We start from the raw sequence: 59974 nt of genomic DNA, 5'->3' as shown, positions 1-59974 counted from the left end.
GTTGACAGAACAGAATAGTTGAGCCATTACCACAACAGTCAGTGTTACAAGAGTTTTTAAACTAATATTTAATATCTTTGGTGGAATCCTTAACAGTATTTTCTTGGACTATATACACTGCTCAAAAAAATAAAGGGAACACTAAAATAGCACATCCTACATCTGAATGAATGAAATAGTCTTATTAAACACTTTTCTTTACATAGTTGAATGTGCTGACAACAGAATCACACAAAAATTATCAATGGAAATCAAATTTATCAACCCATGGAGGTCTGGATTTGGAGTCACACTCAAAATTAAAGTGGAAAACCACACTACAGGCTGATCCAACTTTGATGTAATGTCCTTCAAACAAGTCAAAATGAGGCTCAGTAGTGTGTGTGGCCTCCACGTGCCTGTATGGCCTCCCTACAACGCCTGGGCATGCTCCTGGTGAGGTGGCGGATGGTCTCCTGAGGGATCTCCTCCCAGACCTGGACTAAAGCATCCGCCAACTCCTGGACAGTCTGTGGTGCAACGTGGCGTTGGTAGATGGAGCGAGACATGATGTCCCAGAAGTGCTCAATTGGATTCAGGTCTGGGGAACGGTCGGGCCAGTCCATAGCATCAATGCCTTCCTCTTGCAGGACCTGCTGACACACGCCAGTCACATGAGGTTTAGCATTGTCTTGCATTAGGAGGAACCCAGGGCCAACCGCACCAGCATATGGTCTCACAAGGGGTCTGAGGATCTCATCTCGGTACCTAATGGCAGTCAGGCTACCTCTGGCGAGCACATGGAGGTGCGGCCCCCCAAGAAATGCCACCCCACACCGTGACTGACCCACCGCCAAACCGGTCATGCTGGAGGATGTTGCAGGCAGCAGAACGTTCTCCACAGCGTCTCCAGACTGTCACGTCTGTCACTTGTGCTCAGTGTGAACCTGCTTTCATCTGTGAAGAGCACAGGGCGCCAGTGGCAAATTTGCCAATCTTGGTGTTCTCTGGCAAATGCCAAACGTCCTGCACGGTGTTGGGCTGTAAGCACAACCCCCACCTGTGGACGTCGGGCCCTCATACTACCCTCATGGAGTCTGTTTCTGACCGTTTGAGCATACACATGCACATTTGTGGCCTGCCGGAGGTCATTTTTCAGGGCTCTGGCAGTGCTCCTCCTGATCCTCCTTGCACAAAGGCGGAGGTTGCGGTCCTGCTGCTGGGTTGTTGCCCTCCTACGGCCTCCTCCACATCTCCTGATGTACTGGCCTGTCTCCTGGTAGCGCCTCCATGCTCTGGACACTACGCTGACAGACACAGCAAACCTTCTTGCCACAGCTCGCATTGATGTGCCATCCTGGATGAGCTGCACTACCTGAGCCACTTGTGTGGGTTGTAGACTCCGTCCCATGCTACCACTAGAGTGAAAGCACTGCCAGCATTCAAAAGTGACCAAAACATCAGCCAGGAAGCATAGGAACTGAGAAGTGGTCTGTGGTTACCACCTGCAGAACCACTCCTTTATTGGGGGTGTCTTGCTAATTACCAATAATTTCCACCTGTTGTCTACTCCATTTGCACAACAGCATGTGAAATTTATTGTCAATCAGTGTTGCTTCCTAAGTGGACAGTTTGATTTCACAAAGTGTGATTGACTTGGAATTACATTGTGTTGTTTAAGTGTTCCCTTTATTTTTTTGAGCAGTGTATTTGATTTTCCAGTGGGTGCTTACTTCTAGGATTTTTACTCACCATGCATAGACCTCTCCAAATCTCCATCAATGTGTGATATCTCACAGCACAGATCTCAGACGGGAAGAGGGATGAGGTTGCTTGGATGTGATCTACAATGCCATCTTTAATCACAATGCCTCAAGTGTTGTACTGTATGATGGATCACAGCAGTTGGAAATCTGATGACACATTATTTTTCACAATAGCACTGATTCAACTTTGACATACTCTCTACTCTTGTTTATCTCCAACAATGAATTTGAGGGTTTTTAACAAAGCACAGATATGTTCCGGGTAGCCTCTAAGAATAACATTGACGGATACGGTGAGTTTTTCAGGAAGTGTATAGGATATGTTGTACCCACTGTGACCATTAAAACCTACCTTAACCAGAAACCATGGATAGATGGCAGCATTTGCGCAAAACTGAAAGCGTGAACCAATGCATTCAACCATGGCAAGGTGACTGGGAATATGGCAGAACACAAACAGTGTAGTTATTCCCTAAGTAACGCAATTAAACAGGCACTGCCCCCTCCTGTACTCCCTGTTTACCCATGACTGCGTGGCCACGCACTCCTCCAACTCAATCATCAAGTTTGCAGACAACACAACAGTAGTAGGCCTGATTACCAACAATGACGAAACAGCCTACAGAGAGGAGGTGAGGGCCCTGGGAGTGTGGTGCCAGGAAAATAACTCACTCAGTCGACAAAAAAAAGGAATGGATCAGTTGATTCACTGATGTGGTCATCCTGTCTGGGTTGGCCCCCTGGCCGTGCTGCTGCTCCAGTTTCAACTGACCTGAGCCCTAGGACCATGCCCCAGGACTACCTGACATGATGACTCCTTGCTGTCCCCAGTCCACCTGAACGTGCTGCTGCTCCAGTTTAAACTGTTCTGCCTTATTATTATTCGACCATGCTGGTCATTTATGAACATTTGAACATCTTGGCCATGTTCTGTTATAATCTCCACCCGGCACAGCCAGAAGTGGACTGGCCACCCCACATAGCCTGGTTCCTCTCTAGGTTTCTTCCTAGGTTTTGGCCTTTCTAGGGAGTTTTTGCTTGCCACCGTGCTTCTACACCTGCATTGCTTGCTGTTTGGGGTTTTAGGCTGGGTTTCTGTACAGCACTTTGAGATATCAGCTGATGTACGAAGGGCTATATAAATAAATTTGATTTTGATTTGATCGTGGACTTCAGGAAACAGCAGAGAGAGCACATCGATGCGACCGCAGTGGAGTATGTGGACATTTTTAAGTTCCTCGGCGTACACATTTCTGATGATCTGAAATGGTACACCCACACAGACAGTGTGGTAAAGAAGACACAACAGCGCCTCTTCAACCTAAGGAGCCTGAAGAAACCCCCCAAAAAACATTTTTACAGCAATTAAGAGCATCCTGTCGGGCTGTATCACCGCCTGGTACAGCAACTGCACCGCCCGTAACCACAGAGCTCTCTAGAGGGTGGCGCGGTCTGCCCAACGCATCACCGGGGGCAAACTACCTGCCCTCCAGGACACCTACAGCACCCGATGTTACAGGAAGGCCAAAAAGACCATCAAGGGCAACAACCACCCAAGCCACTGCCTGTTCACCCCACTATCATCCAGAAGGCGAGGTCCTTACAGGTGCATCAAAGCTGGGACCGAGAGACTGAAAAACAGCTCAAGGCCATCCGACTGTTAAATATCCATCATTAGGCGGCTTCCAACCGGTTACATCACCCTGCTGCTGCCCACTGGCCACTTTCATAATGGAACACTAGTCACTTTAATTATGTTTACATATTTTTGCTTTACTCATCTCATATGTACAGTTGAAGTCAGAAGTTTACATACACCTTAGCCAAATACATTTAAACTCAGTTATTCACAATTCCTGACATTTAATCCTAGTAAAAATTCCCTGTCTTAGGTCAGTTAGGATCACCACTTTAATTTAAGAATGTGAAATGTCAGAATAATAGTAGAAAGAATGATTTCTTTCAGCTTTTATTTCTTTCATCACATTCCCAGTGGGTCAGAAGTTTACATACACTCAATTAGTATCTGATAGCATTACCTTTAAATTGTTTAACTTGGGTCAAACGTTTCGGGTAGCCTTCCACAAGCTTCCCACAATAAGTTGGGTGAATTTTGGCCCATTCCTCCTGACAGAGCTGTTGAAACTGAGGCAGGTTTGTAGGCCTCCTTGCTCGCACACACTTTTTCAGTTCTGCCCAAAAAAATTCTAGATGATTGAGGTCAGGGCTTTGTGATGGCCATTCCAATACCTTGACTTTGTTGTCCTTAAGCCATTTCGCCACAACTTTGGAAGTATGCTTGGCATCATTGTCCATTTGGAAGACCCATTTGTGACCAAGCTTTAACTTTCCAACTGATGTCTTGAGATGTTGCTTCAATATATCAACATCATTTTTCTGCCTCATGATGCCATCTATTTTGTGGCGTGCACCAGTCCCTCCTGCAGCAAAGCACCCCCACAACATGATGCTGCCACCCCGTGCTTCACGGTTGGGATGGTGTTCTTCTGCTTGCAAGCCTCCCCTTTTTCCTCCAAACATAACGATGGTCATTATGGCCAAACAGTTCTATTTTTGTATGACATTTCTCCAAAAAGTTCCCATGATGTCAAGCGAAGAGGCACTGAGTTTCAAGGTAGGCCTTGAAATACATCCACAGGTACACATCCAATTAACTCAAATTATGCCAATTAGCCTATCAGAAGCTTCTATAGCCATGACATCATTTTCTGTAATTTTCTAAGCTGTTTAAAGGCACAGTCAACTTAGTGTATTAAAACTTCTGACCCACTGGAATTGTGATACAGTGAATTATAAGTGAAATCTGTCTGTAAACAATTGTTGGAAAAATGACTTGTGTCATGCACAAAGTAGATGTTCTAATCGACTTGCCAAAACTATAGTTTGTTAACAAGAAATTTGTGGGAGTGGTTGAAAAACGAATTTTAATAACTCCAACCTAAATCTATGTAAACTTCCGACTTCAACTGTATATACTGTATTCTATTCTACTGTATTTAGGCTATGTCACTCCGACATTTGATTTGATAAAGTTTAAATATTATATTAACATGGAGCTTCTCACATTACATTTTACACACATGACCAATCCTCATGAGATCCTTAGATCTTAGCTCTTAGACAGTGAGAGCCCATTTATACTATATAGGAAATGGTAAGTAGGCATTCTGTCCGGATTCTGTTTTGAAGTTATGTGGCTGTGACTAATGGTGCATTTAAAACAACTGGTAACTCAAACAAGTTTTGAACTCAAGTCCTGACACCCGTGATCTTCAGGTAGGAAAGTCGGAGCTGTAAAAAGAGGCCCGAGTTCCTGAGTTGAAATTCCGAGTTGGAATACCGTTTAAATAGATTTTTCCCAGTCAGAACTTGTTTTTTCCCCCAGAGTTCCCAGTTGTTTTGAATGCACTGAAGTCGTAAGTATATGATTTCTGAGTTCCCAGTTGTTTTGAACACAGCATAACATCATCCTAAGTTCTCCATATTACACAATGATGGAGAGGGAGGCCAGACTGGGCTGAATATGTTCTTTGTGTTGGTGTGGAGCGGACCCAGAATTGACCCATTGTAAACCGGGCCTGAGAGAGTCTGGTTAGTACCACACGACATGGCACAGCCTCACGTGGTGGCTGTCATCTACCCTCATACAGAAACATACTGGCCATTAACCAGTTTAGGTAAATGCCATGATGGGCCGGTCCATCTTTAACCCAGTGGATCAGTCTAAATTGGGGGTTTTGCATAGAATTATCATTAATGGCCTAATAATGGTGGCCTCAAGGGGAAAATTAGCAGTGTGTTACTTTGAGGTCCCAGTCCATCCCTGCCCCCAACACAATCAGGGGCCCAACCCTGGGGTCAATTCTAGTCTGCTCTGATAAAGCCAAGGCAGGCAGCCAGGGTTATAGCTCTTATTCATGTTCACCATTAAGTCAATGTTGACAGATGGCGGCGATCCAGAGAAAATCCTGCCTCCTTAGGTAACCTATTTATTTTTTCTTTAGTGTAATTTCAATTAAAGGACAGTTAATGAACATACAGTGCCTTGCGAAAGTATTCGGCCCCCTTGAACTTTGCGACCTTTTGCCACATTTCAGGCTTCAAACATAAAGATATAAAACTGTATTTTTTTGTGAAGAATCAACAACAATCATGAAGTGGAACAACATTTATTGGATATTTCAAACTTTTTTAACAAATCAAAAACTGAAAAATTGGGCGTGCAAAATTATTCAGCCCCTTTACTTTCAGTGCAGCAAACTCTCTCCAGAAGTTCAGTGAGGATCTCTGAATGATCCAATGTTGACCTAAATGACTAATGATGATAAATACAATCCACCTGTGTGTAATCAAGTCTCTGTATAAATGCACCTGCACTGTGATAGTCTCAGAGGTCCGTTAAAAGCGCAGAGAGCATCATGAAGAACAAGGAACACACAAGGCAGGTCCGAGATACTGTTGTGAAGAAGTTTAAAGCCGGATCTGGATACAAAAATATTTCCCAAGCTTTAAACATCCCAAGGAGCACTGTGCAAGCGATAATATTGAAATGGAAGGAGTATCAGACCACTGCAAATCTACCAAGACCTGGCCGTCCCTCTAAACTTTCAGCTCATACAAGGAGAAGACTGATCAGAGATGCAGCCAAGAGGCCCATGATCACACTGGATGAACTGCAGAGATCTACAGCTGAGGTGGGAGACTCTGTCCATAGGACAACAATCAGTCGTATATTGCACAAATCTGGCCTTTATGGAAGAGTGGCAAGAAAAAAGCCATTTCTTAAAGATATCCATAAAAAGTGTTGTTTAAAGTTTGCCACAAGCCACCTGGGAGACACACCAAACATGTGGAAAAGGTGCTCTGGTCAGATGAAACCAAAATTGAACTTTTTGGCAACAATGCAAAACGTTATGTTTGGCGTAAAAGCAACACAGCTCATCACCCTGAACACACCATCCCCACTGTCAAACATGGTGGTGGCAGCATCATGGTTTGGGCCTGCTTTTCTTCAGCAGGGACAGGGAAGATGGTTAAAATTGATGGGAAGATGGATGGAGCCAAATACAGGACCATTCTGGAAGAAAACCTGATGCAGTCTGCAAAAGACCTGAGACTGGGACGGAGATTTGTCTTCCAACAAGACAATGATCCAAAACATAAAGAAAAATATACAATGGAATGGTTCAAAAATAAACATATCCAGGTGTTAGATTGGCCAAGTCAAAGTCCAGACCTGAATCCAATCGAGAATCTGTGGAAAGAACTGAAAACTGCCGTTCACAAATGCTCTCCATCCAACCTCACTGAGCTCGAGCTGTTTTGCAAGGAGGAATGGGAAAAAATTTCAGTCTCTCGATGTGCAAAACTGATAGAGACATACCCCAAGCGACTTACAGCTGTAATCGCAGCAAAAGGTGGCGCTACAAAGTATTAACTTAAGGGGGCTGAATAATTTTGCACGCCCAATTTTTCAGTTTTTGATTTGTTAAAAAAGTTTGAAATATCCAATAAATGTCGTTCCACTTCATGATTGTGTCCCACTTGTTGTTGATTCTTCACAAAACAATACAGTTTTATATCTTTATGTTTGAAGCCTGAAATGTGGCAAAAGGTCGCAAAGTTCAAGTGGGCTGAATACTTTCGCAAGGCACTGTTTATGAAAACGTAATGTTAGTGTTGCTTTAATGTCATATTGGAGGACCACAGACGTCTTGCATGACCTTGATTGCAAACATACAAAGCATATACATGTATAGTGCAATCTGACAAAAAGCGTGGTTTCCGTTCACATTCGTGTTCCTGTTTTGGTTTTATGTCTCACAATCCTGACAGGGGAATAGTTGTTATGCTGAAGTCATGAAATAATATGCATTCAACTCAGTGATCAAATTACTCTGACTGCAAGTCCCTACTGCAATGTTGGGCAGTCGCTAGCAAATGGAATATACATTTTTTTGGTTTGTTTAACTGTGAGAAAAGATCTACTTCCTCTTACTGTTATTACTTCACTTTCAATTTCATGTTTATTTTTTCAAGTGTGGTTTGTGATCTCTAACTCCACTCCTCACTTCCTCTATTATATGTCCCGTTTGAAAGTGTAATATTATGACTCTGTTACTGTATGTCAGTTGTCATAAGTGGAATGTAGGTTTTCATCAACTATAACTATTATGGCTAGCGCTATTTGTTATGTATTATAACTGAAGTATAACAGAGTAAGGAAACCACACATTGACCTTTTTGGGTTCAGCTAGAATGATAAAATAGTATTAACAGAACAGGGTAGACACTAGAAGAACAAGGAATTTTGGATGGAAGTTGGTTGCCTATAACACCATGTTTTCAGAGCCACCAGTGGTGTAAAGTACTTAAGTAGTACTTTTAAGTATTTTTTCTTAAGTAGTTTTTTTGGCTATCTGTACTTTACTATTTATATTTTTACCAACTTTTACTTTTACTTCACTACATTCCTAAAGAAAAATAATGTACTTTTTCCTCCTTACATTTTTCCTGACACCTAAAAGTACTTGTTATATTTTGACAGTAAAATGGTCGAATTCACACACTTATCAAGAGAACATCCCTGGTCAGCCTACTGCCTCTGATCTGGCGGACTCACTAAACACACATGCTTTGTTTGTAAATTATGTCTGAGTGTTGGAGTGTGCCCCTGGATATCCATCAATAAAAACATAAGACAATTGTGTAATCTGTTTTGCTTAATATAATGAATTTTGAAATGGTTTATACTTTTACTTTTGATACTTAAGTACATTTGAACAATTCCGTTTACTTTTAATACTTAGGTATATTTAAAACCAAATACTTTTAGACTTTTACTAGTATTTTACTGGGTGACTTTCACTTTTACTTGAGTCATTTTCTATTAAGGTGTCTTTACTTTTACTCAAGCATGACAATTGAGTACTTTTTCCTCCACTGAGAGCCACCATATACTGATCATTGGTGACAGTGAACACAGACTGGGACCCCATTGTTTGAGGTTTGGAGCCTGTTGAATGGCTACCAAATTGTCCTAAAATGTTTAATTTCATTACATTGTGTGTTTTTTTTGTTTTCAATCCCTTCTATGTGTTTGATGCTTAATCAAAAGGCTGACTATGGTCATATACTCATTAGACTAGCTACTGTCATAGTAGGCTGTGGTGAAAGAAAAGTCAAAGTAAATGGCTGAATATGAATATATATTTTACAAGACTCTACAATAGAGTAGTAGAAGTTTAAATGGTATAGGCGAGGTGTACGTTTTTCCCTTTCACCTAGGAAGTCTGATCCATGATCAAATACCCATCATTCAAATACAGCGACGTAAGGCCACGACGTCAAAGGGTCTGTTCTGTTGACTTCCAGACAGGGGTAGTGTGGGAAAGTGTCACCCGACCCGACCAGCAGACTGCAGTGAAAGCGTGAGAGACCAGACCAGGAAAAAGAAAGAATATCGACTAAAAGAAAGATAGAAACGAACTATAATCAACTACAAATGAGAGAGGGTGAAAATCAACTTTGCGATATCTGAAAGCCACCTTGGTTAAACGCAACGTTTGTTCTGACACAAAGGTTTATGCCAAGACGCTCCTCTCAATGCATTGGTTTCGGTGACAGCTTTGGACAGGAATAGAGATAGTGACGGAAGAACAATGGTAAGTTTATATATTTTTTTTATTTTCAGCAAATTAAAGAATAAAAAATAGTATATTAATATGTTTATGTTTTCATTATTTAGTTTCTGCACCTATTGCACACACGGTACCTGTAGGCTCAGAAGCGTTTGTTGTTGTTGTGACTGTCACTACATTAAGCTACAGCCTTGCGTTGAATTACATTAGACCGTTTTCCCACATTGAACTTGACTGATTTTATGTAAAATACACCTTATTTAAAGGCCGTGTGCTACAGTCATAATATTGCCTTTTTTATTTTAGTTTTGGTTTAAATTTGTGAGAGATCATACACAATTCAAACAAATTCATGAAAATAGATTATTTTATACAGACCCATGTGAGTTTTTATGAAAATGGTTTGTGAGTGTCATTAGAGGGTCAGGTTAATAAGTTAGAGTAGCACTCAATCAACCAAATTTAAATGGTTAGATATGTTCTATTATGTTAGTTGATGAAATTACAATGTGTATTCTGTGGATAACAGTTATAGACCCAGGTCTGTTAGTCTATCCTATACATATCTGTCCATGAGCAGACTATCCCTGTCCGCTTGATTGAAAGAGACATGTAAAAATACATATTGTCGATTTGTGAGAGGGGGTTTCCTAGCTAAATGCTAGGTACTCTGTTGAGGCTGGAGTGAGTGAGTGAGGAAGGGAGTGAAGGGAGGAAGGAAGCAAGGAGGAGAACTGGAAAAGGCAGTAGTTCCTGTGTTAGGATTTTGTCGCCGGTTGATTTTTAAACACAGACTATTCCTCAGCTATGAAAACTTAATTGGTGGGGGCCGAACTAAAACAGTAAAAGTGTATTTCCTCAAAATGTATGTTTCAATCCAATTTAACCAAAGCAATCCAGTAGCCTATTCACCATATGACAGTTGTAATAGTAAATACAAATGGGAAAGAAATGCACCTTTCATTAAAACTTGTATAACTCATGATGTATTGACCGGTAATGTATAACAGCTAGTCCTAACTTGTCTCTACGAGGGCACTGTGTTCTAACCTGGCCATATCTCATTCCGGTTCTGTGAGTCTGAAAGGGTGTTATTGACAGTGAGATATGGAGTCACTGAGATTGTACTTGTTTTGTTTGTTCTCTTGGTTTCCTGTAAGTGTCAGCGCAGTCAGCATCCTTGACTCCTGAAACACTCACTTCCCTGTCCGGCACAGAGGGAAAAAAGTCAGGGATAGTCCCGTCAGGATATAAATTATGTTATGTTCAGTCTATTATTATACTGCCTAAATATCCTGTTTTAAGTAGGCCTTCTTATTCACCTACAGTACATGTAGGCCTGAATCCTATCTTGAGATTTGTGAGTCTTCGTTCAAGCCTTCCATTGATATCAATCAATGTATTTACCTGAAAGTTAAGTGAAGCGTGCACATCTCACGGTTAGGATGTGGCCGCTATAGTAGATTTTGGTGGCACGCAAGAGTGTCATTGTCACAGTGGGTTGCCCAACCTTTGTTGCCCCAGGCTAAAGTGGTTATTTGTTTGTAAAGCTATAGCGTGCCGCCATGTTCCTTCAGAAAGTCAGAGCTTACAGTAAAAAGAACCGTCCAAGTCATCCAGATGTCCATGCTCACCTGCCCCAGTTCAGTTGTTGGCCGTCATCTTCCTGTTCTGTCCTGTTTTCCCCCTATGGAAGCTTAATCTCTCATCCATTATGACTAATCATTCATGTTAATGTGAACAATGCACTGTTGTTAATGATATAAAATATCACCTTTAACATGGTAGCACAAAGACGGGGACAGATGTTGAAAAAATGTATGTGAGCTATTCATTGTATCAATCAATGTGTCCGTACCTCCCCCTATTTAAATACTTGTAAATCATACATCAAATATGCACAAAATCAGAAGTGGTTCCAACTAAGTCCTGTGGCCTTACCAGGATTTATCTTCCATTAACCTCAACTTGTTTGTTGTGTGTTCAGGAGAATGGGAAGAACCGCCTGCAGCAGGCCCAGGATGAGGTGGAGGAGGTGAAGGTGATCATGCTAGATAACCTCAACAAGGCTGCCGAGAGGTCAGGCAAGCTGGGAGATCTTGATAACAGGGCAGACGAACTTCTGGAGAAGGTGATTGTTGTACTTTAAGGGTGCTTCCCAAATGGCACCGTATTCCTCGATAGTCTACTACCTTTGAACAGGGCCTATAGGGCTCTGGTCAAAAGAAGTGCACTATATCGGGAATAAGGTGCCATTTGGGACATACCCTAATTTAAGAGGCGTAATAGGAGACGTCTTAATGGAACCAAATCATGACTTAATATAAAACACAAACATAATTTTAAGATACTGACTTTGAAGGCCGTACTTTGATGATTGCAATGCTATAATACTGGTAAAACCTTAGGTGGGTTTCAGAGAGACACAATAGCACAAAAGGTTTCTCCTTTGGAATTCTTCTTTGGTGTCTCATGGTAGTTTTCCAATGTTCCATACGAGTCCAGGGAATAGCCAGGAAATGTCATATTGCTGTCTATAAATACACGTTAGGTGGAGTTGGAGGCGAAAAATAATGGACAATTTACATCCTGATTGTGGTTTGCAGTGATATTTTTAGAAAGGTATTTCCTATTGTTGTAAGATTAATGAAACCCACTGGTCTCCCTCTGTATTATGAGAGGGGTGTCCAGGACGTGCCACAGGGCACATGTCCGTCCTGGTCCACCCTGGGGTCAACCAACCAGGTCGCAGCGTTCCCACATCACTCCCCAGCCAAGCCGGCTGGGGAGTTATGTGTTATGTTATGTTACAGCCTTATTCTAAAATATAATTATCTTTTTAATCTCATCAATCTACGCACAATACCTCATAATGACAAAGCAAAAACAGATTTTTAGAAATACCTTATTTAAGTATTCAGACCCTTTGCTATGAGATTTGAAATTGAGCTCAGGTGCATCCTGTTTCCATTGATCATCTTTGAGATGTTTCTACAACTAGATTGGAGTCCACCTGTAAATTCAATTAATTGGACATGATTTGGAAAGGCACACACGTCTATATTATGTCCCACAGTTGACAGTGCATCTCAGAGCAAAAACCAAGCCATGACGTTGAAGCAATTGTCCGTAGAGCTCCGAGACAGGATTGTGTCGAGGCACAGATCTGGGGAAGGGTACCAAAAAATGTCTTCAACATTGAAGGTCCCCAAGAACACAGTGGCCTCCATTTTTCAATGGAATAAGTTTGGAACCATCAAGACTCTCTCTAGAGCTGACTGCCCGGCCAAACTGAGCAATTGGGAAAGAAGGGCCTTGTTCAGGGAGATGACCAAGAACCCGATGGTCACTCTGACAGAGCTCCAGAGTTCCTCTGTGATGATGGGAGAACCTTCCAGAAGGAAAACCATCTCTGCAGCACTTTACCAGTCAGGACTTTATGGTAGAGTGGCCAGACAGAAGCCACTCCTCAGTAAAATGCACATGACAGCTCGTTTGGATTTTGCAAAAAGGAATATAAAGGACTCTCAGACCATGAAAAACAAGATTCTCTGGTCTGACGAACCAAGTTTTGGCCTGAATGCCAAGCATCACGTCTGGAGGAAACCTGGCACCATCCCTACAGTGAAGCATGGTGGTGGCAGCATCATGCTGTGGGGATGTTTTTCAGCAGCAGGGACTGGGAGACTAGTTAGGATCAAGGGAATGATGAACGGAGCAATGTACAGAGAGATCTTTGATGAAAGCCTGGTCCAGACCACTCAAGACCTCAGACTAGGGCGAAGGTTCAAATTCCATTAGGACAATAACCCTAAGCACACAGCCAAGACAACGCAGGAGTGGCTTCGGGACAAGTCTCTGAATGTTCTTGAGTGGCCCAGACAGAGCCAGACCTTGAACTCGATCGAACATCTCTGGAGAGACCTGTAGATAGCTATGCAGTGACACTCCCCATTCAACCTGACAGAGCTTGAGAGAATCTGCAGGTGTGCACAGCTTGTAGTATAATACCCAAGAAGACTCAAAGCTTTAATCATTGCCAAAGGTGCTTCAACACAGTACTGAGTAAAGGGTCTGATTACTTATGTAAATGTCTATTTCAGTTTTTTTTATTTTATACATTTGTAAAAAAAAGAAAAATAATAATAATAATACTTTTTTGCTTTGTCATTATGGGGTGTTGTGTGTAGATTGATGAGGGGAAAAAACAATTTAATACATTTTAGAATAAGGCTGTAACGTAACACAATGTGGAAAAGTAAAGGGGTCTGAATAGTTCTCGAATGCGCTGTAGTTCTCTGAGAACGCACTGAGCGGCTGACTGTGGGTGTGCCCCAAATCACACCATATTCCCTATATAGTGTACTACTTTTGACGAGGCTCTGGTCAAAAATAGTGCACTATAAAGGGAATAGGGTGCCATGTGGGACATAGTCAGAGTTTTTTGAGGACTTGCTGGCTGGCTGACTGGGTAACTGGGATAAACAAAACAGCAGTGCCAAGAAAAAAACCCACTAGTCTAGATTCTTTGGAAAAAACATTGAGAAAGTAGTGTGCACTGTAACTAAAGACTTCTGTCTACCGAATTGTCAGAAAATGGTGTGTTTCATGACATAATAGTTTCTTTCTGGAGTTTAAAATATATACAATGCAGCGCAGCCTCAATTGCAGATATATAGAATACACTCCATATTCAGGAGGGGGGGGGGGGGGGGGCATAGGGTCTTGGCATGAACACCGGACTAACTTTTAACATCTTATGTTTGATTTCAGAGTAAAGCTTTCTCAAAGTCTGCTCGGAAAGTAAAACAGCAGAAGTGGTGGGAACACATGAAGATGAAAGTGTTGCTGACTGGCGTAGGGGTCGTCATGGCAGCCATCATCATTGGGATTATTGTATGGTCAGCATCTGGACCTGACAACGGAGAGCAACCTGCTGCAGGGCAACCCACCTCAGGGCCTTAGGATCCAAGACTGTCTGTCAGAGCAAAAGACATGGAAGAAATTAAGATGGAGGATGGAGATGGACACAGGGGCAGGCGAGACCTCAGAGGAAATAAGGAGTCAGTCAAGACAGAAATAGTGGCGGAAGATAAAGAGTGAGGTTTTCTAGCCTGGTCCCAGATCTGTTTGTGCTTTTGTCAAATACATTGCTGTCATTGTCGAGCCAAACATTTTGCATGATAATGAGTGACAAGGAGTTGGCATGATGATGGCACAAACAGACTGGCACTCAGGCTGTAGGTTTTCCACCTAAGCTCAAACTAGGTTTTGTGGGTTGACTTTTCTGAACTATGCAATCTGTGATATTGTTTGTTTTTAGAGGCATTTCAGGCTCTGTGATCTGTGTGTAGATCGTTGAATGAAATGGTACCATCACCAACTGAGCTGCTTCCCCATTCGGCATCATCTTCAACTGGCCCTAGTTGGTCAGGCTCACTGGTTTCACATTCATACTCAGAAATGTTTCGGCCTCACCATAATATTTGGTATCGGTGAATGTTTTGTCAATTCAAATTAAACATATTGCGCCTTTGGAATGTAAAAAATCCCCATTGGATGAATTGTGTGACCGTTTCAAAGTATTCCATTTAAGCTGTAAGGGGACATCACGTAATTATATTTCTCATTAAATGTTTTGAGTAATTTCTTCTCATAATTTCATTCTTTGTTTTTACAGTCAAAAGAAATATATGAAAATGCAAATCATTTTGATATGTACATAAAACGCGGTTATGTTTGAGGCCAATTTGGGCAATGCAGTATGAATATTTATATTTAATTTTTCATTTATTGTCTTACAGGTAATCAATGTGTACAATATCAAAAAAACAGTGCTGAGAAATCACATACAGTGCCTTGCGAAAGTATTCGGCCCCCTTGAACTTTGCGACCTTTTGCCACATTTCAGGCTTCAAACATAAAGATATAAAACTGTATTTTTTTGTGAAGAATCAACAACAAGTGGGACACAATCATGAAGTGGAACGACATTTATTGGATATTTCAAACTTTTTTAACAAATCAAAAACTGAAAAATTGGGCGTACAAAATTATTCAGCCCCCTTAAGTTAATACTTTGTAGCGCCACCTTTTGCTGCGATTACAGCTGTAAGTCGCTTGGGGTATGTCTCTATCAGTTTTGCACATCGAGAGACTGACATTTTTTCCCATTCCTCCTTGCAAAACAGCTCGAGCTCAGTGAGGTTGGATGGAGAGCATTTGTGAACAGCAGTTTTCAGTTCTTTCCACAGATTCTCGATTGGATTCAGGTCTGGACTTTGACTTGGCCATTCTAACACCTGGATATGTTTATTTTTGAACCATTCCATTGTAGATTTTGCTTTATGTTTTGGATCATTGTCTTGTTGGAAGACAAATCTCCGTCCCAGTCTCAGGTCTTTTGCAGACTCCATCAGGTTTTCTTCCAGAATGGTCCTGTATTTGGCTCCATCCATCTTCCCATCAATTTTAACCATCTTCCCTGTCCCTGCTGAAGAAAAGCAGGCCCAAACCATGATGCTGCCACCACCATGTTTGACAGTGGGGATGGTGTGTTCAGGGTGATGAGCTGTGTTGCTTTTACGCCAAACATAAAGTTTTGCATTGTTGCCAAAAAGTTCAATTTTGGTTTCATCTGACCAGAGCACCTTCTTCCACATGTTTGGTGTGTCTCCCAGGTGGCTTGTGGCAAACTTTAAACAACACTTTTTATGGATATCTTTAAGAAATGGCTTTCTTCTTGCCACTCTTCCATAAAGGCCAGATTTGTGCAATATACGACTGATTGTTGTCCTATGGACAGAGTCTCCCACCTCAGCTGTAGATCTCTGCAGTTCATCCAGAGTGATCATGGGCCTCTTGGCTGCATCTCTGATCAGTCTTCTCCTTGTATGAGCTGAAAGTTTAGAGGGACGGCCAGGTCTTGGTAGATTTTCAGTGGTCTGATACTCCTTCCATTTCAATATTATCGCTTTCACAGTGCTCCTTGGGATGTTTAAAGCTTGGGAAATCTTTTTGTATCCAAATCCGTCTTTAAACTTCTTCACAACAGTATCTCGGACCTGCCTGGTGTGTTCCTTGTTCTTCATGATGCTCTCTGCGCTTTTAACGGACCTCTGAGACTATCACAGTGCAGGTGCATTTATACGGAGACTTGATTACACACAGGTGGATTGTATTTATCATCATTAGTCATTTAGGTCAACATTGGATCATTCAGAGATCCTCACTGAACTTCTGGAGAGAGTTTGCTGCACTGAAAGTAAAGGGGCTGAATAATTTTGCACGCCCAATTTTTCAGTTTTTGATTTGTTAAAAAAGTTTGAAATATCCAATAAATGTCGTTCCACTTCATGATTGTGTCCCACTTGTTGTTGATTCTTCACAAAAAAATACAGTTTTATATCTTTATGTTTGAAGCCTGAAATGTGGCAAAAGGTCGCAAAGTTCAAGGGGGCCGAATACTTTCGCAAGGCACTGTATCTTCAGTTGTCCAATATCTGTTTTTTGTATTTTATATTTGTTACAGACTTCCCTTGCCCTTTTGTTGTTTACTCTTGACATACTAGTATTTGAAATATATATGTAAAACTGTAGTGCATTGTAAAATAAAAGGAATTGACCAGATATATCTGCAGAGAATCTTTATTTTGAACTGTGTGTATGTAACAGTATAGACTTTACGTCCGTCCCCTCGCCCCGACCTGGGCGCGATCCAGGGACGCTCTGCACACGTCAACAGTCACCCTCGAAGCATTGTTACCCATCGCTCCACAAAAGCCGTGGCCCTTGCAGAGCAAGGGGAACCACTACTTCAAGGTCTCAAAGCGAGTGACGTCACCGATTGAAATGCTATTAGCGCGCACCACCGCTAACTAGCTAGCCATTTCACATCCGTTACATGTACAACTGACAGTTGTGTGTACAATTTACATTTGTACACCATAAAGTTACTTTTTTATTTGAGAGAGAGAGAGATTCCGAAAAAGGTCCAGTTACCAGGACTACAAATTCCATCTAGACACACAAAAACTATGCATACCTCAGCCTAAACATCAGCACCACAGGTAACGTCCACAAAGCTGTGAACGATATGAGACAAGGCAAGAAGGGACTCTGCATGCAGAATTCTGCAAAAACATCCTCCATGAAGAACGTAAAACACCAAATAATGCATGCAGAATTAGGCCGATACCCGCTAATTATCAAAGCCATCACCAACTGAGAGATGAACCTAGAGAATAGTCCCCTATGCAATCTGGTCCTAGGGCTCTGTTCACAAACACAAACAGCCCCCACATAATCCCAGGACAGCAACACAACTAGACCCAACAAAATCATGAGAAAACATAAAGAGAATTACTTGCCACATTAGAAACAATTAACAAAAGAAAAGATCAAACTAGAATGCTATTTGGCCCTAAACAGAAAGTACACAGTGGCAGAATACCTGACCCCTGTGGCTGACCCAAAATTAAGAAAAGCTTTGACTATGTACAGATTCAGTGAGCATGGCCTTGCTACTGAGGGAGGCCGCCGTAGGAAGACCTGGCTCTCAAGAGAAGACAAGCTATGTGCAACAAAAGGAGGTGGAAACTGAGCAGCACTTCCTAACCTTGTGCCAAATATATTACCATTTGAAAGACACATATTTCCCTCAGATTACACAGACTCACAAAGAATTAGAAAACAATCCAATTTTGATCAACTCCCATATCTACAGTGTGAAATACCACAGTATGCCATCACAGCAACACGATTTGTGACCTGTTGCCACAAGAAAAGGGAAAACGGTGAAGCACAAACACCATTGTAAATACAACCCATATTTCTGTTTATGTATTTTCCCTTTTTTACTGTAACTATTTGCACGTCGTTACAATGTACATAGCCATAATTTGGAACTTTTGTGTGTGTAATGTTTACTGTTAATTTTGTAATGTTTTATTTCACTTTTATTTACTATATATTAGACTTGCTTTGACGATATAAAAATATCTCCAATGCCAATAAAGCCCTTTGAATTGAATCGAGAGAGAGATCCTGAACACCACCCACCCACACATAATGTGTGATAGGACGGGTAAAAGTCACGTGATGGTGCATTGTCATACCCGGTAGACAGTGTGGTGTAGCTAGCTGGCTAGTTGCTGCACATTACAGGTTATGACAAAACACAGGTAATGTAAGTCAACTTTTGTGTGACTTTAATTTGATGTCGCAGTATAGCACAGTGTATTCACGGACATTTCTGTGTATTCGACAAGTTGGCTAAAACAGCTCAATGAGAGAGTGGTTGAGCAGTATAGGGGTTAGCTAAATGAATTAGCTAACTAGCTAACTGTGTAGCTAGCTTGCTAACGTTATCGAATCAACTCAACTCGAGGTCGGAAGGTAGCTTGGGCTTTGAGTGTAATTTTGCTCAATCTCTTTTTAGTAAATTCAAAAAGAGTCAAATTAAATTAGCTTCATGGTTAGCTAATGTGGCTAAGGAAAATAGTTTGATTGACGCTCCACAGATTGGTATTCTGAAGATGGCTTCTTATTTTGATGAGCATGACTGTGAACCAACGAATCCCGAAGAACAGTACCGTCAGAATGCACTACTAGAACTGGCCAGGTGAGATTCAAAGATCTAACTAACTAGCTAACAACCCAAGTGATGCAACACAATCCATTCTGTATTTTATAATATCCTACATTAACTGTCTGCCACTGAGTGACTTACATTGAAGATGTTTTATAACTAAATCAAGATAGACCACAGCCTGTCGTTTCCAATGGGAACAAATTAGTCATAATGTACAGAACAAGCAATAGAGGCAGAGCCAATCACGAACTTTTGCAAAGGGTAATGTCTACAAAACTTAATCCACTCTGTTCATAACAGATTTTAGTTTAGGGAACAGAACTTTATTGAGATCAATTTTTTTCATCGATGAGAAAATTTGCAGAATGTTGGCTAAAATCTATCTTGTTCCATCTTCTGCCGGGCATTGGGCTTCTTCTCACTACAATATTTGGTAATGAGGGGAAATGCCAAGGGGATGCTTCACATTTATACATCCGGTGAAATATCTGTGCTGACATTGCCTGTTCTTTTTCTTCGGTGGGGTTTATCGGTGGTTGGCATCCAATGTTATTGTGCCTTACCACCACCTACTGTTACATTGCCTGTTGACCTCTGTGTAGGTCTTTGATGCAGGGCCTCGACATTGACTCGGGAGCGTTTGACCTGTCGGACTGGGACCAGCGTCTTCCTCCCCCAGCTGCTAAAACAGCTGTCCAAACCTTACCTGTGGTTGTCATATCCCCAGAGCAAGCAGGTGAGTCCTGCTGCACGAATAAGCTACCCTCTAGCTAATTACCTGTGAAAAACATTTGGGAATTATATGCTACTATCAAAATGCTATGCTGTCTCACGTGGTACCCAATTAAATTTTAATTCATTATAATTGCAAGCACGACTACCTCTGTAGTCTGCAAGTGTAGTCAATTGTCTGTGGATGTTTCAGACTGTGGGATTGAACTCGCTCTCTTCCCCCCCTCATCTAGACAAAGGGCTGAAGTGTCCTGTGTGTCTGCTGGAGTTTGAGGAGCAGGAGACAGTGAGGGAGATGCCCTGCAAACACCTCTTTCACTCTGGTTGTATCCTGCCCTGGTTAGGGAAGGTGAGGGCTTGTCCACTGACTCGTCACACACACACACACACGGATACATTTTCACATATAGGTTTGATGGTATGTACAAATGAATGTACTAATTACCTGAACACAGTGCACTAAACATAAAGAACAGCCCATACAAATGCATTTAACAGATTCACTACATGGAACAGTCACCCCCCCAAAAAAAATCAAACGGAAGTTTGTTCTGAAGTGTCTGTCCTATATCTGAAAGATCAGGAAACATGATTATTTCTATGTATTTAACCCCTTATTTATGTCACTAAACAGTCTACATATATACAGTGCATTCGGAAAGTATTCAGACCCCTTGATTTTTTTCCACATTTTGTTACGTTACAGCCTTAATCTAAAATGTATGACATTGTTTTTTTCCCTTCAATCTACACACAATACCCCATAATGACAAAGCAAAATGTGTTTTTTTTTAAACATTTATTTATATATCACATTTACATAAGTATTCAGACCCTTTAATCAGTACTTAGTTGAGCACCTTTGGCAGTGACTACAGCCTTGAATCTTCTTGGGTATGACAAGCTTGGCACACCTGTGTTTTTGGGGAGTTTCTTCCATTAATCTCTGCAGATCCTCTCAAGCTCTGTCAGGTTGGATGGGGAGTGTTGCTGCACAGCTATTTTCAGGTCTCTCTAGGGATGTTTGAACGGGTTCAAGTCCGGGCTCTCGCTGGGCCACTCAAGTACTTTGAGACTTGTCTCGAAGCCATTCCTGTGTTGTCTTGGCTGTGTGCTTAGGGTCATTGTCCTATTGGAAGGTGAACCTTTGCCCCAGTCTGAGGTCCTGAATGCTCTGGAGCAGGTTTTCATCAAGAATCTCTCTGTACTTTGCTCCGTTCAACTTTCCCTCGATCCATTTGAGTCCCGGTCCCTGCCGCTGAAAAACATCCCCACAGCTTGATGCCGCCACCACCATGCTTTACCGTAGGGATGGTGCCAGTTTTCCTCCATACGTGGGGCTTGGAATTCAGGCCAAAGAGTTCAATCTTGGTTTCATCAGACCAAAGAATCTTGTTTCTCATAGTCTAAGAGTCATTAGCAGCCTTTTGGCAAACTCCAAGCGGGCTGTCATTTGCCTTTTACTGAGGAGTGGCTTCTGTCTGGCCACTCTACCATAAAGGCCTGATTGGTTGAGTGCTGCAGAGATGGTTGTCCTTCTGGAAGGTTCTCCCTTCTCCACAGAGGAACTCTGGAGCTCTGTTAGTGACCATCAGGTTCTTGGTCACCTCACTGACCAAGACCCTTCTCCCCCGATTGCTCAGTTTGGCTGGGCGGACAGCTTTAGGAAGTCTTGGTGATTCCAAACTTCTTCCATTTAAGAATGATGGAAGCCACTGTGTTCTTGGACCTTCAATTCTGCAGAAATGTTTTGGTACCCTTCCCCAGATCTGTGCCGTGCTACAATCCTTTCTTGGAGCTCTACGGACAATTTCTTCGACCTCATGGCTTGGTTTTTGCTCTGACAAATCATGTATCCAAATCATGTCCAATCAGTTGAATTTACCACAGTTGTACTCCAATCAAATTATAGGAATCAATGGAAACAGGATGCACCTGAGCTCAATTCTGAGTCTCGTAGCAAAGGGTCTGAATACTTATGTATGTCATATTTCAGTGTTATTTTTAAAATTAATTTGCAACATTTTTGTTTTAGATTAAGGCTGTAACGTAACAAAATGTGGAAAAGGGGAAGGGGTCTGAATACATTCCAATTGCATCGTATAGTGTACTTCCATAAAAAAAATTCAACTGGTACCGGGGGACCGTCAGACAACTCTTGTGAGGGTGTCCTAGCGCAAAACAACAGACATGTTCATGCGAGTCTCACCTTTCCACAGAGGGGTCATATTAGTGTGTAAATTGTTAGGACGCTACAGGCAGAAGTTGGCAGATCGTCTGTACCAACTTCAGATGAGTCTCAAGACGCTTGTGGGGATTCTAGATCAAAACGGAGAACACCCTGTCTTCGTGAGAGTCTCATCTTTCCATAGATGGGTCATAATAGTTTGCCTAACCGTTCTGACGCTACAGACGATTTTGTGAGAAGACCAATTTTTGGGAAGTCTCATGGTCTGACAAACACCGCTCTATATCTTGTCAACTTTCACTGCAGATGCGGAAGTGCGACTCTTGCGGATGTGGTGGGGTGGACTGAGATGCATCCAATGCAAAAAAACATATCTCTTGCTTAAACTGGCAGTTTTTTATGGGGATTGTTTCATTATGCTTATTTAGATCTCAGCAGGGCGTGGATCTTATGGGGTTAACAAGTGACATCAATAAGGGATCATAGCTTTCACCTGGATAATCTGTCATGGAAAGAGTTCATAATGTTTTCTACACTGTGTATAACATTTACATTTTTGTCTTTTAGCAGACGCTCTTATCCAGAGCAATTTACAGGAGCAATTGGGGTTAAGTGCCTTGCTCAAGGGCACTTCAACAGATTTTTCACCTAGTCAGCTTGGGGATTCGAACCAGTTACCTTTCGATTACTGGCCCAAAGCTTATAGCCACTAGGCTATAACCTTTGCAGATTTCCTCTAACTCTTGCTGTCTATCATCACAGACAAATTCTTGCCCGCTATGCCGTCTCGAGCTACCAACCGACAATCCAGAGTATGAAGAGTTCAAGAAGGACAAGGTGGGTGTGAAACTAGGGTATCAGTCATTTTCCTGGGAAATCGAATTCAAAGTGCTTTTCCCTTTTAGAGTTGAAACTTGGAATGTGTCCCAAATGGCACCCTATTAACTATGCAGTGGTCTATGGGCCATGGTCAAAATAAATAGTGAACTGGATAGGGAATAGGGTGCCATTTGGGACACAGCAATGGTCAGTGTCAACCCGTTACTAAATTGAGCATTTCTGTCTGTTACAGGACAGGAGAAAACAGAGGGAAAACAGACTGGAAGATCTGCATGGAGCCATGTACACATAACGGCTCAGAGCACACTGCTTATTGCTGATTTTCCCTTTCTAGCGTTTGGTCGCAATAGAATTAAGAATTGACCAAAGCTGCAAATAATATTATGTAGCTATTATGTTTTATCGTATGTACTGTAAATATGTCAGTTTTAAATACAGTCAATTGTACAAAGACTCATTTTGTGATTCAAATTATGGATGATCATTATACAATGAAAGGAATACTGAGACAGTTGAGTCTGTTTGAACTCTCTACATTCACTGCCTTAACACATCATAGCATTTCTTCCTTTTCCCCAAGATGCAATACATTGACCAAAACAGATGATTAAATGGCTTTTCATGGCATATGTTTTGTTGGCCTCATATTTATCAGACTTTAAATTCAATCTGTTTATAGTGTTGCTTGCTTTGGCATCAGCATTAAAGGCCCAGTGCAGTCAATTCTGATTTCCTGTGTTTTGTATCATTTTGTACAACAGGTGATGAAACACACTAAAAATGTGTTTTTATTTTATTTTTATCAGTGTTACTGGTTAAAAATACAATCTACATAGGACTTTCTAATCAGCAGGTTTGTATGGGCAGGAGTTCGTTTTCCATGGTGACATCACCATGCGGTAAATTGGATAATAGACCAATAACTAAGAGTTCCAAACCTCAATTTAAATAACTGCTAGTTTTCAGTTTTCCCCTCCCCACTTAGACCACTTCCAGACAGTCCTATCAAATTTCTTGTTTGCTTAAACTATTTTGGTCGATTTTAATGTAACCTCTATAACAGTAAGGTACTTAATTGATATAAAAAGGGCTGCATTGGGCCTTTTAACACCCTACCCTGGTATAGGGTATTGAAGAAAGCTTAAGGAACACCACTCAGTACACACTACCTGTGAAAATACACTGAACAAAAATATAAACACAGCATGCAACGATTTTACTGAGTTACAGTTTATATAAGGACATCAGTCAATTGAAATAAATATATTATGCCCTAATCTATGGATTTCACATGATTGGAAAACAGACAGGCATCTTTTGGTAAGATACCTTAAAGAAAAATAGTGGGATGGATCAGAAAACCAGTCAGTTTCTGGTGTAACCACTATTTGCCTCATGCAGCACGACACGGCTCCTTCGCATAGAGTTGAATAGGCTGTTGATTGTGGAATGTTATCCCACACTTCAATGGCTGTGCGAAGTTGCTTGATATTGGCGGGAACTGGAACATGCTACGTACACGTTGATCCAGAGCATCCCAAACATGCCCAAACATGCTCAATGGGTGACATGTCTGGTGAGTATGCAGACCATGGAAGAACTGGGACATTTTCAGCTTACAGGAACTGTGTAGAGATCGTTGAGACTTGGGGCCGTGCATTATCCAGCTGAAATATGAGGTAATGGCGGCGAATGAATGGCATGACAATGGGACTCAGGATTTCATCGCGGTATCTGCATTCAAATTGCCATCAACAAAATGCAATTGTGTTTATTGTCTGTAGCTTATGCCTGTCCATACCATAACCCCACCACCACGGGGCTCTCTGTTCACAAAGTTGACATCAGCAAGCCGCTCGCCCAAATACATGCTGTCCGCCATCTGCCCGGTACAGTTGAAACCTTTTATCGTCCCCAGCATTAAGGTGCACCTGTGTAATTATCATGCTGTTTAATCAGCTTCTTGATATGCCACACCTGTCAGGTGGATGGATTATCTTGGTAAAGGAGAAACTCACTAATAGGGATGTACAGTGCATTCGGGAAGTATTCAGAACCCTCAACATTTTCCACATTTTGATTCATCCAATTTAGAATAAGACTGTAATTGTTTTTTTCCACTCATCAATATAAACACAATACTCCATAATGACAAAGCAAAAACAGGTTTTTAGAAATGTTTGCAAATGAATAAAAAATACAAAAGGTGAAATATCACATTTGCACAACTATTCAGACCCTTTGTTGAAGCACCTTTGGCAGCGATTACAGCCTCGAGTTTTCTTGGGTATGACGCTACAAGCTTGGTAAACCTGTATTTGGGGAGTTTCTCCCATTCTTCTCTGCAGATCCTCTCAAGCTCTGTCAGGTTGGATGGGGAGCGTCGCTGCAAAGCTATTTCCAGGTCTCCAGTGATGTTCGATCAGGTTCAAGTCTGGCTGGCCACTCAGAGATTTGTCCCAAAGCCACTCCTGCGTTGTCCTGTTGGAAGGTGAACCTTCACACCAGTCTGAGGTCCTGAGCACTCTGGAGCAGGTTTTCATCCAGAATCTCTCTGTACTTTGCTCCGTTTATCTTTCCCTCGATCCTGACTAGTCTCCCAGTCTCTGCCGCTGAAAAACATCCCCACAGCATGATGCTGCCACCACCATACTTCACCGTAGGGATGGTACCATGTTTCCTCCAGACGTGACGCTTGGCATTCAGGCCAAAGAGTTCAATCTTGGTTTAATCAGACCAGATAATCTTGTTTCTCATGGTCTGACAGACCTTTAGGTTCCTTCGGCAAACTCCAAGCGGGATGTCATGTGCATTTTACTGAGGAGTGGCTTCAGTCTGGCCACTCTACCATAAAAGGCCTGATTGGTGGAGTGCTGCAGAGATGGGAGAAACTTCCAGAAGCACAACCATCTCCACAGAGGAACTCTGGAGCTCTGTCAGAGTGACCATCGGGTTCTTGGTCACCTCACTGACCAAGGCCTTTCTCCCCCGATTGCTCAGTTCGGCGAGGCGCCCATGTACATTTTCTTTATCCCTTTACACTTGTGTGTATAAGGTAGTAGTTTTGGAATTGTTAGGTTAAATTACTCGTTGGTTATTACTGCATTGTCGGAACTAGAAGCACAAGCATTTCGCTACACTTGCATTAACATCTGCTAACCATGTGTATGTGACAAATACATTTGATTTGATTTTCTAGGAAGAGTCTTGATGGTTCCAAACGTCTTCCATTTAAGAATGATGGAGGCCACTGTGTTCTTGGGGACCTTCAATGCTGCAGAAATGTTTTGGTACACTTCCCCAGATCTGTGCCTTGACACAAGCCTGTTTCAGAGCTCTACAGACAATTTCTTCGACCTCATGGCTTGGTTTTTGCTCTGACATGCACTGCCAACTGTGAGACCTTACATAGACAGGTGTAGCATGGGTCCTCAGATCCTCAAAAGGTTCTACAGCTGCACCATCGAGAGCATCGTGACTGGTTGCACCACTACCTGGTATGGCAACTGCTCAGCATCTGACCGCAAGGCACTACAGAGGGTAGTGCCTACGGCCCAGTACATCACTGGTGCCAAGCTTCCTGCCATCCAGGACCTCTACACCAGGCAGTGTCAGAGGAAGGCCCTAAAAATTGTCAAAGACTCCAACCAGCCTAGTCGTAGACTGTTCTCTCTGCTATCGCACGGCAAGCGGTACCGGAGCGCCAAGTCTTGGTCCAAGAGGCTTTGAAACAGCTTCTACCCACAAGCCATAAGACTCCTAAACATCTAATCAAATGTCCACCCAGACTATTTGCATTGCCCCCCTCCCCCTCCTTTACACCTACTCTCAGTTGTTGTCATCTATGCATAGTCACTTTAATAACTCTACCTACATGTACATATTACCTCAACTAACCGGCGCCCCCACACATTGACTCTGTACCGGTACCCCCCCTGTATGTAGTCTCGCTATTGTTATTTTACTGCGGCTCTTTAATTACTGGTTGCTTTTATTTCTTGTTCATTTATTTATTTTAAACTGCATTGTTGGTGAAGGGCTTGTAATTAAGCATTTCACTGTAAGGTCTACACCTATTGTATTCAGTGCATGTGACTTATAACATTTGATTTGATTTTGTGTGCCTTTCCAAATCATGTCCAATCATTTTAATGTACTACAGGTGGACTCCAATCAAGTTGTAGAAACAGGATGCACCTGAGCTCAATTTGAAGTCTCATAGCAAAGGGTCTGAATGCTTACGTAAATAAGGTATAAGTTATGTCACAAGTTTGCAAAAACGTCTCAACCTGTTTTTGCTTTGTCATTTAATCCATTTTAGAATAAGGCTGTAACGTAACAAGTGGAAAAAGTCAAGGGGTCTGTATACTTTCCGAATGCACTGTAAATACATTTGTGCAAACTTTGACGGAAATAAGCTTTTTGTGCGTATGGAACATTTAGGGAATCTTTTGTTTCATCACATGGGACCAACACTTTACATGTTGCATTTATATTTGTATTCAGTATAGATTAAGGACCAATCTCACAGCTGTGGTTTTTCTCAGGTCCTCTTGAGCCGAACTGTAAACCACTCAATCTCATTTCCTCAAATATTAAAACGTTTGATATTGTCATGTTATATTTACCCCAAAGAAGATAATGATCCAGCTTTTTTTGCACACAAAGTCCCGACGGTGGTTATAAAGCATGTTGGTCTGGTTAGCCAAACTGGTCTATGCTTCATGTCCATTCGTAAGCATATGACAAAATAACCTCTAACTGCTGACTCCTGTGATTGAGTCCTGAAAATAGACAGTTGCTCTGAAATGCTAACGGTACTCAACTATTTCAAGGCAGGGTTAATTGTTCTGCCATATTTCGAAGGGATGTCTTGTAGAGAACATAAGTCAAATAATTTAGGAAAGGTAGCCTCAAAACCTGAGTGATCTTGCAATATCACACATTGCAGTTAGTTTGGTTTCACAAGGCTAGAGGAGAGGAGCAGTAATTTGAGGAGTTGATGTCCTGGGCTCAAGGGAAGACCTAACGTTGATTTGCCTGTATTTGTCAGACCCAGCCTCTTCAACCGTGCCAAGTGGTCTGACGTACAAGGGTAACTCTTGGTAGCTACAATGCAATAAAGAGTTGAGTGAACTTATGCAATATTGATTAAATAGACATTTTCAGTGGGTAGTCTGTCAAGCCATCTAACTGATTTTTCTGAGAAGATGCAGCTGATACTCATCCCAGATCAGTCATGTCGAAACAAACCATTTACTAATCTTGTGCCCAAGAATAAACCATACAAGAGCAGATCATTTGCTTATAATTACATTTTATTTCATATTTGAATATAAATCTGACAAAATAAAATTGGTAAATGATAGATAAGCATACACCTTTAAAAACAATTTATAAAAGAAAATGCTGTTTGCTTTTTTTTGGGAGGGGGGGGGGTAATCATCTTTCCTCCCATTATAGAGAAGAATTTAGTAAAATACATGTTTTACATAGTCATTTTATAATCTTTGAAAACTATTATATCTTTCAAGACATTTGATCTGCATTGCTGTTAGTCTTTTGCAACTGGAATTGGTATTCTCTCACACAAAATGCACAACTAAAAAAAGTTACAATAAGTGCAGGAATTGGAACAAAAAAGTACTTAAATACCATGTCATCATGTTTTGGCCTTGTCTACAATAAAGAGAAATGTTTACACATAATAGTTCCAATCCCGTGAAGGTACATTTTTGTCAAAGCTGCCGGTTGAAGTCTAACCTTGATACTAAGTTACAGTATGGTGAAATACATCACAAAATAAGGTTATTTGAAGTGAAAAACTTTTTTGGCTGGTAGTGAATGAGGGGGAAAAAAGCCAACAGAATCAAACCGAGTGAACTTACACTGGAGCTATAGAATTTTTACATCAGAAACTACCAGTATGCTTTCATTTTGTATTTTCTGTGTAGCCTGGCTGTTTTATAACATAGCCAACCCACCAAACTCCAGTGTAGATTCCTATATTTTTTGGAAAGAAGGATAGGAAATACCAGCTACGCATCTGCTCAGCATCTGCCTTGGAACAACAATTCCACTCACAATCACAGAGGTAGCTGACATGAAGAAAACAAAACATTTAAAATAGTTTTGTTGGCTGAAACACCATTCAGTGATTGTATTGTACAGTTGAAAATATACCAGACACAATGGCCCAACAGAAAATACTGGGTTAGTGGTAATGTTATAGAGGCCTACCCCCTAAAAAAATATTTTTTTTAATTTCAGGAAATACATAGGCATATAAAGTTCTTTATACATTTGCGTAAAGAAATTTGCCAGTGAAGCCCCTGGGCAGTTAGGGCCCATTTCAATTGAAACCCCTTAAACATAGGCCCCAGGGACTTTAATTAATGCTATTAATTACTTGCATTTGATTTCTCTCTACGGAGACAATCATTGGCCTCAAGGTGGCGCTGGTTAATTACAGAAATAAGTTCTCTCCTGGTGACCCTCACCTGGGGCATATTTGTTTGTTAGTCAGTCAAAGTTGAGAGTTTTATTCTGAACCATTTCAACTCATTACACGTAGATGTTTGGCAATGAGAAATACATAAGGTTATATTGAAAGGGGAACCTGATCCTAGAGCAGCACTCCTACTCAGACTAGAGGTCGACCGATTAATTAGGGCCGATTTCAAGTTTTCATAACAATTGGTAATCGGCATTTTTGGACGCCGATTACATTGCATTCCACGAGGAAACAGCGTGGCTGTCTGACCACCTGTTACGCGAGTACAGCAAGGAGCCAAGATAAGTTCCTAGCTAGCATTAAACTTCTTATAAAAAACAACCAATCTTCACATAATCACTAGTTAACTACACATGGTTGATGATATTACTAGGTGAACTAGCTTGTCCTGCGTTGCATATAATCAATGCGGTGCCTGTTAATTTATCATCGGATCGCAGCCTACTTTGCCAAACGGGATGATTTAACAAAAGCACATTCGTCAAAAAAGCACAATCGTTGCACGAAATGTACCTAACCATAAACATCAATGCCTTTCTTAAAATCAATACACATAAGTATATATTTTTTTAAACCTGCATATTTAGTTAAGAAATTCATGTTAACTAGGGACATTGTGTCACTTCTCGTTCATTGCAGAGGGTCGGGGTATATGCAACAGTTTGGACCGCCTGGCTCGTTGCTAACTAATTTGGTAGAATTTAGCATAATTATGACATAACATTGAAGGTTGTGCAATGGAACAGCAATATTTAGACTTGGGGTTGCAAATACGGATCGGTTCTGTATTTTGCTGAAAGAATAAGCGTTTTGTTTTCGAAATGATAGTTTCTGGATTTGACCATATTAAATGACCAACGGCTCGTATTTCTGTGTTTATTACATTATAATTAAGTCTATGATTTGATATAGCAGTCTGACTGAGCGGTGGTAGGCTGCAGCAGGCTCGTAAGCATTCATTCAAACTTGCCAGCAGCTCTTAGCAATGCTTGCTTCACAGCGCTGTTTATGACTTCAAGCCTATCAACTGCTGAGATTAAGCTGGCAATACTAGTGTCTATTAGAACATCCAATAGTCAAAGGTATATGAAATACAAAATGTTATAGAGAGAAATAGTCGACGCGTCTTAATTCCTATAATAACTACAACCTAAAACTTCTTAACTGGAAATATTGAACCACCAGCTTTCTCATGTTCTGAGCAAGGAACTTTAGCTTTTTAAAAAAAAAATTACATGGCACATATTGCACTTTTACTTTCTTCTCAAACACTGTTTTTGCATTATTTAAACCAAATTTAGCATGTTTCATTATTTATTTGAGACTAAATAGATTCTATGTATTATATGAAGATAAAATAGAAGTGTTCATTGTTCATTCAGTATTGTTGTAAAGTATTTAGTCAGCCACCAATTGTGCAACTTCTCCCACTTAAAAAGATGAGGCCTGTAATTTATATCATAGGTACACTTCAACTATGACAGACAAAATGAGAAGAAAAAAATCCAGAAAATCACATTGTAGGATTTTTTATGAATTTATTTGCAAATTATGGTGGAAAATAAGTATTTGGTCACCTACAAACAAGCAAGATTTCTGGCTCTCACAGACCTGTAACATCTTCTTTAAGAGGCTCCTCTGTCCTCTACTTGTTACCTGTATTAATGGCACCTGTTTGAACTTGTTATCAGTATAAAAGACACCTGTCCACAACCTCAAACAGTCACACTCCAAACTCCACTATGGCCAAGACCAAAGAGCTGTCAAAGGACACCAGAAACAAAATTGTAGACCTGCACCAGGCTGGGAAGACTGAATCTGCAATAGGTAAGCAGCTTGGTTTGAAGAAATCAACTGTGGGAGCAATTATTAGGAAATGGAAGACATACAAGACCACTGATAATCTCCCTCGATCTGGGGCTCTACGCAAGATCTCACCCCGTGGGGTCAAAATGATCACAAGAACGGTGAGCAAAAATCCCAGAACCACACGGGGGACCTAGTGAATGACCTGCAGAGAGCTGGGACCAAAGTAACAAAGCCTACCATCAGTAACACACTACGCCGCCAGGGACTCAAATCCTGCAGTGCCAGACGTGTCCCCCTGCTTAAGCCAGTACATGTCCAGGCCTGTCTGAAGTTTGTTAGAGAGCATTTGGATGATCCAGAAGAATATTGGGAGAATGTCATATGGTCAGATCAAACCAAACTAGAACTTTTTGGTAAAAACTCAACTCGTCGTGTTTGGAGGACAAAGAATGCTGAGTTGCATCCAAAGAACACCATACCTACTGTGAAGCATGGGGGTAGAAACATCATGCTTTGGGGCTGTTTTTCTGCAAAGGGACCAGGACGACTGATCCGTGTAAAGGAAAGAATGAATGGGGCCATGTATCGTGAGATTTTGAGTGAAAACCTCCTTCCATCAGCAAGGGCATTGAAGATGAAACGTGGCTGGGTCTTTCAGCATGACATTGATCCCAAACACACCGCCCGGGCAACGAAGGAGTGGCTTCGTAAGAAGCATTTCAAGGTCCTGGAGTGGCCTAGCCAGTCTCCAGATCTCAACCCCATAGAAAATCTTTGGAGGGAGTTGAAAGTCCGTGTTGCCCAGCAACAGCCCCAAAACATCACTGCTCTAGAGGAGATCTGCATGGAGGAATGGGCCAAAATACCAGCAACAGTGTGTGAAAACCCTGTGAAAACGTTTGACCTCTGTTATATACCCTTTGTTGGCAATGACAAAGTATTGAGATAAATAAGTATTTGGTCAATAACAAAAGTTTTCCACCATAATTTGCAAATACATTCATTAAAAATCCTACAATGGGATTTTCTGGATTTTTTTTCTCATTGTCTGTCATAGTTGAAGTGTACCTATGATGAAAATTACAGGCCTCATCTTTTTAAGTGGGAGAACTTGCACAATTGGTGGCTGACAATACTTTTTTGCCCCACTGTGTGTGTGTGTGTGTGTAATATATATATATATAACATTTAAAAATGTTAAAGAAATAAACCTTGGTACTGACTTTTTTGACCCCCCCCCAACACACAAAAAAATAAAATAAAAATAAAAACGGTATCGACGTTTAAAAATCATAAAATCGGTCGACCTCTGAGACGCTCTATAAATACATGCCCTGATCTCAACATGTACAGTATCTCACTCAGCACATTAATAACAGGCTTTGAGAAGTCTCTTACAGAGATTGTATTTCTCACAGTATCCAAATAAGGCTTCCAAGGAACCAGCCTAGAATCCATCCATTTTCTTTCTCTCTGTATTGTTGGGAAGGGCCTGTAGGTAAGCATTTCACTGTTAGTCTACACCTGTTGTTCACAACGCATGTGACATAAAATTTGACTTGAAATAGTAGATATCCCTAATATATATATATATATATATTATTTTTTTTTCCTTCTTCCAAATAAGACAGTTAAATGAGTCAAATTTGCACCTTTCAAAATGGATTGTAGCCAGTGGAGCCTGGCTCATAATGGCTGGAACGGAAGTCATGGAATGGCAAACTCCTGGAAACCATGTTTGATACCATTCCACTCAAGCCATTACCACGAGCCCGTCCACCCCAATTAAGGTGCCACCAACCTGTGATTGTAGCCGACCAGTTGACTTATAAAAATTGTGTACATTACATGTTGTACTATAGCTAAAACTGCAGATCAGAAATGAAGAGCAATGTGTGAGACCTTTCTATGAATAGTTAAACACCTCGCAAAATGCAGAACTCCACTACTCTGGGATACACTTTGGTGGATGAAAGGGCCATTACCGTACCAAACAAAGATTGAAAACAGTAAGGTGACCTAAAAAAAAAACTAAAAAAAACACACAAGCCATGTAACCAGTAGGTAACAAGTGAGAGAAATTCAGAGGCAACATGAATAGGCAATATAAAACAAATCAAGCAAGAGTGATTGAGACACAGAGGTTGACCCAGTAAAAGAGGGGCAGAAAAGACCAGCAGGTTTGTGTGAGCATTCTGTGAGCTAGATAGCATTTCATACATCTATAAAATGCTATGTACATCTATCTAGGGAATAACTAATATAATCACTAAACAGAGATATAATTTTAAACAATAAGAAATCAAGTCATATCACTTGCCCTTTTGAGGCCGCTATTAGAGGTCTTGGGCAGGTATTGTGCACAAAATGTGTAAATGTTTTTGTTAAATGACATTGCTAATTTCACAAATCCTTCTATAGTTCATTTATACTTGATTGATCAATAAAAAAGGTGTGCGTACAACCTGTTCAACTTGGTCTCAGGGCTAATCGTATTATTCTGTATGTAAATCTGAGACATCAATTATGTTAAGTTACATTATGAATGGAATAGCAGTCGTACAATATGATACAAATTAGAGGACCTATAGTATCATACGTGTTACCCGGTCATACAATAGCATACAAATTGGAAGACATAACTTATCATACATCTTGGAGGACGTATAGTATTGCACATCTTTATTTGAGACCAGGTTGCTTGTTGCACCATAACAAAGGAGAATTAACATTGGCATTTAGGGGAACGAATGACAAAAGGTTAGGTGGATTTGGTTACGTTTAAAATCAGGGTTAGCTAAAATGCAATAGTTGTCCCTGACGTTTCTAAAACATGCAACCTTTGGCTTGCTAGTCTGTCGCGGGTTACGCCCACCCATCCTCTTTGACCAACCTCCCTACTTTAGTTTGTGTCAAGTAACTAAACCATTAGTAGGTATCATACATCTTGGAGGTGCTCAGAAATACATTTAGTACATTTCGTATTGCTCTGAGGCCAGGCTGAACTGTCATGTACATAACAGTATACAATCTATAGTTCTACTTCTCAAACATTCAATATTTTCTATTACGATGCATTAACATTGGCAGAGTACAGACAAAATAAAAAAACCCAGTCTGGTCAATCCAACGACGCACTCTACTCTCTCATTCAAATTGTAGCGTGCAGAGTTGAATGGCATGAGAGACCGGGCCCCACCACAAGCCATGGCCAGGTAGAGGAAGTCTGTCAAATGTGGCAGAAAACAAAAAGTTGGCATATAAAATAAACCTTATTTTGTATCTGTCATCCCAACATGACAAGGATGAACACTGGCAAAAGCCTCAGTGACTGTTCAAACACTGATCTTTAAGAAAGAAGGTATCATGTCAGAGTGCAGAGAGGCCAGTAGCCATCTTGGAAATAGTCACAGCATCATCGCCCCTCATCATCCCAGATATGTATTCTTTGTGTAAGTGTTCCTTTCTGCTGATGAAGCGAAGGAAATTTGACCGTAGTGGAGAAGCGGATGGCTTATTAAAACACAAAAACCCAATACAGCAATACCGACCCGGTGTGTCAATCATATCTTGTGATTTTCAATGTCTTGTCTCCACCCTCTGGCTGGCCAGTGCCATCATCGACTCCTGCTGCCTGTGTGGTGGTTCCCCTCTGCAGCAGTGTGGTGATCTCCTTGGCCCCTGCAGAGCTACAACATGGCTATGCTCTCTGGGGTGCAGTTGAGATGGGTGGATGTGCTGCTTCCTCCAGGGGACTTTAGGCCCTTGGCTCCCATGCCCAGCGACATGGCCCCGGCCGTGCCGCCCATCATGACCCCCGAGTGGTGGTGGGTCTGCTGCAGGCCGACCATCATGGTGTCGTTGGTGACCGTGCCAAACTCGTAGGTGAAGGTGCCATAGAAGACAAGGATGTCCACGGTGAAGACCCACTCGCAGATGGCTGCTGCGTGCTGGAGAACAAAGCTCTCGTGGATGAAGAAGATACCACCTGGGGAAAGAGTTAAGGAGACGCAACAGCCCCATCGATGGAGGAAGAAAGGCCACATCAATAAACCCAAATGGGACACATCACCCGCAGAGGGGAGGGGACACCTCACACCAAATCGTAAATTGTATGCAGCAGACAACTCTTTTTGGTCTCTAGTATGGGGGATTGGAATATCTCTTGGTTACAGGGACATTTTGCCACCCAAAAACTCTAACGTCCAAAAGTGAACACTGGGACAATACATTTCAACATCTGAATGTGGGGAATGATGAGATGGAATATGGAAAATTAATGTCTACCATTAAAAAGGTACAAAAGTGATATGTATATCACTGTGTATATCAGGTTTACATCGTTTACATTGTGTCGGAAAGGATGAAAATAATATTTTTGTTAAGATAACTAAAGTCACATTCCTTTCTAACGAGATCATAGTTTTTGATGATGATTTGGCCCATAACTAGCCACGCCCAAGGGAGTGTGTTAGTATGACGGAAATGCTCCTCTTTACCAAAGTGTATAAAAGATTGAGATAAGAATAACATACCAGACTAGGACTCAAGCTGCAGCTAGGTCTCGACCCTGAAAATCAACACGAGTTGAAGACAACGAAGTAGCCTCTAACAATCAATGTTACGGTTGAGTAGCTGTTCTAAGTACTGTATCTAAGAAAGTGAATTTAAGTAGGACCATCCGGTTATTCTCTTCAAATCATCGCCGACTACACTGCTCTCATCACATCTCTGGGGATCATCGACACGGCTGATTAGCTGTACTCAGAAGACCACTCTTCCAGAACGAGTGAAAGTAAACAGACAACTAAGGAGAAGGACATTGTGACCTCTTGTGGACAATTACAGCCTTACACTTACGAACTAAGGAGAAGACCCAATCGAACCCTTTTCACAAAGACCTGGGTCCAACAGAGACAAAACGAAGGAAGACCTTCAACACGTAAATACATGCATTACTTCTTACCCAAAACGGGTGGCAGTTCAGGGCAAGGTATTAGGATTACTGTGAGCGTAGTTCCCAAATAAATCCAAGTGTTGTCTCTCCTTAACTCTCCATCTTTTTTAACAAGTGTCATATTGTGTTAGTCTGCTAGGGATCCATTTTCATCGTATTAAGTTTCTAATCAATAACCTATACCGTGTGTGTATATCCTGTGTTATCATTTAGTTAGTAAGTAATCAAATCAATGTGTGTGGTACGGAATGATCACCAAGACTCGGGTTTGTGCAGTTTCAAGACGTCTGCGACGTTCAGAATGAGACTAATATGAAGTAATGATTAATAACTGTTATCGAAAAACAGAAATTGAGTTTCAGTCGGGAGATGATAACGCTATAAACAACTTCCTCCGTGGTGCTCCAAATTCATAACGAGTTAATAGTTACATGATCAATTTAATATTGGGTAACAATTAAAACGTTGTTATTTGTCGAATCAACTGTCATCCCATTAATTAAAGTCATGACAGTATGCAGTGCACTACTTTTGTCCAGAGCCCCATTCATCACAGACCGGAACTAGACGACCGTTTACGCGGTTTCACAGACTAGCCATTGCAAGGTTTCAATAGAGAAGAGAAATTACACATTAACTGTGCTTGATTTAAATTAAATGACGCTATGGAGACATGATCAGTCACCTTTTATTAAATGGTGTAATCCATCATGACCAATATCTAATAACCTACCCCCACCCCTCCACCAATCCCAGCGAGTCAGGAAGGATACTAAGGACAAGTGAGACCAGGGCTCCTGCGGCCAGCGCTACGCGGACGTGTGCCATCCAGTAGTCAAGGGCGGTGATGGCCATCCGGTAGGTGAGAACACACTGCAAGCACACGAAGAGCAGACCCGCAGGGAATGCCACACCCGCGCCAACGTAGTGCAGAGACTTGGCATGGTCAACCTGCTCAGGGAGGGGGGGTAAACAGGTTAATCAATTTTTAAAATTGAGATTGAAAACATACATTTTAATACACAAGTGAAGCTGCTCCGAATACCCAAATTCCATTGACTGTCCCCCTGAACCCGCCCACAAGACAAACTCAAAAACGTCACTCACAACAAAAAGGGAGCTAACAAAGAAAATCCCTTTAACAACCAAAACAGAAAGGGATTCAAAAGGGGTTCTGAAAGGCACCCATGTGGGTGCACACTGAAAGTTGGCAAAGCCACTAGTAAGGGGTTATAAAAACAATAGACACCCACCATGGATGCCCACTAGGTTTGCCTCCAAAAAGAAAAACTAAACAAAACAGGATAGGGAGTAAAAAGAATATGGAGCAAAAAAACAAAAAAAAACAGGAGAAACACCAAAACTCAGGCCTCGTTCAAAATCACATCTCAGTTTACATGAAGTGTAGCTCTCACCAACATCTCTCAAGCCTGCCTGGAGCACAGGGCCAGCCACTACACTTACCTAGATGGCATAGCAGTCAGACGTCCTTTGTCCTCGTCTTGTCCCGTGTATATATATTTACATCTTTCTTCGCATATCTTTTATATATTTTCTTTTCCAAAAACACTCCTGCAACCAGTCTCACCAATAAAAAAATAAAAATATTATTCACCTCAAATCTGAAATCCACAATAGAAGCTAGCCAGTTTACTGACTAACGGTTTGTGGTCATCAGCTATCCTTTAACTCGTAAAGCTATCGCCAGTTTTGTACAACGCGACTCAGACCAGAACATACCGGACCTATTTTTCTCTCCATATCCCCGGATTTCAACCGCAAGTTCTGGACATTTACACATGGATCTTGCAGCTAGCTAGCTGCTATCCGTGTGACTATTGGCTTACGTCGATCCCGGAGCAAACATCAATTATTCCGGAGCTAGCCAGCTGAAGAGTTCCATCAGCCACTCCTGGGCTACAATCACCTATCCAGACCCGTTTTACTGTGGACGCGGAGCCCCACCGGGCCTTCACGACTGGAATACCGACGTTATCTGCCCGAGGGAGTTATCCAACTGGCCCCTCCATCGCGACGTTACCTGAACGCCCATCTGCGGCCCGCTAATCATTAGCCGTCTTATCGGCTGCTATCTGAATAGGTCTATCGGACTATTTTTCTTGGATCACTATAACTATATCACCAACTGGATTGATCCCCTCTTCCACACGGAACCCCACTAATCTACCGCCGGAAACGCATGATGTGGCTAAAAACAGACCTCCATCCTATGCTAGCTTGCTAAAGATGGCCCGGCTAGCTGTCTGAAACGCCGTGAACCCAATCAACCTCACTACTCAACGGACCCTTATGATTACTCGACTAAGCATGCCTCTCCTTAATGTCAATATGCCTTGTCCATTGCTGTTCTGGTTAGTGTTTATTGGCTTATTTCACTGTAGAGCCGCTAGCGCTGCTCATTACACCTTATCCAACCTTTCAGTTCCACCACCCACACATGCGATGACATCTCCTGGTTTCAATTATGTTTCTAGAGACAATATCTCTCATCACTCAATACCTAGGTTTCCCTCCACTGTATTCACATCCTACCATACCTTTGTCTGTACATTACACCTTGAAGCTATTTTATCGCCCCCAGAAACCTCCTTTTACTCTGTTCCGGATGTTCTAGACGACCAATTCTCATTGCTTTTAGCCGTACCCTTATCCTACTCCTACTCTGTTCCTCTGGTGATGTAGAGGTGAATCCAGGCCCTGCAGTGCCTAGCTCCACTCCTATTCCCCAGGCGCTCTCTTTTGATGTTAACATTAGAAGCCTCCTCCCTAAGTTTTTTTATTAACTGCTTTAGCACACTCTGCCAACCCAGAAGCCAAGGTAGTTTTTTTCAAGCAGAAATTTGCTTCCTGCAACACAAACTCAAAAAAGTTCTGGGACACTGTAAAGTCCATGGAGAATAAGAACACCTCCTCCCAGCTGCCCACTGCACTGAGGATAGAAAACACTGTCACCACCGATTAAATCCATTATAATTGAGAATTTCAATAAGCATTTTTCTACGGCTGGCCATGCTTTCCATCTGGCTACCCCTACCCCGGTCAACAGCACTGCACTCCCCACAGCAACTCGCCCAAGCCTTCCCCATTTCTCCCAAATCCAACCAGCTGTTGTTCTGAAAGAGCTGCAAAATCTGGACCCCTACAAATCAGCCGGGCTAGACAATCTGGACCCTTTCTCTCTAAAATATTATCTGCAGAAATTGTTGCAACCCCTATTACTTGCCTGTTCAACCTCTTTCGTGTCATCTGAAATTCCCAAAGATTGGAAAGCAGCTGCGGTCATCCCCCCCTTCAAAGGGGGGGACACTCTTGACCCAAACTACTACAGACCTATATCTATCCTACCCTGCCTTTCCAAGGTCTTCGAAAGCCAAGTCAACAGATTACCGACCATTTCGAATCCAACCATACCAGCCACGCTCAAGGTCCTGAACGATATCTTAACCACCACAATACTGTGCAGCCGTATTCATTGACCTGGCCAAGGCTTTCGACTCTGGCAATCACCACATCCTCATCGTCAGACTCGATAGCCTTGGTTTCTCAAATGATTGCCTCGCCTGGTTCACCAACTACTTCTCTGATGGAGTTCAGTGTGTCAAATCGGAGGGCCTGTTGTCCGGGCCTCTGGCAGTCTATGGGGTTGCCACAGGGCTCAATTCTTGGACCGACTCTCCTCTGTAAACATCAATGATGTGGCTCTTGCTGCTGGTGAGTCTGTGATCCACCACTACGCAGACGACACCATTCTGTATACTTCTGGCCCTTCTTTGGACACTTAACAACCCTTGAGATGAGCTTCAATGCCATACATCTCTCCTTCCATGGCCTCCAATTGCTCTTAAATACAAGTAAAATTAAATGCATGCTCTTCAACCGATCGCTGCCTGCGCCTGCACACCCGTCCAACATCACTACTCTGGACGGTTCTGACTTAGGTATTTGTAGTTGTCCACATATTCTAGGTGCCTGGTTAGCCTGTAAACTCCCCTTCCAGACTCACATCAAACATCTCCAATCCAAAGTTAAACCTAGAATTGAGTTCCTATTTCACAACAAAGCATCCTTCACTCATGCTGCCAAACATACCCTTGTAAAGCAGACTATCCTACCGATCCTCAGCGATGTCATTTACAAAATAGCCTCCAATACCCTACTCAATAAATTTGATGCAGTCTACCACAGTGCCATCCGTTTTGTCACCAAAGCCCCATGTACTACCCACCACTGCGACCTGTACTCTCTCGTTTGCTGGCCCTCGCTTCATACTCGTCGCCAAACCCACTGGCTCCAGGTCATCTACAAGACCCTGCTAGGTAAAGTCCCCCCTAATCTCAGCTCGTTGGTCACCATAGCAGCACCCACTTGTAGCACGCGCTCCAGCAGGTAAATCTCTCTGGTCACCCCCAAAATCAATTCTTCCTTTGGCCGCCTCTCCTTCCAGTTCTCTGCTGCCAATGACTGGAACAAACTACAAAAATCTCTGAAACTGGAAACACTTATCTCCCTCACTAGCTTTAAGCAACAGCTGTCAGAGCAGCTCACAGATTACTGCACCTGTACATAGCCCATCTATAATTTAGCCCAAACAACTACCTCTCCCCCTACTGTATTTATTTAGCTCCTTTGCATCTCTACCTTGCACATTCTTCTACTGCAAATCTACCGTTCCAGTGTTTTACTTGCTATATTGTATTTACTTCGCCACCATGGCCTTTTTTTTCTTCTCTTTGCCTTTACCTCCCTTATCTCACCTCATTTGCTCACATTGTATATAGACTTACTTTTCTACTGTATGTTTGTTTTACTCCATGTGTAACTCTGTTGTTGTATGTGTCGAATTGCTTTGCTTTATCTTGGCCAGGTCGCAATTGTAAATGAGAAGGTGAAATAAAACAAACTCCTAAATAGCACCTGGGCCAACACAGGTGAAACACCTTCCCACTAATGGGATAGCAACCAGCACAGGTGTAACATACGGACTGATGAGGTGACACCATGTGCTAACCAGCTATACGTGCTAAAGTCCAACCGTAAAACATAAAAACAAAGCCTGTAACACCCACTTCTACCTACCCACACCGCTTGTTTTTAACCAATAGACAAATATTAGACAAAACAGGGAATCAGAAGGAGAATATAGCCACCACTTGATAATTGACAAAACTTTAAGTTGCTCTGGATAAGAGTGTCTGCTGAAAAATGGTGGGGTTTAATTGACATCAAGTCATTGGGATAATACAGTCACAACTGGAGAGGGACTGGTAGCAGAGTTATGGAATCAAGATGTACTGTATGTCTAGAGAAGAATTGACGTGAATCACCTGGAAGTTTCCCACCATGACCAGTCCTACAGCATTGGTGCAGCCAGACAACAGGGCATTGGTGTTAATCCAGCAACCGTGGCTGTGCTCAATCACCTGGGCATAGCGCAGAAGGCACACCATCACCACTGGGGGGGAGAGCAAGAGAGATGGGATGAAGAGGAGCACAGACAAAGGCAGCAGAGTGAGTGGTGATAAATAAGACAGAACAGGAAGTAATGGAGAAGGGTCATGGATGATAAGGGGGGGGCGGGGCAGGAAGTAATGGAGAAGGGTCATGGATGATAAGGGGGGGGGGGGGGGGGGGGGGCAATAATGGAGGAAAGGCCACATGCATTATAGATTAAAGACCAGAGCCCATTTCAAGCCCTTCTGCACATACTGCTGACTAGTGGCATACACCGACTGCTGACTAGTGGCATACACCGATTTGCTATGTAAATTCATCTAGACAGGCAGACTAGATCAGTTAGGCCTATATAGGAAATTATTTTAAATATTTGGTTTTGATAAAAAGTTGACATACCTGTGGATTCAGCACCCATTTCCTGTGTCATGGTGATAATGACTACAGTACTAAAAAGGAGATTATGTGAGGTGATATAATCTCCTTTGGAGGAAGAAAAAAAAAATGATAGCATGTATAGGTATTTAATCACCACCTTCAGATCATTATCACCATGACACAGCAAAAGTATTATCTGTACTGTTGCACAAACAACCAACCTCTCGAATGAGCCAATGATCATATTTGGCCGATATTTCTACTGAGATAATGTTTTTATTATGCCCACCCAGCAGACTGTCGACCAATCGTGTTTATGGTTGTCATGCTGCGGCACGCGGTTGCTAAGCTAATCATCATGCAATCACTTCTCAAATTCAGTGTATATGTCAAAAACATGCCTATTTTCCTTGAAAGTACGTAATGTCACGATTCTAAAGCTATATGATACTACAGATGGCAAGTCATTTTTTCTAGATCAGCTTTAATATTGATGTAAACTATAAATCTATCTGCAATGTAATTGTCTGCATAATTTAAAATCCCCCATACACAGTACCAGTTTGGACACTCTCATTCAAGGGTTTCTCTTTATTTTTTACATTGTAGAATAATAGTGAAGATGCCAAAGATATGACACCCATATTGAAAGTGTTATACAAATCAAAATATTTTATATTTGAGATTCTTCAAAGTAGTCCCCCCCTATGCCCCTAGCTTTGCACACTCTTGGCATTCTCTCAACCAGCTTCATGAGGTAGTCACCTGGAATGCATTTGAATTAACAGGTGTGCCTTGTAAAAATTAATTTGTGGAATTGCTTTCCTTCTTAATATGTGTTTGAGCCAATCAGTTGTGCTGTGACAAGGTAGGGGTGATATACAGAAGATTTACCAAATAGGGCTAAGACCAAGTTCATATTATGGCAAGAACAGCTCAAATAAGCAAAGAGAAGAAACGACAGTCCATCATTACTTCAAGACATGAAGGTCCGTCAATTCGAAAATTAAGAACTTTGATAGTTTCTTCAAGTGCAGTAGCAAAAACCCTCAAGCGCCATGATGAAACTGGCTCTCATGAAGAACATTGCAGGAGAGGAGTTACCTCTGCTGCAGAGGATAAGTTCATTCGAGTTACCAGCCTCAGAAATTGCAGCCCAAATGAATGCTTCACAGAGCTCAAGTAACAGACACATCTCAACATCAACTGTTCAGAGGAGACTGCGTGAATCAGGCCTTCATGGTCAAATTGCTGCAAAGAAACCACTACTAAAGGACACCAATAAGAAGAGACTACTTGGGCCAAGAAACATGAGCAATGGACATTAGACTGGTGGAAATCTGTCCTTTGGTCTGATGAGTCCAAATGAAATTTTTGGTTCCAACAGCCGTGTCTTTGAAACGCAGAGTAGGTGAATGGATGATCTCCGCCTGTGTGGTTCCCACCGTGAAGCATGGAGGTTTTATGGTGTGGGGATGCTTTGCTAGTGACACTATCAGTGATTTATTTAGATTTCAAGTCACACTTAACCAGCATGGCTACCACAGCATTCTGCAGCGATACGCCATCCTATCTGGTTTGAGCTTAGTGGGACTCTGTTTTTCAACAGGACAATGACACAACACACCTCCAGGTTGTGTAAAGGCTATTTGACCAAGAAGGAGAGTGATGGCGTGCTGCATCAGATAACCTAGCCTCAACAAAATCACCCAACCGAAATGAGATGTTTTGGGATGAGTTGGACCACAGCGTGAAGGAAAAGCAGCCAACAAGTGCTCAGCATATGTAGGAACCCTTCAAGACAGTTGGAAAAGCATTCCAGGTGAAGCTGGTTGAGAGAAAGCCAAGTGCAAAGCTGTCATCAAGGCAAAGGGTGGCTATTTTGAAGAATATATATTTATTTGTTTAGCACTTTTTTGGTTATTACCTGATTTCATCTGTTATTTCATAGATCATAGAAATGTACTATTATTCTACAATGCAGAAAATAGTAAAAAGAGAAAAACCCTTGAATGAGTAGGTGTCCCAAATTTTGACTGGTACTGTATATACACTTTTTTTTGTATAATTTTCTCCTAACCCTACCATCCCTCCCCTAATTGGAGTAAACTAATGGACAACAACACTTAAGATTCTACATACATTTTACGGCCAATGCATTTTACAAGTCATTTTGTTTTTAATCTCATCCTTCAGCTACCCTCAAATCTCATCTCTGAAGACCATCCAGATGGCAAGTTAATTATCTCACATCTGAGAAAAGATTGGTAATGTTGTACTTCTTGTTGCCGAAATTCTTGCTAATGTTGGGTTTTTGAGCTAGCGCCCATTGACATAGCATGGGCAAAGTTTTCCCCATCCTCAAAAGTATATCTGCCGTTCTGAATGTTAGACTCCACTCTGAGGCACATCAATCCGCAGGTTGAACATGGTGAGATTGTAGACGCCTTAACTGATAGCGGTAAAGTCACACAAACTGCACTAACTAGCTACGTTACAGGCTGATAATGTCTTTGGTTTTATTGCGTGAATCTACGTTAGCTAGCTAGCTACCTACCTAGCCAGCCAGCCCATAGAGCAACCATTGCATTGTGGATTTGTAGTAGACTTGAGCTGTTACAGATTATCACAACGATTTTACTACCAACCTTATTATAACGGCAAAATGAAACATTTGTTTGCCCCCCCCAAAAAAAGTGTTATTTAACACTGTAAATTAAAGGAATGAGTGGCTTTGACCTCCAATACGTCACTGATGAGTGATACAAAGGGCACAGCTTATTGTCAGTGTGAGTGATGACAGAAGAGGGCTGCATCCCAAATGACAACCTATTAATCCCTACATAGGTCACTGTTCAAAAGTAGTGCACTATGGGCCCAGGTCAAAAATAGTACTCTAAATCGTGAATAGTTTGCCATTTGGGATGGAGAAGAGGCTCTTCTTACCCATGAAGCCTCCGACGTTCCCGATCAGACTGAACAGACAGCTCTCAGGGGGGAAGGAGCCACATTTACTGTACGAGACACAAGAGGGAGGAAACAACATGTCACTCAAAACGCATAAGGAATCCACTCACAAGTTGACTAGGCCTATATTATGACCATGATTCAAATGTTAGGAAAAGGCATGCATGACAAGGTTGTTACTATTTCACCATTTCTCTTCTGGTACGGTTACAAGACTGTAGATGAACGTATTATTAGAGAGCGAGGAAGAGCGAGACCCTAATTGACAAACAAAAGCAGTCTTCTCATTCTTGGTTGATTTAAAAAAAAAAAGCTTTGGACTCAATTTGGCATGAGGGTCTGCTACACAAATTGATGGAAACCAGTGTTGGGGTGAAAACATGGCATTATAACATCCATGTACACAAACAAGTGTGCAGTTAAAATTGGCAATAAACACACATCTTTCTTCAGGGCCAGGGGGTGAGACAGGGATGTAGCTTGAGCCCCACCCTCTAACACTGAGTGTACAAAACATTAGGAACACCTACCTAACATTGAGTTGCACCCCTTTTGCCTCAGAACAGCCTCAATTCATCGGGGCATGGAATACAAGGTGTCGAAAGTGTTCCATAGGGATACTGGCCCATGTTGACTAGAGGTTGACCGATTAATCAGAATGGCTGATTAATTAGGGCCGATTTCAAGTTCATAACAAATCGGAAATCTGTGAATTTTGGACACTGATTTTGCCAGTTTTTTTTCAGCTCTTCCATTGTACTTCAAGCATTGCGCGGTTTATGACTTCAAGCCTATCAACTCCCGAGATTAGGCTGGTGTAACCGTTGTGAAATGGCTAGCTAGTTAGTGGGGTGTGCGCTAATAGTGTTTCAAAAGTCACTCGCTCCGAGACTTGGAGTGGTTGTTCCCCTTGCTCTGCATGGGTAACGCTGCTTCGAGGGTGGCTGTTGTCGATGTGTTCCTGGTTCGAGCCCAGGTAAGAGCGAGGAGAGGGACGGAAGCTATACTGTTACACTGGCAATACTAAAGTGCCTATAAGAACATCCAATAGTCAAAGGTATATGAAATACAAATGGTATAGAGAGAAATAGTCCTATAATAACAACTACAACCTAAAACTTCTTACCTGGGATTATTCAAGACTCATGTGGCACATACACTTTTACTTTCTTCTCCAACACTTTGTTTTTGCATTATTTAAACCAAATTGAACATGTTTCATTATTTATTTGAGGCCAAATTGATTTTATTGTATGTATTATATTAAGTTAAAATAAGTGTTCATTCAGTATTGTTGAAATTGTCATTACCCCAAAAAAGTTTAAAAAAAAAAAAACATTTTTTTAATCGGAATCGGCTTTATTTGGTCCTCCAATAATCGGTATCGGCGTTGAAAAATCATAATCGGTCGACCTCTAGTTGACTCCATTGCTTCCTACAGTTTTGTCAAGTTTCCTGTGTGTCCTTTGGGTGGTGGAACATTCTTGATACACATGGGAAACTATTGAGCGTGAAAAAAAAACAGCAGCGTTGCAGTTCTTGACACAAACCGGTACACTTCGCACCTGCTACTATACCTCATTCAAAAAGGAACTTAAATCTTTTGTCTTGCCCATTCACCATCTAAATGGCGCACATACACAACCCATGTCTCAATGCTTAAAAATCTTTATTTAACCCATCTCCTCCCATTCATCTACACCAGAGGCTCCTCACAGGAAAAAGGGGAGGACCATCCTCCTCAGTGAATTTCTGAAACATTTTAGTGATTTATTTTTAACTAAATATATAGTCACGTCACTAAATAATTCATAAAAAATAAATAAAAAAAAACACTTTTGCAATGTACGTCTTCGTAACCTCAACAGCACTCTGTAGAGTAGCACCATGGTGTAGCCGGAGGATAGCTAGTTTCCATCCTCTGGGTACCTTGACTTACAGTTGAAGTCGGAGGTTTACATACACCTTAGCCAAATACATTTAAACTTTCACAATTCCTGACATTTAATCCTAGTCAAAATTCCCCGTCTTAGGTCAGTTAGAGTCACCATTTTATTTTAAGAATGTGAAATGTCAGTATAATAGTTGAGAGATTTATTTCAGCTTGTACTTCTTTCATCATATTCCCAGTGGGTCAGAAATTTACATACACAATTAGTGTTTGGTAGCATTGCCTTTAAATTGTTGAACTTGGGTCAAATGTGTCAAGTAGCCTTCCACAAGCTTCCCACAATAAGTTGGGTGAATTTTGGCCCATTCCTCCTGACAGAGCTGGTGTAACAGTCAGGTTTGTAGGCCTCCTTGCTCCCACACGCTTTTTCAGTTCTGCCCACAAATTTTCTATGGGATTGAAGTCAGGGCTTTGTGATGGCCACTCCAATACCTTGACAATGTTGTCCTTAAGCCATTTTGCCACAACTTTGGAAGTATGCTTGGGGTCATTGTCCATTTGGAAGACCCATTGGCGACAAAGCTTTAACTTCCTGACTGATGTCTTGAGATGTTGCTTCAATATATCCACATCATTTTCATTCTTTGTGATGCCATCTATTTTGTGAAGTGCACCAGTCCCTCCTGCAGCAAAGCACCCCCACAACATGATGCTGCCACTTCCATGCTTCATGGTTGGGATGGTGTTCTTCAGCTTGCAAGCCTCCCCCTTTTTCCTCCAAACATAACAATGGTCATTATGGCCAAACAGTTCTATTTTTGTTTCATCAGACCAAAGGACATTTCTCCAAAAAGTACAATCTTTGTCCCCATGTAGAGCTGCAAACCGTAGTCGGTCTTTTTTTATGGCTGTTTTGGAGCAGTGGCTTCTTCCTTGCTGAGAGGCCTTTCAGGTTATGTCGATATAGGACTCGTTTTACTGTGGATATAGATACTTTTGTACCTGTTTCCTTCAGCATCTTCACAAGTTTCTTTGCTGTTGTTCTGGGATTGATTTGCACTTTTCACACCAAAGTACGTTCATCACTAGGAGACAGAACGCGTCGCCTTCCTGAGCGGTATGACGGCTACGTGGTCTCATGGTGTTTATACTTGCGTACTATTGTTTGTACAGATGAATGTGGTACCTTCAGGCGTTTGGAAACTGCTCCCAAGGAAGAACCAGACTTGGAGGTCTACAATTTTTTTCTGAGGTCTTGCCTGATTTCATTTTCCCATGATGTCAAGCAAAGAGGCACTGAGTTTGAAGGTAGATCTTGAAATACATCCACAGGTACACATTCAGTTGACTCAAATGATGTCAATTAGGCTATCAGAATCTTCTAAAGCCATGACATCATTTTCTGGAATTTTACAAGCTGTTTATAGACAGTCAATTTAAGTGTATGTACAATTCTGACCCACTGGAATTGTGTTACAGTGAATTAGAAGTGAAATAATCTGTCTGTAAACAATTGTTGGAAAAAAAATGACTTGTGTCATTCGCAGTAGACGTCCTAACTGACTTGCAAAAACTATAGTTTGTTAACAAGAAATTTGTGGAGTAGTTGAAAAACAAGTGTTAATAACCCCAACCTAAGTATGTAAACTTCCGACTTCAATTGTAAATACAAAATCTAGGAGGCTCATGGTTTTCACTCCCTTCCACATCAATTATGACAACTTGAACCTATCAGAGATCTTATAGCATGAAATGACGTCCACCCAAATCAAATGATCAGAGAATGAATGTAGTACTGAGTCTGAGTCTAAGCTGAAGCTATCTAGCACTGCAATGCATGTTGACTCAAAGACAAAAGTTGAACAAAATAACAAAACTGGAATAAACATATCTGAATTTGTCCAATAGAAACTCTAGTTTGCAAATGTTGGACTAATGATCACACCCTAGATCAGCTAGATGCAGGCAAGAGTGTGCAAGGCGGTATTGAAAGTGTCACTTTGATTACTCAAATCTCTCTCAACCAGTGCACAGACAAACTTTTATTGCTATGTTGTAGCAACCTCTTGATGGGTATAGGGAAAATGCGAGTATCATGTAGTAGTGTAACAGTATAACTTTAGACCGTACCCGGGCGCAAACCAGGGACCCTCTGCACACGTCAACAACAGTCACCCACGAAGCCGCGACCCTTGCAGAGCAAGAGGAACCACTACTTCAAGGTCTCAGAGAAAGTGACGTCACCAATTGAAACACTATTTAGAGCGCACCACCGCTGACTAGCTATCAGTTTCACATCCGTTACACTAGCCTAAACCTATCGATGTCATATTGAGCTCGGTGAATGGAATATGAATGAGTCATCCAATATGCTGTAATATAAATTAAGCATTAATACCTTATTTACATAAGTATTCAGACCCTTTGCTAGGAGACTTGAAATTGAGCTCTGGTGCATCCTGTTCACATTGATCATCCTTGAGATGTTTCGAGAACTTGCGGTAATAGAGTCCACCTGTGGTAAATTCAATTGATTGGACATGATTTGGATAGGCACACACCTGTCTATATAAAAAGGTCCCACAATTGACAATGCATGTCAGAACAAAAACCAAGCCGTGAGGTCAAAGGAATTGTCCATAGCGCTAAGAGACAGGATTGTTTGAGGCACAGATCTGGGGAAGGGTACCACAAGGTCCCCAAGAATACAGTGGCCTACATCATTAAATGGATAAGTTTGAAACCAGCAAGACTCTCCCTAGAGCTGGCCACTCAGCCAAACTGAGCAATCAGGGGAGAAAGGCCTTGGGGAGGTGACCAAGTACCCGATGGTCACTCTGACAGAGCTCCACAGTTCCTCTATAGAGAGGGGAGAACCTTCCAGAAGTACAACCATCTCTGTAGCACTCCACCAGTCAGGATTTTATGGTAGAGCAGCCAGACTGAAGCCACTCCTCAGTAAAAGGCACATGACAGCCCCCTTTGGAGTTTGCCAAAAGGAACCTAAAGACCATGAGGAACCTCAGACCATGAGAACCTAGATTCACTTGTCTGATGAAACCAAGATTAAACTCTTTGGCCTGAATGCCAAACGTCACATCTGGAGGAAACCTGACACCATCCCTACGGTGAAGCATGGTGATGGCAGCATCATGCCGTGGGGATGTTTTTCAGCGGCAGGGACTGGGAGACCAGTCAGGATCGAGGGAAAGTACAGAGATCCTTGATGAAAACCTGCTCCAAAGTGCTCAGGACCTCTGCCCCAGTCTAAGGTTCACCTTTCAACAGGACAATGACCCAAAGCACACAGCCAAGACAATGCAGGAGTGGCTTCAGGACAAGTCTCTGAATGTCCTTGAGTGGCCCAGACAGAACATCTCTGACGAGACCTGAAAACAGTTGTGCAGTGACACTCCCATCCAACCTGACAGAGGTTGAGCGGACCTGCAGAGAAGAATGGGAGAAACTCCAAATACAAGTGTGCCAAGCTTGTAGTGTCATACCCAAGAAAACTCGAGGCTGTAATCGCTGCCAAAGGTGCTTCAAAGTACTGAGTAAAGAGTCTGAATACTTATGTATTAAATCAAAAATATCACATATCTTAGAACCAGTTTTTGCTTCTTCATTATGGGGTAGTGTGTGTAGATTGAGAGGGGAAACGATTTAATCCATTTTAGAATAAGACTAACGTAACAAAATGGGTCTAAATACTTACCGAATGCACTGTATATCAATGAATTGTCGAGAACACTAGAACAGTCTGCAGCCTTACCCTACTGGACCTGGAAATCAAATGTCTGTTTGCAGAATATCTGGTGTGTCGGTCCCTAACCAAGCAGGGCCTACAACAGCACCTAAGCCTCTGCACAGATTCTGGCCCTGACAGTAAATCTCAGGAAGACAAAAATAATGGTGTACAGTAGCCAGGACAACAATTTTCAGTGGTATTGTTAACAAGCACACCCACATAAAGACAATGAAAAACCCGTTCAGCCCCCGGTTTGACCGTGATCTTGCAGAGTTACTCCACCTCAAGAATTGCATTTAGCGAAAGGCTTGGCATACGCATACTCAGGCTGACTGGCTATCGTTCAGGGAAATGAGTAATAAGTGCACTCAGGCTATACGGAAGGCCAAAGTTGGTGACTTAAAGGAGAAGTTCTCTCTGTGGGTCTAACCCCAATAAGTTCTGGTAAACGGTTAAAAACCAGGAGAATAAGCCATGCTCCTCACAGCTGCCCATGTCCCTTAACGTAGATGTGGTTGTTACTAACAAAGAAGCACATGGCTGAGCTCTTTAATAATCACCACGTCATTAAGTCAGGATTCATATTTGACTCAGCCATGCTTCCTTGCCCGTCCAACATTTCCTCATCTCCCACCCCTTCTAATTCGACTACACCCGATGCTTCTCCCTCTTTTTCCCCTGCCCCGCTACAAAGTTTCTCCCTGCAGACGGTCACTGAGTCCGAAGAGCTAAAGGAGCTCCTTTAACTTGACCCCCCCCAAAAAACATCTGGGTCAGATGGTTTAGACCCTTCTTTAAGGTTGCTGCCCCTATCATCACTAAGACTCTCTCCCCTTTCTGGGGAGGTTCCCATTGCTTGGAAGGCAGCCATGGTTCATCCTATATTTAAAAAGGGGGGAGATCAAGCTGATCCTAACTGTTATAGGCTTATTTCTATTTTGCCCTGTTTATCTGACTGGCTTTCTTGATGTCTATAGTTCTCTCTGGTATGCAATCTAGTTTCCGCTCAGGTTATGGATGTGTCACTGCAACCTTAAAAGGTCCTCAATGATGTCACCATTGCCCTTGATTCTAAGTAATGTTGTGCTGCTATTTTTATTGACTTGGCCAAAGCTTTTGATGTCTCTGAGGGGTCTTTGGCCTGGTTTGCTAACTACTGCTCTCAAAGAGTGCAGTGCATAAAGTCAGAACATCTGCTGTCTCAGCCACTGCCTGTCACCAAGGGTGTACCCCAAGGCTCAATCCTAGGCCCCACGCTCTTCTCAATTTACATCAACAACATAGCTCAGGCAGTAGGAAGCTCTCTCATCCATTTATATGCAGATGATACAGTCATACTCAGCTGGCCCCTCCCCGGATTGTGTTAAACGCTTTACGACAAAGCTTTTAGCGTCCAACAAGCTTTCTCTGCCCTTAACACATCCAAAATATAGGTAATGTGGTTTGGTAAGAACAATGTCCCTCTTCCCACAGGTGTTATTACTACCTCTAAGGGTTTAGAGCTTGAGATCGTCAACTCATACAAGTACTTGGGAGAATGGCGAGATGGTACACTGTCCTTCTCGCAGCACATATTAAAGCTGCAGGCTAAAGTTAAATCTAGACTTGGTTTCCTCTATCATAACTGCTTCTCTTTCACCCCACCTGTCAAACTAACCCTGATAAAGATGACCATCCTACCCATACTAGAATACAAAGACGTAATGTATAGATCGGCTAGATGATCTTTACCTTTAGGCCATCTGATTTGCCACCAATGCTCCTTATAGGACACATCACTGCACTCTATATGCCCTCTATGGTTGTGAGGTCTGTGGTCCACTCACCAACCAATAATTCACAAAATGGCACCAACATCCAATTGAGACTACATGCAGAATTCTGCAAAAATAGAATGTGTACAACACAAACAATGTATACAGAGCAGAATTAGGACCTCACCCACTAGTTAACAAAATCCAGAAAATATATCTTAAATTCTACAACCATCTAAAACGGAAGCGATGCTCACACATCCTATGACAAAGCCATCACCTACAGAGAGATGAACCTAGAGAAGAGTCCCCTCAGCCAGCTGGTTCTGGGGCTCTGTTTAAAAACACAGACCTCACAAAGCTCCAGGACAACACAATTAGACCCAACCGAATTATAAGAATGCAAAAAGAAAACTATGACATACTGGAAATAACCAAAAAAAGAGCTAACTAATGCTATTTGGTTGTAAAACAGAATACACAGTACCTGACAACTGACTGACAAAATAGAAATATTGATTATGTACAGACTCAAGTGAGCATAGCCTTGATATTGAGAGAAGCCGCCATTGCCCGTCTTCTCTACAGCGCCAGGTCTGCCTCTGTGCCCACAAAATGAGGTGGACACTGAGCTGCACTTCCTAACCTCCTACCAAATGCATGACCACATTAGAGATACATACAGTGGGGCAAAAAAGTATTTAGTCAGCCACCAATTGTGCAAGTTCTCCCACTTAAAAAGATGAGAGAGGCCTGTAATTTTCATCATAGGTACACTTCAACTATGACAGACAAAATTAGAAAAAAAAATCCAGAAAATCACATTGTAGGATTTTCTATTTATTTATTTGCAAATTATGGTGGAAAATAAGTATTTGGTCACCTACAAACAAGCAAGATTTCTGGCTCTCACAGACCTGTAACATCTTCTTTAAGAGGCTCCTCTGTCCTTTACTTGTTACCTGTATTAATGGCACCTGCTTGTACTTATCATCAGTATAAAAGACACCTGTCCACAACCTCAAACAGTCACACTCCAAACTCCACTATGGCCAAGACCAAAGAGCTGTCAAAGGACACCAGAAACAAAATTGTAGACCTGCACCAGGCTGGGAAGACTGAATCTGCAATAGGTAAGCAGCTTGGTTTGAAGAAATCAACTGTGGGAGCAATTATTAGGAAATGGAAGACATACAAGATCACTGATAATCTCCCTTGATCTGGGGATCCACGCAAGATCTCACCCAGTGGGGTCAAAATGATCACAAAAACAGTGAGCAAAAATCCCAGAACCACACAGGGGGACCTAGTGAATGACCTGCAGAGAGCTGGGGCCAAAGTAACAAAGCATACCATCAGTAACACACTACGCCGCCAGGGACTCAAATCCTGCAGTGCCAGACGTGTCCCCCTGCTTAAGTCAGTACATGTCCAGGCCCGTCTGAAGTTTGCTAGAGAGCATTTGGATGATCCAGAAGAATATTGGGAGAATGTCATATGGTCAGATCAAACCAAAATAGAACTTTTTGGTAAAAACTCAACTCGTCGTGTTTGGAGGACAAAGAATGCTGAGTTGCATCCAAAGAACACCATACCTACTGTGAAGCATGGGGGTAGAAACATCATGCTTTGGGGCTGTTTTTCTGCAAAGGGACCAGGACGACTGATCCGTGTAAAGGAAAGAATGAATGGGGCCATGTATCGTGAGATTTTGAGTGAAAACCTCCTTCCATCAGCAAGGGCATTGAAGATGAAACGTGGCTGGGTCTTTCAGCATGACATTGATCCCAAACACACCGCCCGGGCAACGAAGGAGTGGCTTCGTAAGAAGCATTTCAAGGTCCTGGAGTGGCCTAGCCAGTCTCCAGATCTAAACCCCATAGAAAATCTTTGGAGGGAGTTGAAAGTCCGTGTTGCCCAGCAACAGCCCCAAAACATCACTGCTCTAGAGGAGATCTGCATGGAGGAATGGGCCAAAATACCAGCAACAGTGTGTGAAAACCTTGTGAAGACTTACAGAAAACGTTTGATCGCTGTCATTGCCAACAAAGGGTATATAACAAAGTATTGAGATAAATAAGTATTTGGTCAATAACAAACTTTTCCACCATAATTTGTAAATAAATTCATTAAAAATCCTACAATGTGATTTTCTGGATTTTTTTTTCTCTCATTTGTGTCTGTCATAGTTGAAGTGTACCTATGATGAAAATTACAGGCCTCTCATCTTTTTAAGTGGGAGAACTTGCACAATTGGTGGCTGACTAAATACTTTTTTGCCCCACTGTATTTCCCACAGACTCACAAAGAAATTGAAAACATTGATCAACTCCCATACCGGTTACATGATGAACAAACCAGCTCCGTGCGTGTGCAGGTTGAGTTTGTCTATCCCCACCAGGCGCAATCAGGACACGCAGGTTGAAATTTCAAAATTAACTCTGAACCAACTATATTAATTTGGGGTCAAAAAACACATTAAACATTCATGGACATTTAGCTAGCTAGCTTGCTGTTGCTAGCTAATTTGTCCTGGGATAAAAATATTGGCTAGTTATTTTACCTGAAATGTACAGTCTTTTCTGGATCGTTGTAGAATATCGGCCTATTTTGAGTCACAACATCGTGTGTTTATACTCTGACAATGAATCCACAGATTAAAAGGGGAAACCTAGTTAGTTTAGGTTGGCAACCAACTTTAAGATGCACTACTGCAACCAACCGGAATGGAGTGTGGACCTCGTTCATCGTTCAATCACCCACATGTATATGCTCCTAAAAACCAATGAGGAGATAAGAGATGCAGGACTTGCAGTGCATCAAGTGTCTATTTTAGCGCCTAGCCAAGCTAACACTCATTGATGCGCACATGCAGTTTTGATGAAATGATTGAACACATGTACATTATTTTGCAATGCTCACACACAAAACGCAGCAGGTGTGGTCAGCATGAAAGGTGAGAGAGAGCAAGCGAACAAAGGAATGTGAGACCTGATGAGGGGGATGTCCTGTATGGTGCAGCACGTCTTAGGGAAGCCTGGCCTGGCCATCTCCTCTGTACATGTCACATTGTAGGACCTGCACACAAGACACACCATTTTGGGAGGGAATTAGCCCTTTGTTCAGTCAAGCAGATGATATACTGTAGTATCAAGTCAATGTAGGCTATAAATCCAAAGACAAAACTAGGTCTTCCTTCACTGAAGGGTCACTCACCAGTTCTCCACAGGACAAACGTGATGATTCATCACAGCCATGGCGTAGCTGTGAGGGAAAACAAACACATCAATGACTTAAAATCACGACATTATGGACTGGATTCCTGGACATATATTAAGCCTAGTCCTGGACTAAAAATGTAGATTCTCCATTAAGCATACTTTTTTAAATCCAGAACTGGGCTTAATCGGTGTCCAAGAAACTAGATATCAATGTTTCTCTGTCAATCACTTTGTAGTACACCCTTAGTAAGGAAAACAAATGTAACTGGAGCCTAGTATTTGAGAACTCACACTATCCATATTCCTGTGATGGAGAAGGCAGAGAGGCTGACAGGCAAGACGATCCAGGCAGTCATTGGACTGGCAGTGTGCTGTCTTTGTTCAAAGCATGAGGGAGAGGAGGGCTTCAGGCTGGACAAGGCAGACAATGAGGGGACAAGGTGGGGACACTAACAGGCAGGGAGGACAGACATGGGGGGGCATGAAAGGAAGACAGGGGGATGGCACACTGCTTGTGTTATGCCGCTCGATGCCTGCAGCTGTCTTTACCACAGAGCAGGGAGTGAGAGAGTTGAACAAAAGGCCAAATGTGAGGCGAGAAGAAAAGAGGGGCAGGGGAGAAAGAACAATTAGGCATAGTATTTGTAGTTTATTTTTCAGTAGGGTGACTTCACTTTCTTTAGTTGCCTGAAAAAAATGTCAGACATCAGGAATTCTAAAATCAGGTATCCTAGGTCTAGGAAAATCACACCACAATAACATTTAAAAGTTTATTAATTTAGCAGACACTTATTCAGAGCGACTTACAGGAGCATTTAAGGTTAAGTGCCTTGCTCAAGAACACAGATTTTTCACCTATTCGGCTCAGGGATTCGAACCAGCGATCTTTCAATTACTGGCCCAACACTGTCAAAATCACCCTTTGTCAGTATAACCTACAGAAGAAAACAAAATCTGATTGTCATTGCTATACTAAAATTAGTGTGTTGACTGACATTTTGCAGTTTTGGCCTGTACAGTTTCAAACTTCGCTCAGACTCACAGGGATTAGAATGAACTAAGAATGATCACACCGTAACTAAAAACAAGCTCTTGGTTTTCCATGATCACATTAGAAAACAGACTTAGACTTAGGTTAAAGGGGTAGTTTAGTTCTCAAGTAGTACTGAAATACAGTATATTTTATACAATGTGGGGGGCAGTAGAGATACTGAGAGCTCAGCTCAGTGACAAATGAGAGAGGCCATTGTTTCCTGATACATTTACACAGGGAAGAGATAATGGAGAGGTTCATGACAGAATATTTCCTGTCTAGGCTTGATCAATTTCCCCATTTAGCTGGATATCTCTTCTCAAGTCTCACAATTATCAACCCCCACTGTTACTGAAGCATCGGACTTGGCTAGGGCAGGGGTCCCTCTCTATCGTGCTAGGCTAATTCATTTGAGGTCCAACTGCAGCAAGCAACAATTGGGTTTTCTAGCTGACTGAAGTTGAAATTGAGTGGCTATGATCCATTGTTGCACTGTGGCTGGCATGGATGATCAGATAATCATTGTCAGAACACCGGCTGTTAGCCAGCTATCAAGCCAACCTTAGCTAACCACTAGCTAGCTAGCTAATTAAAGCTAGTCTCAAATGATTGGCAGTACACCCTGCAAGTGTGACAGGTAAACTAGCCACCTACAGTAGGATCAAATGCATTACCTAGTTACCAACAGTAGTTAATGCATTTGATCCTATTAACGTTAAATCGTTCCTCCTAGTTAGCTAACGACATAGCATATTGTTTCGCTAACCAACGTCAGTCCATACGCAAACGAACGTAAGCTAACTAGTCAACACTGCTACTAGCTAACAAGTTAAAGCCGGGGTTGTGTACCGGTAACGCTGGGTAAAGTGTGTTCACTGACAGACAGCTGGTTCATGCTGGCTAAATAATTATTATCCCCTTTCTCCAAAGCAAGTAGCTAGCTGGCGGACTGGACAATTGAGCAAAAGAGAGGGGTTAGTTTTGACCCCGCATACAAGTTAAACGTCCACAACAGTAGCACATATAATGAAAACCACTATGTACATACCCCAGATCCCGCTATTCCCACCACGAACCTCAACATTGGTTTCCCTTTAAAACGGGCCCCTCCACTCAATCGTGCGTGCCACTCTTCTGCCTCTTCTTCTTCTGTGGGTTTTATGGCAGACTACTACCTAAAAAGTTGTATTGCCGCCACCAACTGGACGGGTTGAAACCAAAACAAGGTAAAAAAAAGAAGATCCATATGTGATTGTGAAACTAACTTAATTCACCAAAAATAAAAAATAGTACATTGACAAAACAAAACTCCCACTTCTTCCTTCTTTCAATTCTCCATATCTACCTTCTCAGGCTCGAGGACCTGAGGGTGGTACAGTTTGTGACAATATTCCATATAAAAGAGAAAACCCTTCAGCCCCAGTAACCACTCCGCCACTTCCACAATAATTTCTATCTTCCTGGTTCTCCTCTCCACCTTGGCAGAGACATTTATCACTCTAGCTATAAAGGTCAAAAGTCCACCTTCCTAACCATTAAAATGTCAGGATCCTGCAGCCTGCAGTGAAGGCCTATCAAATCAAATCAAACCCATTTTTATTGTTCAAATACACATGGTTAGCATATGTTATTGCGAGTGTAGCGAAATGCTTATGCTTCTAGATCCGACAGTGTAGCAGTATCTAACAGGTCAAATCTAACAATTCCACAACAAACCTAATATCTAACAAATTCCCCAACAAAACCTAATACACACAATCTAGTAAAGGAATGGGATAAGAATATATAAGTATAAAATATATGGATGAGCAGTGACAGAGCGGCTAAGATGCACTAGATAGTAAATAATAGATAGTGAAGGATGCAGTATACATTAAATACATATGAGATGAGTAATGCAAGATATGTAAACATTCTTAGTGGCATTATTAAAGTGACTAGTGTACCATTTATGGCTGTTTAAAAATCTGATGACCTTGAGATAGAATCTGTTTTTCAATCTCTCTGTCCCAGCTTTGATGCACCTGTACTGACCTCGCCTTCTGGATGGAAGCGGGGTGAACAGGCAGTGGCTCGGGTGGTTATTGTCCTTGGTGATCTTTTTGGCCTTCCTGTGACATCAGGTGTTGTAGGTGTCCTGGAGGGCAGGTAGTTTGCCCCTGGTGATGCATTGTGCAGATTGCACCATCCTCTAGAGAGCCTTGCGGTTGTGGGTGGTGCAATTGCCGTACCAGGCGATGGGTGATACAGCCCAACAGGATGTGCTCAATTGTGAACCTGTAAAAGTTAGTGAAGGTTTTCGGTGACAAGCCACATTTTTTCAGCCTCCTGAGGTTGAAGAGGCGCTGTTGCGCCTTCTTCACCACACTGTCTGTGTGCGTGGACCATTTCAGTTTGTCTGTGATATAAACACAGACTAACTTAAAATCCAACACCATGGACTTTTCAAGTGCACCATTCAAACCCTCAACCCTTTTAACAGCTGCTCTGGATAGCCCTGACTTTGGCCACCTCATTCTCTTTCACCCTTGTGGGACATTCGAAAGAAGTGGCTTCATGGTTCCCACCACAATTACAACATGTCCCATTTATCACTTTTATAACACATGTGATCTTTTCCACAACTTGGACATCTCGGCTTCTCCCTTCTGAAAACACTTGAAACATTTATCTTGGGATAAATGCTCTTACTCTGTAGTTAATATAACCAAACTGCGCTTGAGTAGGGAGAGACTTCATATCAAAAAACAAAAGAACAGGTAGACTCTTCACTTTGTCTTCATTTACCACACGATTCATTCGACGTGCATCAATCACTTCAGGAAGTAAGCCAGTGTGTCTATGTATACAGACGAGTCTAAATATTTCTAAAACTAAAAGCATTGTATTTAGGAAAAATTATTCACTAAACCCTAAACCTCAACTAAATCTTGTAATAAATAATGTGGAATTTGAACAAGTTGAGGTGACTAAACTGCTTGGAGTAACCCCGGATTCCCCCGGATTCACCCCGGATTGTAAACTGTCATGGTGAAAACATATTGATACAATAGTAGCTAAGATGGGAAGAATTGTCAAAGACCCCAGCCAACCCGTCATAGAATGTTATCTCTACTACCGCATGGCAAGCGGTACCGGAGTGCCAAGTCTAGGACAAAAAGGCTTTTTACCCCCTTTTTACCCCCTTTTTACCCCCAAGCCATAAGACTCCTGAACAGGTAATCAAATGGCTACCCGGACTATTTGCATTGTGTGCTCCCCCAACCCCTCTTTTACTCTGCTGATACTCTCTGTTTATCATATATGCATAGTCACTTTAACTATACATTAATGTACATACTACCTCAATTTACCCGACCAACCAGTGCCCACGGACAATCAGTCCGACTAACTGGTGCCTGTATGTGGCCTCGCTACTGTTATAGCCTCGCTACTATATATAACCTCGCTACTGTTATTTTTCACTGTCTTT

At 41.9% G+C, this 59974-nt stretch overlaps 3 protein-coding genes across 9 annotated transcripts; 2 read left to right on the top strand and 1 right to left on the bottom strand.

The window, feature by feature from the left end:
• The first annotated feature begins 9138 nt into the window (after positions 1-9138).
• LOC139389750 (vesicle-associated membrane protein 5-like) lies at positions 9139-17035 on the top strand. Of its 2 annotated transcripts, XR_011629422.1 has the most exons (4): positions 9139-9430; positions 11394-11537; positions 14180-15240; positions 16883-17035. XR_011629422.1 is itself a non-coding variant. In XM_071136681.1 (3 exons), exons 1-3 carry the CDS (start codon positions 9428-9430, stop codon positions 14369-14371), a joined length of 339 nt encoding a protein of 112 aa, XP_070992782.1. In that variant the 5' UTR covers positions 9161-9427; the 3' UTR covers positions 14372-15652. The 2 variants fall into 2 exon arrangements, 1 of the variants encoding a protein (XP_070992782.1); XM_071136681.1 differs by lacking the exon at positions 16883-17035 and having other exon boundaries at positions 9161-9430; positions 14180-15652.
• Positions 17036-18500: 1465 nt separating this feature from the next.
• On the top strand, positions 18501-23487 carry LOC139390092 (ring finger protein 181). Of its 3 annotated transcripts, none has more exons than XM_071137238.1 (6): positions 18513-18593; positions 18928-19028; positions 19601-19734; positions 19964-20079; positions 22681-22755; positions 22991-23383. In XM_071137238.1, exons 2-6 carry the CDS (start codon positions 18943-18945, stop codon positions 23048-23050), a joined length of 471 nt encoding a protein of 156 aa, XP_070993339.1. In that variant the 5' UTR covers positions 18513-18593; positions 18928-18942; the 3' UTR covers positions 23051-23383. The 3 variants fall into 3 exon arrangements, with proteins under 3 accessions (XP_070993337.1, XP_070993339.1, XP_070993338.1); XM_071137237.1 differs by having other exon boundaries at positions 18523-18588; positions 22991-23487; XM_071137236.1 differs by having other exon boundaries at positions 18501-19028; positions 22991-23487.
• A 10261-nt stretch (positions 23488-33748) lies between these two features.
• LOC139389618 (transmembrane protein 150A-like) lies at positions 33749-57653 on the bottom strand. 4 transcript variants are annotated; one of them, XM_071136470.1, is made up of 8 exons: positions 57551-57653; positions 55761-56012; positions 55465-55512; positions 55240-55326; positions 44835-44902; positions 41384-41511; positions 36812-36989; positions 33749-35069 (listed from the first exon to the last, which is right to left on the bottom strand). In XM_071136470.1, the coding sequence occupies exons 2-8, from the start codon at positions 55823-55825 to the stop codon at positions 34771-34773; spliced, it is 873 nt and encodes a 290-aa protein (XP_070992571.1). In that variant the 5' UTR covers positions 55826-56012; positions 57551-57653; the 3' UTR covers positions 33749-34770. The 4 variants fall into 4 exon arrangements, with proteins under 4 accessions (XP_070992571.1, XP_070992574.1, XP_070992572.1 ...); XM_071136473.1 differs by having other exon boundaries at positions 55761-56008; XM_071136471.1 differs by having other exon boundaries at positions 57579-57653.
• Positions 57654-59974: the final 2321 nt, after the last annotated feature.

Source organism: Oncorhynchus clarkii, chromosome 30, assembly GCF_045791955.1.
Source record: "Oncorhynchus clarkii lewisi isolate Uvic-CL-2024 chromosome 30, UVic_Ocla_1.0, whole genome shotgun sequence".
Classification (NCBI taxonomy): domain Eukaryota; kingdom Metazoa; phylum Chordata; class Actinopteri; order Salmoniformes; family Salmonidae; genus Oncorhynchus; species Oncorhynchus clarkii.
This window is presented reverse-complemented; position numbering and strand designations above follow the sequence as displayed.

Excerpts from the sequence above, each read along its gene's own strand:
- LOC139390092 (XM_071137236.1), top strand. The coding sequence starts at position 18,943 with ATGGCTTCTTATTTTGATGAGCATGACTGTGAACCAACGAATCCCGAA. Across the intron at positions 19,735-19,963 it reads CATATCCCCAGAGCAAGCAG|ACAAAGGGCTGAAGTGTCCT; the intron begins GTGAGTCCTGCT and ends CCCCTCATCTAG. Across the intron at positions 22,756-22,990 it reads AAGAGTTCAAGAAGGACAAG|GACAGGAGAAAACAGAGGGA; the intron begins GTGGGTGTGAAA and ends TGTCTGTTACAG.
- LOC139389750 (XM_071136681.1), top strand. Across the intron at positions 11,538-14,179 it reads CAGACGAACTTCTGGAGAAG|AGTAAAGCTTTCTCAAAGTC; the intron begins GTGATTGTTGTA and ends GTTTGATTTCAG.
- LOC139389618 (XM_071136470.1), bottom strand. The coding sequence starts at position 55,825 with ATGACTGCCTGGATCGTCTTGCCTGTCAGCCTCTCTGCCTTCTCCATC. Across the intron at positions 55,513-55,760 it reads ATCACAGGAATATGGATAGT|CTACGCCATGGCTGTGATGA; the intron begins GTGAGTTCTCAA and ends TTTCCCTCACAG. Across the intron at positions 41,512-44,834 it reads GAACGTCGGAGGCTTCATGG|TGGTGATGGTGTGCCTTCTG; the intron begins GTAAGAAGAGCC and ends TCTCCCCCCCAG.